This window comes from Ahaetulla prasina, chromosome 2, assembly GCF_028640845.1.
Source record: "Ahaetulla prasina isolate Xishuangbanna chromosome 2, ASM2864084v1, whole genome shotgun sequence".
NCBI lineage: Eukaryota > Metazoa > Chordata > Lepidosauria > Squamata > Colubridae > Ahaetulla > Ahaetulla prasina.
Window position 1 is genome coordinate 8,873,949 of NC_080540.1, and position 68,154 is coordinate 8,942,102.

Here is a 68,154-nt window from a genome sequence, read left to right on the forward strand (position 1 = left end):
CCTCCTTTCAGTGGTCCATGAAAATACATGTATAGTAGGTAGATAATAAAGTTGAAAAAAGGTGAACAACATTTTTACAGAAGTATAGATACATTATGGCTGGGTGTGACAAGGAATGGCTGGGAGGGGAGCGGCCAGACGAGGCACCCCTTGACATGAGTGACGTTGAGTTGGCCAGCTCCACCCAGTCATATGACCATCAAGCCACACCCACAAAATAAGCCACGCCCACAGAACCGGTAAGGAAAAAAATTAGAACCCACCCCTAAACTGTACAATCTATCCCTGGCATTTCCAGATATATTTGATGATAAACCTTTGCACTGCTAAGAATTTGTGAACCACCAAAGTGAAAAAGAGAAATTCATGACTGAATGGATATTTGAACTTGGATACAAATGTGTCAAATGAATCATAACTAATGTAAGAGGTTATTCTTGATTGTGGCATGTTTGCTTATTTATTGTAATATATACTTTTTTCTTTTATTCACATTTCTGCTACCATTTTATAAAGAATTAAAGTTACATTTTTCTTTGAATCTTATAGACAGAGAAGATGTCAGTAAGAGCACTCTGGAAAATTCAGAATAACAAGCAACATTGGAAAAGAAAATAAAGCCAGCCGGAAATCAAAATATTTTCCATTTCCTTCAGAAAACCACAAAATTCTTCTCCTTTTCCAGCAGATGAGAGAAAAAGTAGAGAAAATTATGAGGAGATTTCAGATTTTTGAGTCTGAGAAACTCAAGAATTTTTTACATGAAAGATGAAAGGAGTTTATATTTCATTCAGAAAAAGAGGAGTATCTCTGAAAGTGAGCGGGGAGAAAAAGGTCTATTGGATAGCCACATAGGGCTGACAGTGATGCAGGCCTGGCCCTGTGAGGAGGACAGTAGCTGGAATTAAAGCATCAGTAAACAAATGATCGCACATATATTTGACCTCAAGAATATCAGTGTTGGAAAAACTCCTATTGTGCCTATTGTAGAAAAAGTACAATTGTGAATCATAACTGATTACGCACAAGAGGATCCACAGTGTAGAAAAGGCATAGGAATGCTATAAATATGAGAAATGGTTTAGTCTGAACAGCTCTCTTGTGGTTCAAAGAAGGACCTAAGCATAGCAACATCAGAGGAGTCACACCAGGGAGAAATTGTAATTGCCCAGTTTGAGGGAAATGTTTCATCGGAAATGTCCAGCTCATTAGCCACCAGAGGACTTACACCAGAGAGAAACCCTTTGCATCTCCTCACTGACAAAAGTTTCAGTCAGAATTCCAGCCTGGTGGGACACCAGAGGACTCACACAGGAGAAAAACCATATGAGTGTTCAGATGATGGGAAAAGTTTCAGTAAGAATTCCCAGCTAGTGGCACATCAGAGGATTCACATAAGAGGAAAGCTGTTTGAATGTCCAGAGTGTGGGAAATTTTTCAGTCAGAATTCCAGCCTGGCGGCACACCAGAGAACTCACACAGGAGAAAAACCGTATGAATGTCCAGAATGTGGAAAATGTTTCATTCATAATTTCCAGCTGGTGACACACCAGAGAACTCACACAGGAGAGAAACCATATGAATGTCCAGAATGTGGGAAATGTTTCAGTCAGAATTCCAGCCTGGCGGCACACCAGAGGACTCACACAGGGGAAAAACCATATGAATGTCCAGAATGTGGGAAATGTTTCAGTCAGAATTCCCACCTTGTGAAACACCAGAGGACTCACACAGGAGAAAAACCGTATGAATGTCCAGAATGTGGGAAATGTTTCAGTCAGAATTACAGCCTCGTGGCACACCAGAGGATTCACACAGGAGAAAAACCGTATGAGTGTTCAGATTGTGGGAAAAGGTTCCGTCAGAATTTTGGCCTTGTGAAACACCAGAGGAGTCACACAGGAGAAAAACGGTATGAGTGTCGAAAGTGTGGGAAAAATTTCAGTCAGAAGTCCATTCTTGTGCAACACCAGAGGACTCACACAAGAGACAAACTGCATAAATGTGCAGAATGTGGAAAATGTTTCAGTCATAATTTCCAGCTGGTGATACACCAGAGAACTCACACAGGAGAAAAACCATATGAATGTCCAGAATGTGGGAAATGTTTCAGTCAGAATTCCCACCTTTTGACACACCAGAGGACTCACACAGGAGACAAACCGTATGAGTGTTCAGATTGTGGAAAATGTTTCGGTCATAATTCCAACTTTGTGAGACACCAGAGGACTCACACACGAGAAAAACCGTATGAATGTCCAGATTGTGGGAAAAGTTTCAGTCGGAATTTCAACCTTGTGAAACACCAGAGGTCTCACACAGGAGAGAAACCGTACGAGTGTCCAGATTGTGGGAAAACTTTCAGTAAGAATTTCCAGCTGGTGACACACCAGAGGACTCATACAGGAGACAAACCGTATGAGTGTCCAGTGTGTGGGAAATGTTTCAGTTATAATTCCCACCTGGTGACACATCAGAGGACTCACACAGGAGACAAACCGTATGAATGTCCAGACTGTGGGAAAAGTTTCAGTCAGAATTCCAAACTTGTGACACACCAGGCAACTCACACAGGAGAGAAACCATATGAGTGTCCAGATTGTGGGAAAAGGTTCAGTCAGAATTCCAAACTTGTGACACACCAGGTGACTCACACAGGAGAGAAACCATATGAGTGTCCCAAGTGTGGGAAAAGGTTCAGTCAGAATTCCAACCTTTTAAAGCACCAGAGGATTCACCCAGGAGAGAAACTCTATGAGTGTCCAGAGTGTGGGAAAAATTTCAGTTATATTTATAATTTGATAACACACCAGAGGACTCACACAGGAGACAAAACGTATGAGTGTCCAGTGTGTGGAAAATGTTTCAGTTATAATTCCCACCTGGTGACACACCAAAGGACTCACACAGGAGACAAACCGTATGAGTGTCCCGATTGTGGGAAAAGTTTCAGTCAGAATTCCAACCTTGTGACACACCAGGCGACTCACACAGGAGAGAAACCGTATGAGTGTCCTGAATGTGGGAAAAGGTTCAGTCAGAATTCCAACCTTCTGACACACCAGAGGATTCATACAGGAGACAAACTGTATGAGTGTCTCGATTGTGGGAAAACATTTAGTAAGAATTCCCAGCTGGTGGCACACCAGAGGATTCATACAAGAGGAAACCTGTATGAATGTCCAGAATGTGGGAAAAGTTTTAGTCAGAATTCCCACCTTGTGACACACCAGAGGATTCATACAGGAGACAAACCGTATGAGTGTCCCAAGTGTGGGAAAAGTTTCAGTCATAATTCCAATCTTGTGACACACCAGAGAACTCACACAGGAGAGAAACCGTATGAGTGTCCCCAGTGTGGGAAAAGGTTCAGTCAGAATTCCAACCTTTTAAAGCACCAGAGGACTCACACAGGAAAGAAACCGTAAGAGTGTACAGAATGTTGGAAAAATGTCAGTAATAATTCCCGCCTGGTGACACACCAGAGGACTCACAACTTTGATAAAGGCTAATTACCTGTTTCTAGTGATCTGCAGAACTTTCATGATATTTCTTTTTTTGTATTGATTATGGAATTCCCACAGTCAGAATTTCCATCTTCTACCTTGGTGTCCTCCAGATTTTGAGTGCCGGGTTTTCCCAACCACCATACAAGTAGTCTTTGAGATGTAAATGTTATGTGGCCTATCAATTAAACGAGACTGCTTTGCTTAACTACCTCCACTCCTTTCCCTCCCTGATAAAGCTGTTCAATTAATGTGTGAGTTATTAAGTGGAACACAGGATTGGAGGCATCGCCCAGGCCCAGGCTTGCATTCCAAAGGTCTCCTTATCTCAACCCTTTGATCGCCTCAGTCCTTTCCCTATTGCACAAGGTCTACACAGGTTTTTTCCCACTCCCACTGAATCACTGTAGTCCTTAGACCTGACTCCTACCTCAGCAGGCCTCACAGCCTCCTCTTCCTTATCTTTTGAAGATCACTGAACCTCATTTTGGGGAAAGAGGGCAAAACATGCATCCCTGGGCGGCATGACTGAGTTGTGGAAGTAGCTGTCATTTTCATTGTGCCAGGAACTCATCCCTGGTCCATGCAGTGGATTTGTGGAAGCAGCTGCCATTTGGCACCTGGGTGTGAGCCAAAATAAGGGCTGTTTCTGGGTCATTGACCTTCAGGAGAGGGAGAAACTACTGTATTTTTCGGAGTATAAAACGCACCTTAGTTTTTGGGGAGGAAAATGAGAAAAAAGCTGATTGGCAGGTGGATTGGCCTCCCGGAATACCCCCAATCAGCTATTCCCAGAGGTGAATTTTAGTAACAGGTTCCTTGGCTGTAAGCTTTGTGCCTTGCTTCTTTTTGTTGTTTTTCTGCCTCTGAAACGCTGTTTCAGAAAAAACTTTTTTCTGCCTCTGAAACCTCCATTTGAGAAGCTGGGTAGGCTTCATTCGGAGTATAAGACACACCCAGATTTTCACCCTCTTTTTTTGGGGGAAAAAGATGTATCTTATACTCCAAAAAATACGGTACTCTGTTTTGCTACCTTAACACTACAGACTGTCTTAAGGGATTGTGGGTGTACTAAAAACGATGACTGCTTCCAGGAGATCTTCAAAATGTAAGTGTGTGATGGGTGACAGGTGTGCTGGGAGTGGGCCCAAAGCCCTGTGAAAAAAATGTGTAAAATTTCACATGTAGAGGCTGTTCTGCCTTGCAGATGAACCCAATGGGGAAGAGCTATAGGAATAGTTGAGGAGAAAAGGGATTGTGGTTTGGATCACAGCATCTCCAGTTTTATTAGCAACTCCTGCTAGGAACTCGTTTTTTTGGATGTGGCCTGCTTGTTTTCCTTTGATGGCTGCTGGGTGACAGCAGCATCATAATGCCAATGTCAGTATTCCAGAAAATCCCCTCCCCAAGTAAAAACTCTGAAGCACACATCTTTCAAAGTTCTTTTACTAGGATAGGTAAACTGGCACATCTGGGAAAATCCGAATCTGAGAGATCTGGGTTTTCCCTCAGTAAAACAAAACTCCAAAACCACCCCCTGACTCCTCTCCCGATCACATGTTCCAATCTTCAACCATCCCACCTCGAGACATCACTCCGACCACTCCTTCTCCTGATGCGACCTCAGCCTGACCTTGACCAGCAGGAAGAATGCTGTTATGTCTAATAGTCCCTTGCACCACCACCCCTCCCCTACTTTCCCACACAGGAGAAAGTGGCAGCGTGTGGAAGCCTTCGGCCTAGTATGGCTTCCAAAGCTGACAGGTGCCACCCCCCCACCCCACCCCACAGAAGAAAACACACCCTGGAAAAGAAAACAGACAAAATACAAAAGATAGGGTTAACACCCTGTACACACACTCTTAACCCCGCTCCAGGAGGACCTTTAGGTTTCTCGGGGAATTTATCATGGAATTGCTTGACTAGAGTACCAGCATTCACATCCCAACTTTTCACCCACATGGCTTCAGACAACGGGTACCCCTTCCAGTGGACCAATTATTGTAAATGAGCCCTGTACAGTCTAGAATCAAGGATCTTCTTAACTTCATAATGGGTCTCTCCTTGGATTATCAAAAGAGCAGCTGGTAAGGGCCTTAAGGTAGATCCCCTTGCTGGTTTCAATAAGCTACTGTGAAACACTGGGTGCACTTTCCCTAATATTCGAGGGAGGCTAAGTTGGACAGTCACCGGGTTAATCACCTTCACTATAGGAAAGGGACCTATGAATTTGGGTCCAAACTTCCTGCTAGGTAACCTCAACCTTAGGTATTTGGTTGACAAATACACCTTATCTCCTATTCGGAAAGGTGGTTGGAGAGACTGGTGCTTATCGGCCTGGGCTCTACATTTCTCTGCCAACTTTGTGTTCTCCCAACCCCTTTTTAATGAGTTCATCCATTCTGTCAGACAATTGGCTCTCCAATCTCCTCTTAAAAACCTCCACTGATGGAGCACCCACAACTTCTAAGGCATGTTTTGCAGCAGTAGAGTTCCTAATTATTTTAATAATTCCTAATTATTTGTACCCTATGCTTATCATTAAGTGTTGTATCATTAAGTGTTAAATCGTACCCTATGACCATCATTTGTGTTGTAACCGTTGTACCTTGATGAAGATATATTTTCTTTTATGTACACTGAGAGCATATGCACCAAGACAAATTCCTTGTGTGTCCAATCACACTTGGCCAATAAAAAATTCTATTCTATTCTATTCTATTCTAATTACCAGCAAGCTGTCAACAGAAACCCTGAAGGTAGGAAACGTTTCCCAAAGCTTGTCTCTGTGACACTCCAAGCTATAAACCGAAGGGAGCTTCAAGGCAGAGTTAATTAGGAACCAAATTCACAATTACAGAGATGAAACTTAAGTAACGAAGCCCGGCTGCAGGACTTTGGCATTGATTGGTGGCGCCCCAGTCGCCCCTTCTCCTTTTCAGCTTCAGCAAAGGGGTTAAACGCAGAGAGCTTTTGCGCCTAGAGAGGAGGCAGAAAAGTGGGGGAAAGGAGGCTGGGAACCAATCTACAACCCCTCCTTGCCCCCCTTCCTGGGCTCCCGACATCTCTTACGCCGAGTGCTGGGGAGATCCCCGCTCGGGGAGGGGCGCTCAAGGGGAGCCAGGTGGGGAAGGACGCTGCGAGTGAGGGAGGGGGAGGAGGAGAGGGGAATCCCCAGGTGCGGGAAGGGAGGAGGGAGTCCTTGGGGGAGGGAAGGAGAACAAGGTGGGGTTTCCCCACATGCGCCCCCTGCCGACTCTCCGCCTTTCCTTGCAAGGTTTTCTGCTCCGTGGGAACCGCTGCGCCGTCTTAAAGTTGCCAAGTTTGGACACCCCTGCTGTAAAACCTTCATGATCTTTTAGGGCTCAGCACGTAGCTAATCTTCGTAAGCTAAGCAGCCTCGCATTTCACTCTCTCACTTGGCTCCGTTGCTAGAAGTGAAAAACGATTTGATAGCATTCAATCGGTGAAGACATCTTTTTTTTTTTTGGTCACAACAGTATGTACAGTCATCAACATAAACAATAACCCATCACGAGAGAAAAAAGTATATATAAGTAAAAGTATGCATATAATACTATAATGAAGAGAACAATAGGACAGGAACGGTAGGCACGTTTTGTGCTCTTACGCACGCCCCTTATAGTCCTCTTAGGAATGGGGTGAGGTCAATAGTAGACAGTTTTTGGTTGAAGATTTTGGGGTTTTGAGTAGAGACTATGGAGTCAGGTAATGAGTTCCAAGCGTTAACGCCTTAGGTAGAGACGGGACAAACGTCTTTTTCTGCCTCCCATCTGGAGATTGATGATCAGGTGGGCAACATCTGTGCCTGAAAAGTGCATAATAGGTAATAAAAGAGTTAAAACTATCGAGTACCATATTGCTAGAAAGGATGGGAGAAGAGGAAAAGCGTAGGGGAACTTCGGGATCACTCTTGGGCGGAAGGTGGTGCGCCGAGGGGCTTTTGTGCTCTTCCCCGGGTCCAGACAAAAACGGGAAAGTGAGTTGAGGGCTGTTCGGTTTCCTCCACGGTCGGGAAGCAGAGAAGCAACTGGGCTGAAGCAGGTCAGCGGCTGCTGCTGCAGGTTCCTTCCCTCCCCAAATGGAAGCTCACTGGGGCTGCAGGCTGTGAAACTGGTGGCTGCAATTTTCTGCTGGTGGGAAGTTTTTAAAAGTCTCCTTCAAGTGAAGGTTGATGCTTTGGGAATGGTTTCCCTCCAGAGGTTGTGTCTGCTCCGTCACTGGAGGGTTTGTACCAGAGTTGGAAGGGACCTTGCAGGTCTATTGCTATCTCCTGCTCAAGCAGGAGACCCAATATCATTTCAGACAATTGGTTAATTGTTCACAGTGTCAGGAAATTTTTCTTTAATTCTAGGCTGCTTCTCTCCTTGATTAGTTTCCATCCACTGCTTTTTGTCTTGCCTTCTGATGCATTGCAAAATAAGTTAACCCCCTTTTTCTTGACCCCACAAATATTGGAACACTGCTATCATGTCACCCCCAGTCCTTCCTTTCACTAGACTAGACATACACAATTCCTGCAACCCTTCTTTATGTGTTTTAGCCTCCAGCCCCCTAATCATCCCTACTGCTCTTCTCTGCGCTCTTTAAATAGTCTCTTCTCCTTTTTTAAATATTGTGGCAATCAAAACTAGTTGCAGTAATCCAAGTGTGATCTTACCACAGCATTATAAATTGATACTAACACTTCACATGATCTTGATTCTAGCCCTCTGTTAAGGCAGCCTAGGATTGCATTAGCTTTTGTGGCCACTGCATCACACTGTTGGCTCCTATTTAGGTGATTGTCCACTAGGGCTTCGGGATCCATCTCACAGTTACTGCTATTGAGCCAGGTTGTACCTATTCTGTACCTTGACATTTGGTTTTTCTTGGCTAAGTGTACAACCTATTTTTTTTTCTCCATTGAATTTCGTTTTCTTGGATAGGACCCAGTTTTCAAATCTTTAGAGATTCTTCTGTATCTTGAGTTTGTCTTCTAGTGTAGTGGCTATTCCTGACAGCTTAGTGTCGTCTCCAAATTTGATGAGTTCCCCTTCTATTCATTCATTGAAATTGTTTATGAAGGATACTGGGTCTAAGAAAGAGCCTTGGGGTACCCCACTACTTACTTTCCTCCACATAGATGTAGTCCCATTGACTAACTTCTGTGGTGGCCTAGAGGTGGCGCTCTTGCCTCGCAATCAGGAGGTTGTGAGTTTGATCCTAGATAGAGGCAGATGTAGGTTCTCCTCCTTGGGCAGGGTGTTGGACTAGATCAGGGGTCAGCAACCTGTGGCTCTGGAGCCGCATGTGGCTCTTTCACCCATCTGCTGCGGCTCCCTGTCACTCAAATTATGGGTTACAACCGCCAATGTGTGACACCTGCCGGCACGTGATTTATTGAGCTTTTCAACCCCCGGTAGGCCAACCATGGATAAATCAAAGAAAAGAACAGTTTCAGAAGAAAACAGAATGTTTTAATAATAATAATAATAATAATAATAATAATAATAATAATAATAATAATAATAATAATAATAATAAATTATTATTATTATTTAATTTTTATACCGCCCTTCTCCCGAAGGACTCAGGGCGGTGCACAGCCAGATAAAAAACAACAATCCATAAATACAATACAAATAAAAACAGTGCTAAAAAACTTATTAAATTTGGCCCCTAAATCTAAAATACATAAAATACATAAAATATATAAACCATAAAACCCCATTTAAGATACAAATACTAATACTAATTTTATGCCAGTCCTGCGCGGAAGAATAAATACATCTTCAGCTCGCGGCGAAAGGTCCGGAGATCAGGCAGTTGACGAAGTCTTGGGGGAAATGCGTTCCAGAGGGTAGGGCCCCCCACAGAGAAGGCCCTCCCCCTGGGAGCCGCCAGCCGACATTGTTTGGCTGACGGCACCCTGAGGGTGCGCTCCCTATGGGAGCGCAAGGGTCGGTGGGAGGCAAACGGTGGCAGAAGGCGATCCCGTAAATATCCCGATCAACTACATATGATAGTTTTGTGGCTGCTCAAGAAATAGTCAGGTTTTGTGGCTCCTGATGTTTTGTTTTCTGTGGGAAATGGGTCCAAATGGCTCTTTGAGTGTTTAAGATTGCAGACCCCTGGACTAGATGATCTGCAAGGTCCCTTCCAACTCTGTTAATCTGATAAACTGTTGAGTGCGGTTTGTAAGCCAGTGGTGATGCTATCCATGCCATATTTTCTTTGTTTACCAAGAAGTAGATTGTGGTCTACTTTATCAAATGCCTTACTGAAATTCCTGTATACTGTGTCCACAGCATTTTGCTGATCTACTAATTTAGACACTTTTTCAAAGAAGGAAATAAGATTTGTTTGGCATGATCTTTTTTCAACAAACCCATGTTGGCTTCTGATTATAAGTTTGCTTGCTTCCAGGTGTTTGTAGATCTGTTGCTTGGTTATGTTTTTCAGGATCTTCTCAGGCATTATTTTTTTTTTATTTGCATTTATATCCCGCCCTTCTCCGAAGACTCAGGGTGGCTTACACTATGTTAAGCAATAGTCTTCATCCATTTGTATATTATATACAAAGTCAACTTATTGCCCCCAACAATCTGGGTCCTCATTTTACCTACCTTATAAAGGATGGAAGGCTGAGTCAACCTTGGGCCTGGTGGGACTTGAACTTGCAGTAATTGCAAGCAGCTGTGTTAATAACAGACTGTCTTAGCAGTCTGAGTCACCAGAGGCATTGATGTCAGATCTGTGAAAAGTTTTCCCGTTTTTCAAGATGGGAGCTACATCAGTGTTCTCAACCAAGTCACACTGGCAAGGCAAGGTTTACGTAGCCTCTGTGTATTACTCACTTATCACAGTGTCAAATGACCCTGCAATACCAGTGAAGCTCCGCCCCAGGCCCCAGTCTGGATTCCACTGCTCTAAAAAGTAGGTCCTAGCTGACCATGAGGCAAAGAGGGAAGTAATGATATCCACAGGTCTAGAGTTCCAACAACAAAAACACAATCCAAGAGTCAAGTCCAAAGTGCACAAGGAAAGTCTGAGGTTCAGAGTCCAAAAACACAGTCCAAAGTTCAAGAGACAGGATCCAGCAAAGCTGGGAAAGTGCACAACAAAACAAGCAGGTGTCCCCAACAAACACACTTTCACCCAGGATCTGGTTAAAGTCACCCTTCCACAGCTGTTCCTTGTGTGGAAGGGTAGAGCTGCTTCCTCTCAAGCAGCCTTGCTGACCTCCTCTGTGCCTCCTTCCAGTCTGCTCTCCTCACCTGTGGATCGAGTGGAGGAGCGGCTCTTCTTAATCAGAAGTGGTCTGGAGACTGTCATCTCTGCTGGCCCTCTATAGCTGCTCTGCTTGTTTTTTTTGCTTCCATGTCTTGCCAATAAGCATGGTGTTTCCTATTGGTGCTGCATTCATATATTAACCAGGTTCAATTGTGCTTTTTAAAAAATAGCTATTGAGGACCTTTTGAGATGTTCAGTTGTATAGGTAGGACTTGCCTATTTATTCCCTGAGCCTTCAAAGTTACTATGGCATTGTAAAGGCAGATGTACACCTGGTCCACAAATTTGTAGTCATTGTAGCACATGTTCAGTGACCGCACGTCTACACTTTCTGTGATTATGAAGGTGCAGGAAAAACAGACGGACCAATTTGGGTTCTGCCCACCGGTGCACATATACAATTGCCACTGTATCCCATATTCATGATCCCCATTTATGACCTCCCCAGCTAGCTTCTGACAAGCAAATCAATGGAGATACCAGCAGGAATTTGCAAATCACAGTCATCTGAAATTCCTTTTAACAATCCACAATAATTTGCTTAACAACTGCAGTAAGTTGGCACTCTCATGTGACATCATGCTCATGATCAGGCTGCTTAGTGATGCAGATGCGAGTCCAAATTGCCATCAGTAAGTGAGGACTGCTTGAATTGGGATGTCACCAGAGTGGTTGTGGGCAGTATTTTCTGCCCATATTTGTATCTGAAGACTTCCATGATTCCATGAAACAGGTGCTTCAAATCTTGCAGAGGCCTTAGGCATCATTTCATCAATTACAGTACCACATTTCCAAAATTATCTTAGAAGGTTTGACTGTGACCATTTTGGGATATTTTTTTTCAGGTTTGAAAGACATGGATTTTATTTGTATGTGTCTGTATCTGTATTTCTCTCTATGTGCATATATCTGCAATTAGATAATCTATATAATATCCAGCACTTCCAGATATATTTGAGGTTAAGCCTTTGCACTGTAAGAATTTGTGATTGATCCAAATCAACAAGAGAATTTCATGATTGAATGGATATTTGAACTTGAACCTTGGTAGTCTTCCATGTGTGAAATGGATCATGATTAATGTAAGACATTATTCTAGTAATGTGGCATATTTGCTTTTTCATTATAGCATAAACTTTTTTCTGTTTTCACATTTTCTACAATCACTTTATAAACATTACACTTTTCTTTGAATCCCATAGGCAAAGAAGATGGCAATAAGAGCACAGTGAAAAACTGATAATAGCAAGCAACTTTGAAAAGGAAAGAAAATCAAGCCAGAAATCAAAATATTTTCCATTTCCTTCAGAAAACCACATATTTCTTCTTTTTCCTGATCAGGTGAGAGATAACGGACAGAAAATTAAGAAAGAGTTCTAAGTGGAATAAGTAAATTATGCAGAACTCAAGCATACATTACATGAAAAGTCAAGGGAGATTATTTTTTATTCAGAAAAAGAGGGAAATATCTGGAAAAGGTCACTTGGAGAGCAACGTAGGATAGACAGAGAAGTAGGCCTCACTCTGGGAGAAAAAAACCCGGCTTTAATCAAAACACTACTAAAGAACAGATAACATATATTTTTGACCTCAAGAATATAAGTATTGGAAAAGCTGCATAGATGCACCTATTTTGGGAAAAGCACAGATTGCAAATCACAACTGATTATGCAAAAGATTCACACAGGAGAAAAGTCTTAAAAGTGCTCCCAATGTGGTAAATATTTTAGTGAGCATGGCAACATGGTGATACATCAGAGGACTTACATCATGTATGAGTGTCCAGATTGTGTGAAAGTTTCATTGGAAATTCACACCTCATGAGACAACAGAGGACTCAGACACAGGAAAAAAACCCATTTGAAGGAGAGAAGCCCTTTGAATGCCCTGTCTGTGGGAAAAGTTTCAGTCACAATTACAGCCTGATGAACCACCAGAATACTCACACAGGAGAGAAACCTTTTGAATGCCCTGATTCTGAAAAAGGTTTCAGTCAAAATTCCAACCTGGTGCTACATCAGATGATTCACACAGGAGAGAAACCCTTTAAATGTCCTGATTGTGGGAAAAACTTCAATCACAATTCCAGCCTGGTGACACACCAGAGGACTCACAAAGGAGAGAAACCGTTTGAATGTCTGGATTGTGGGAAAAGTTTCAGTAACAATTCCCACCTCGTTAGACACCAGAGGAATCACACAGGAACGAAACCCTTCGAATGTCCTGACTGTGGAAAAGGTTTCAGTCAAAATTCCAACCTGGTGATACACCAGAGGACTCACACAGGAGAGAAACTTTTTGAATGCCCTGATTGTCGAAAACGTTTCGTTAGAAATTCCCACCTCATTAGCCACCGGAGGATTCACACAGAAGGGATATCCTTTGAATGTCCTGATTGTGGAAAATGTTTCAGTGAGAATTTCAGCCTGTTGAAACACCAAAAAACCCACATGGTAAAAAACCCTTTGAATGTCTGATTGTGGAAAAGTTTCAATCATATTTCCCAGCTAGTGATACACAAGAGGTCTCACACAGGAGAGAAACCCTTTGAATGTCCTGATTGTGGGAAAAGGTTCAATCATAATTCCAGCCTGGTGGCACATCAAAGGATTCACACCGGAGAGAAACCCTTTGAATGTCCTGATTGTGGGAAAAGGTTCAGTCGGAATTCCGACCTGGTGAAACATAAGAGGACTCACACAAGAGAGAAACTCTTTGAATGTTCTGATTGTGGGAAAAATTTCTGTAACAATTCCCGCCTGGTGACACACCAGAGGACTCATTCAGGAAAAACCATATATGTGTCCAGATTGTGGAAAAGTTTTCTTTGAATTCTCGGCTGGTGAGTCACCAGAGGAATCACACAGGAGCGAAACCCTTCGAATGTCCTGACTGTGGAAAAGGTTTCAGTCAAAATTCCAACCTGGTGATACACCAGAGGACTCACACAGGAGAGAAACACTTTGAATGTCCTGATTGTAGGAAAAGTTTCATTAGAAATTCCCACCTCATTAGCCACCAGAGGATTCATACAGAAGGGATACCCTTTGAATGTCCTGATTGTGGAAAACGTTTCAGTGAGAATTTTAGCCTGGTGAAACACCAAAAAACCCACATGGTAAAAAAACGGTTTGAATGTTCGGATTGTAGAAAAAGTTTCAATCATATTTCCCAGCTAGTGATACACAAGAGGTCTCACACAGGAGAGAAACCCTTTGAATGTCCTGATTGTGGGAAAAGGTTCAATCATAATTCCAGCCTGGTGGCACATCAAAGGATTCACACCGGAGAGAAACCCTTTGAATGTCCTGATTGTGGGAAAAGGTTCAGTCGGAATTCCGACCTGGTGAAACATAAGAGGACTCACACAAGAGAGAAACTCTTTGAATGTTCTGATTGTGGGAAACATTTCTGTAACAATTCCCGCCTGGTGACACACCAGAGGACTCATTCCAGGGAAAAACCATATATGTGTCCAGATTGTGGGAAAAGTTTTCTTTGGAATTCTCGGCTGGTGAGTCACCAGAGGACTCACACAGGAGAGAAACCATATGAGTGTCCAGACTGTGGGAAAGATTTCAGTACTAAGGATAGCCTTCTAAATCATATGCTTATACACACAGGGGAGAAACCATTTAAGTGTCCTGAGTGTGAACGGTGCTTCAGGAAACCTTCCAACCTTATTGCACACTAGAAAATCCACCTGAGGCCCCAAGTGATGAGTGTAGAGAAGGCTTGAATTTCATTTCAAATGTCCCATTGTAAGTTCAGCTGAGAAACTGACTCTTTAATTTGCCTGATTTTTTGTAATCAAATATGTCATGGTATTAGATGGGAAGGAGGAAAGAAAAAAATGGAACGTGTTAATTTGATAAGGACTGTTTCGCAATCAGCAGCAGAAGTTGCTGGATAGTTATTTTTGTAAAAATTGTACAATTTCTTTCTTTTGAGCGTCAGGTTCTTCAGGGCTTCCTGCTCAAGTAAGGGATCGGACTAGAAGATCTCCAAGGTTCCTTCCAACTCTGTTGTTCCGTTATGGACATGCTGTTTTCTTGGCAACAATCTCAGATTGATTTGCCACTGTCTTGTCTTGTCTTGTCTTTTTTCTTTTTTGGAATTTTTTTTAAAAAAACAAACCACATACAAAATGTTTTTTGAACAAAATATCAGCCAGGTACATAATCAAACCCAATTCAAATTTCCCCCACCCTCTTATATATTTTATCAATATAGTGTCCTTCCTCCCTTTTAATTTCACTATTTGCATCTCTCTATTGTAAAAAAAGAAATTCTAGTTTAACCCTCTGTCCTGAATTTAATGATTGAGTCTATCCCCGCTTTTTTTTGCCCCCTTTCTTATCTCTTCCATCTATATTTGAACCCTATATCCCCATTTGCTAATTTCTTTCTTTTCAATCTTTATAACATCAACATCCATAATCTCATTACATTTCAATAAACATTTTTAAAATCATTATTCTTAATCATATAAAAAAACAAAAAAGAAAAATTGATAGAGTCTAACATTCATTATTTCAAAAAATCTCTTGTGCATTAACTCTCATCTCTTTAACATTTCAATCTTGATCTATATTAATTCCCTTTTTTGTTCTTCTTGCTTTACAAGCAAGAAAACTTTGCTTTACAAACAATGTATCTTATGTTTCTATCAATTCTGCCCATCTCCATTACATCAATATCAATCATTTCTTTATCAATGAAGATTTTAAGGTTATTATTCTTAATCTTATAAATGAAAGTAAAAAGGAGCAAACATTTCAAAAGGTTTCATGCTTATACTTGTGTATTCTCATCTCTTAGAAATTTTAATCTTAATCTATTTCAATTCCATTTTTATTTTCCCTTAAAATTCCATGCTTTCTTAATTTATCCTATTTTTCTATTAATTCTCCTTTTTTCCTCTTCCCCACTTCTTTATTTCTCTCTATTAGCCTCTAAGTAATCCTTTAAATTTTATTTTTTAACATCTAAAACAGCTCTTATTTTTTTCCATCCAATCTTGTAATTATTTCTTGTATTCCTTGCTTAAAAATCATTTGTGTGTTTCTCTTATTTTTAGTCGTTCTCTGCTTTGTTCTTTGAAGTTGTAGCTTTTGTTCTTGTGAAGGTGAAACAGCTTGTTGATAAAGACCTCCCTTAAAGTTCTCACCAGTCTTGACTAAAGTGCTTGTAATTCCTCTTCCGCCTTTAGGTGTCACTTTGCAGTCCACAGATCCAATCCACAATTAACAAAAGTATCCCATTTTATTTCCTTAACTTAAAACCGCACCTTGTTTTGTTTCATTTTTTTTTACTTTTTCCAATTAGTCCCATTTAAAATCCATAGCTTTAATTTTAGAGTTTGCTTAGTTCCATTCCATAGAGGAAAAAAGAAGTCAGAGATATTCCATCATAGTTGAATTTTAAAATCCTTGGAAGAAACATCCAAGCTGGGAGAAAGACACTGGAAACATGGAGGCTGATAGGAAAGACGGTTTATTGATGAAGCAGAACCACACACAAAGACAGCATGCAATTTTGGGTCAGCTGACTCACTGGTTTGGTGAATACATGGATTTTTATAAGTTTTAGAGATGCTGCTAGCTAGGGGGGGTTGTGCAATGTCTGAAATGCCCTTAGGAGATCATGCAATGTAGTGAGCCCTGTGTCTTTTGCTAAATGCTTTATTATGTCCTAAAAGGTCTTAATCCCATCATCCTGGATCTGAAGATCTTTTGTTCTAGCAATAGTAATAGTATGTAGACTTATATACCGCTTCACAGTGCTTTAACAGCCCTCTCTAAGCGGTTTTACAGAGTAAGCATATTGCCCCCAGCAATCTGGCTCATTTTAACCCACCTCGGAAGGATGGAAGGCTGAGTCAACCTTGAGCCTGGTGAGATTCAATCTGCCAAATTGCAGACAGCCGGCAGTCAGCAGAAGTAGCCTGCAGTACTGCACTCTAACCATTGTGCCACCATGGCTCTTATAGATAGGCTGGCCCAATCTTTCTTAATGGGCACAAAATGTCTGCTGTGGGCTATTAAGAAAGACTGAGTCTGCCTTCCTATCTTTTTTAAAAAAAACATGTTTCTCCATTTCTCATTTAGGGAAATATAATATTCTGCCTTTTTAATATTTCCCAAAATATTTCATTCTTCTGGGGAGTGGTGCTAACTTTTTACAATCGTAAAAAGCTCTTTATATTTCCAACATTCATTTGAGGTGCCTTTAAACATTCTGGACAATTTGTCCAGTGCTAGATACACACAGTACATCATCTTATAAAACTTTTCTTTTATAGTTTAATGTGAATTTTAAATCTTTCATCCACATATTCTCCCATTGTTCAAGCATTATATTACTTCCAAAGTCCTTTGCTCACTGAATCATAAAATGCTGTACATACTCATCCTCCAAGTTCAATTACAGTTTATAAACCTTAGCAATAGCACTCCCTTGGAGTGTCTTGATGGGGCTGCCAAGTCCTAAAATCTTGGGAGCCACAGAAAATCAGTTTTAAAGTTTTGAGATGTAAAGAGGCATTGATCTCTACCAAGAGTCACCCCCTAAGAAAGCAGATTCTGTCAAAATTCTGTCAAAAAACAACAACAGAGATTCTGTCAATGACTACTTCGGCTTCAACCACAACAATACACGAGCAAGTAAGAGATACAAACGCTCCAAACTGCTCCAAACTCAATTGCAGAAAATACGACTCCAGCAACAGAGTGGTCAATGCCTGGAATGCACTACCTGACTTTGTGGATTCTTCCCCAAACCCCCAAAATTTTAACCTTGAACTGTCTATTGTTGACCTCACCCCATTCCTAAGAGGTCTGTAAGGGGGGTGCATAAGGGCACCAGCGTGCCTACCGTCCCTGTCCTAATGTCCCTTTTTACTCTTATTCTTTTCACGTATTCAAATTATGTTTATACTTTTATATGTTATCTTATATATGCTTGACAAATAAAATAAAATAAAAAAACCTCATGAACTTTCAAGTCTCAGCACGTAGCTAATCTTCGTAAGCTAAGTAATATCACATTTCACTATTTTGCTTGGATCAGTTGCAAAGTTCAGTTGCCAGAAGTCAAAAAACGACGATCGCATTTAATCAGTGAAAACATCTTTCAAACGCTTTAGAATAGCTAGAGATTGGACAAGCGTGTTTTTCTGCCTCCTATCTGGAGATGGCGCTCTAACAGGCAACACCTGTGCCTAGAAAGCGGACAGTACAGCAGGCGGCGTCTGTGGTTGTGTTTAAGGAGTTAAAATAATTAAGTACTGTATTGCTAGAAAGGATGGGAGGAAAGGAGACACGCAGAGGAACTTCCTCTTCCGGATGACTTCATGGGAGGAAGGTGGTGTGCAGAGCGGCTTTTCTGCTCTTCCCAGGGTCGAAGCAGCAGCTAGCAGGTGAGTTGAGGGCAGCAGGTGGGAGGAGAGTCCGGGAGCAAGTCGGGCTGTTCGGTTCCCTCCACGGCCTGGAAGCAGAGAAGCAACTGGGCTAAAGCAGGTCAGCTGCTGCTGCTGCAGGTTCCTTCCCTCCCCAAATGGAAGCCCACTGGGGCTGCAGGCTGTGAAACCGGTGGCTGCAATTTTCTGCTGCTGGGAAGATTTAAAAAGTCTCCTTCAAGTGAAGGTTGATTCTTTGGGAATGGCTTCTCTCTAGAGGTTGTGGCTGCTCCGTCACTGGAGTTTTGTAACAGAGCTGGAAAAAACCTTAATTCTCCTTGATTAGTTTCCACCCATTGCTTCTTGTCTTGCCTTCTTGTGCTTTGGAAAATAAGTTGACCTTCAAGTATTGGAACACTGCTATCATGTCACCCCTAGTCCTTCCTTCCTTTCATTAGACTAGACATACCCAATTGCTGCAACCCACTAATTATCCCTATTGCTCTTCTCTGCGCTTTTTATAGTCTCAACACCTTTTTTATATTGTGGTGATGAAAACTGGTTTCAGTAATCCAAGTGTGATCTTAACCAAAGCATTATAAATTGGTACTAATGCTTCATGTGATCTTGATTCTATATCCCTCTGTTTAAGCAGCCAGAGTTTCTCAGGCTTCTTGAGTTGTTTTCCCCTTTAAGATTTTCATCCAGGGAATCCTTTCCAAGCTGTCTCTTGGTTTGTTAAAATCATTAGGAACCTTTAAGACAGGGATGTGAAACTGGCGGCCCATGGGCCAGATGCGTCACATGTAGGCCACACCCACCCCAGCTCCGTGAAGGGGTAAAACATCATGAAATGTCACTGACGGCAACATGACATGGCAAGTTTGACACCCGTGCTTTAAGACAAGATTGGCCAGCCATTTGTCCGGAATGATACAGGGTCTCCTGCCTGAGAAGGAGTTTGGACTAGAAGACCTCCAAGGTTCTTTCCAACTCATTACTTATTCTGTTACGGACTTTCTAATCTCTTGGCAACCAAATTGCACTGATTCTGCCACTAGTCTTTTTCTGGGATTTTTGTTCTTTAAATTCCATGTCTTGCTAATAAGCACGGTATTTCCTATTGGTATTGTCCGGGTATATATCCGGGTATTAACCAGGTTCAACTGTACTTACTGTATTTTTCGGACTATAAGACACACCTAAATTTAGATGAAGAAAACAAAAAAAAAAAAGTTTTTGGCCTTTTTTTTCCCGGGCCTTTTCCAGTCTGTTTTCAGCTTGTTTCTGGGGCTTTTTGGCCCGTTTTTAGGCTTTCTTGGCCCATTTTTGAGGCTTTTTTGGCCTGTTTTTTAATTTTAATTTTTTTTAATTTCCATTTTCCAACATCATATTTATGTACAAACTATTATCCATCATTAATCATTAATTTTTATTTATTACTGATTCAGGCCTGCCCGACTGCCACTTCCTTTCTTCACAACCTCCCTCTACCCTCTACTACTTTCCCATCCTTCATCTCCTTCATTTTACTATTTCCTCTCCTCCTTCTGCACTCCTCCCTTCTTCCACCCTATCTAGCCTTCTTATTCCCCTCCTCCTTCTCAACTCTTTCCTACCTACTTTCTTCCCTCCTTCTACTCCTCTCTCCTTTTCTTTCTGAAATGGCAGTCGAGCAGCCCCAATATCATTTTAAATTTTAATTTCATATCTTCAAACATTACTGTACATTAATAACCAATCCATGTATCATTTCCCCCCCTTTCCCCTCCTCCTCCCCCTCCCCCCCCCCCGGACTTCCCAGAGCAAATACCTGGTATTATTTATTTATTTATTTATTTATTCATTCATTCACATTTTTATACCGCCCTTCTCCGAAGACTCAGGGCAGTGTACAGCAAGTAAAACAACAATAATACAAAAACCATTTAAAATATCATAACAAAATTAAAAATCTAATTAAACTGCTGTATACTTAAAACTATTAGGTAAAAAATACAAAAGATAAAAACCCCTGTTAAAAAACCCGCTAAAATCCCCAAATATTAAAATCAATCAATCAGGCCAGCCCCGCTTGGTGAAAAAAGAAAGTCTTGAGCTCGTGTTTAAAGGTCCGAAGATCAGGGAGAAGATGGAGTCCCACTGGCAGCTCGTTCCACAGAGCCGGGGCCCCCACAGAGAACGCTCTTCCCCTGGGGATCGCCAGCCGACATTGGTTGGCTGACGGCACCCTAAGGAGGCCCTCCCTGTGAGAGCGCACTGGACGCACCGGACAATGGGAGGGAACTGGCGGCAGCAGGCGGTCCTGTAAATATCCCGGTCTGATGCCATGGAGCGCTTTAAAGGTGATAACCAACACCTTGAAGCGCACCCGGAAGACCACCGGCAACCAATGCAGCCTGCGCAGGAGAGGTGTTACATGGGAGCTACGAGGAGCTCCCTCAATCCCCCGCGCGGCCGCATTCTGTACCAGTTGGAGCCTCCGAATGCTCTTCAAGGGGAGCCCCATGTAGAGAGCATTGCAGTAATCCAGGCGGGAAGTGACGAGGGCATGAGTGACTGTGCATAACGAGTCCAGGTCCAGGAAAGGGCGCAATTGGCGAATCAGGCGGACCTGATAAAAAGCTCCCCTGGCGACGGCCGTCAAATGATCTTCTAAAAACAGCCGTGCGTCCAGGAGAACGCCTAAATTGCGCACCGATTCCCTGGGGGCCAACGATTCGCCCCCCACAGTCAGCAATGGGGTAAGCTGACTGTGCCAGGACGCCGGCATCCACAACCACTCCGTCTTGGATGGGTTGAGTTGGAGCCTGTTCGTCCCCATCCAGACCTGAACAGCTTCAAGACACCGAGTCATCACATCGACGGCTTTGTTGGGGTGGTTCGGGGTGGAGATGTACAGCTGAGTGTCGTCGGCATACAGTTGACAACTCACCCCAAAACCACGAATGATCTCTCCCAGCGGCTTCATATAAATGTTGAACAGGAGGGGTGAGAGAATCAACCCCTGCAGCACCCCACACGTGAGTTGCCTAGTGGTCGATCTCTGCCCTCCTGTCAACACCGTCTGCGAACGGTCGGAGAGGTAGGAGGAGAACCACCGTAAAACGGTGCCTCCCACTCCCAAACCCCCCAACCGTTGCAGCAAGATACCATGGTCGATGGTATCAAACGCCGCTGACAAATCTAACAGGACAAGAACAGAGGAGCAACCTCTGTCCCGTGCCCTCCAGAGATCATCAACCAACGCGACCAAAGCCGTCTCTGTGCTGTACTCAGGCGTGAAGCCGGACTGGCATGGGTCTAGATAAACAGTTTCCTCCAGGTACCGAGGGAGCTGCCAAGCCACCACACTCTCAACAACCTTCGCCAAAAAGCGGAGGTTGGAGACTGGACGATAATTAGCCAAAATAGCTGGGTCCAGGGAAGACTTCTTAAAGAGGGGCCTCACCACCGCCTCTTTCAAGGCGGCTGGGAAGACTCCCTCCATCAGAGAAGTGCTGGTAATTCCCTGGAGCCAGCCTCGTGTAACCTCCTGGGTGGCCAGTACCAGCCAGGAGGGACACGGGTCCAATAAACATGTGGTGGCATTCAGCCTCCCCAATATCCTGTCCATGTCATCGGGAGTCACAGAGTCAAACTCAGCCCAAACAATGTTCTCAAGATGTGCCTGCGTCATCCCGCCTAGATCCACCCAATCAGTGTCCAGCCCGTCCCGAATCTAAGCGATTTTATTGTGCACATAACTTCCAAATTCCTCAGCTCGCCCCTGTAAGGGGTCCTCCCGAGCCCCCTGAAACAGAAGGGAGCGCGTCACCCTAAACAAGGCGGCTGGGCGGTTATCTGCCGATGCTATAAGGGCGGAAAAGTATTCATGCTTTGCCGTCCCTATTGCCACTAGATAGGCCTGAATATGTGACCGCACTAGTGTTCGGTCAGATTCGGAATGGCTGGCTCTCCAAGCGCTCTCTAGGTGTCTTTTCCGGCGCTTCATCTCTCTCAGCTCCTCAGTAAACCAAGGGGCCGGTCGAGAGCAGCGCCGGGTCAGAGGCCGCATAGGCACGACGCGGTCCAAAGCCCCCGCCGCCGCCCTTTCCCAGGCAGCAACGAGTTCTTCAGCCGAGCCGTGGGCCAGATCCTCAGGAATCGGCCCAAGCTCCGTCAGGAACCTACTCGGGTCCATCAGGCGCCTGGAATGGAACCACCAACATTATGACCAACAATCACAAGCTAAAGTATACAGAATATACATAAACTCCCACCCTCAAAAATTTAAAACTCTAAATCCCCTCACAATAAAAATAAAGAGATAAGAATAATAAAAAAGAAAAAAAGACAAGAAACAGTACCAACTTCACATATTACTTCTTCTTACAATCCATTTTTTAAATTAATCCATTTTCTCAAATTCAAATTTTTTCCCCTTGTATATTCCTTCAAATTTCATAAGTCCATTTCTTGAATCTTCTTGAACTCAAATTTTCATCACTTATATATTTCTTCAATTGTCATAACATTTAATATCCAATCGTTCAATACTACTCCATCAATCAAATATCATTACAAATAAAATCTCTCAAATACAATATTTCCAACTTAACTTCATAATTTTTACTATCTATAAACGTGTCAATTAAAACAAATAATCATTTAAGCTACCTCCACAATATAACAGTAAACAATTAAAATCATTACATCCACAACATTATCTAAATTCATAAATTTTACTTTCCATCCTTCACAATTAAATAATATCATCCCATAGGTTTATACCATACAAATAGCAAATAACAAAAATCCTATAATTTGTATCCTAAACAAATCAATTTCAAAAATTAACCATAATCATCATATTCACATCTTAAACATTCCTCCCCTCTCCTATTCCATTTTCCATCATTTCCAAACCATTTAACTTAGCATCTAACAACAAAGAATTCCCACTCTTTAAAACATTAATATAGAAATGTCTTGCTTTCGTAACTGAATTCAGAAAATACTTTCTGCCTCTAAAATTCACTGACAAACCCATTGGAACTTCCCATCTAAAATATATCTGATGTTTCTTAAACTCATCCACTAAAAAAGCAAATTCTCTTCTCTTTCTTAACATTTTAGGAGGAATTTCCTTCATCATTTTTATATCTTGTCCCAATATTTGAAATTTATTTTTATAAAAGGCTTGCAAAATTTCATACCTAATCTTTTTAGTTGTTAAATAAATAACCACATCCCTCGGTAATCTATTTTGTCTTGCCCACCAAGAATTAACACAATAAATTCTTTCAATATTAATCTCAAAGTCTTCTGATTCCACACCCTTTATCTGAGCAAAGGCTTGCGTAAAAATCTCTTTTAAATTTTCCTTCCTATTTTGCCTCAACCCTTATAGCATATTCCATTAATCTATAGTGTAATATTACTCTTTCTTCATCTGCCCTATCTACCTTTGCCTGTATATCTTCCATCTTATTATCTAAGTTCCAATTATTTTGATTCTTTTGAATTTCCTCTATTTTCCTTTGCAACTTTAAATTAGCTTTATTAATTTCTTCAAGATTATCTTCCATCTGAATACGAGAGCTTAATATTTGCGAAATTGCATCCTTTACCATTTTCATTTCCCTCTTCTGCTCTTCCACCACTTCCTTAAAATCCAACATCTTTTTCTCTATTTCATCAAATTTTTGATCTATTTCTGAAAAACGAATCTCCAAAAACTCCTGTAAAGAGTTTCTTAATTCCTTTTTAATCTCTTCTTTTAATTTTCGAATCTGAACTGAAGAAATTTCAAAGTTTTTAGTGACTTTTGGTACTATTTGCTTAAAAGCCATTATTCAAAATATAGCCTAATAACGGACAAAAAGAGGTTAAAAAAGAAAAATTCAAAAAGCTTTTCTTCTGAATCACTATAATCCCAAAGAAGAAGAAAAAATATAAATCATAAAATTCTCATTTCTTTCATTTAGTCAGTGTCTTCCTGTATATCTTCTAGTTCCACACTAGCTGTTAATAAGCATTTCCTTAACTTTCGTTTCCAATACATGCATTCCACAAAACGCCATTTGCTTTCTTCTCTCCTATCTTCGCAACAAATATATCCTCAGGGGATTGCAGTCTTCTTACAAACAAATGCTAGAACTCCAGTTTCTGCTCCGTCCACGTTACAATCCATCATAAATCAATTTCTGCCACAGAGATTGGACGCTACGTTTTTTTCTGCCAGAAGACAGATGCATCTCCGAGTCTGGAGCTTTTCAGGCTATGGAAGGAGCACTCCCCTCAAGCCCCCAGAAACTTTTTCTGTGGCTTTTTTGGGGGTCTCAACTTCAGCCTGAATGCTCATCTCTCCCTCTTTGCCCGAGGGAGGATACATTTTTGAGACTTTATTGCCCATTTTTCTGAAAAAACAAGCCAAAGAAGTCTCAAAAACAGACCAAAAAGCCCCCCAAACAGGCCGAGAAAAGCCTCAAAAACGGGCCCCAAAAGCCAAAAAAAACATGCCAAAAAAGCCTCAAAAATGGGCAAAAAAAGGCCTGAAAACAGGGTGTACAGAGGCAAAAAAATGGCTGGTGGGTGGGCGGGGCATTGGCAGTATTCAGTCTATAAGACACACAGACATTTTGCCTCCTTTTGGGAGACAAAAAAGTGTATTTTATAGTGTTAAAAATACGGTAATCCAGCACTTTTTTAAAAAATAGCTATTGAGGACCTTTGGGATGTTCAGTTGTATAGGTAGTCCTCACCATTTGTTCCCTGAGCCTTCAAAGTTACAGTGACACTATAAAAGCAGATGGACGCCTGGTCCCAAAATCTGTGTCCATCGTAGCGCTTGTTCAGTGACCTGAACAAGTCAGCAATTCCTGTGGTTATGAAGGTGCAGGAAAAGGAGAGACACCAATTTGGGTTCTGCCAACCGTTGCACATTTATGATGGCTACAGCATCCCACACTCATTATCCCCGTTTGTGACCTTCTCAGCTAGATTCTGATAAGCAAAATTAGTAGAGATGCTGGCAGGAAATTGCAAGTTGCAGTTTGTGAAATTGCCTTTAACAGCCCACAGGGATTTGCTTAACTGCAGAGGAACAGATGTAAGTTGGCACTGTTGTATGACATCCTGCTTCATGACCGGCTGCTTAATGACACTGAAGCCAGTCCCAATTGCACTCAGTAAGTCAAGACTGCTTGAATTGAGATGTCACCCGAAGGGGTTGTAGACAGTAGCTTCTTCTCTTATTTGCAGCTGAGGACTTTCATGAGCAAAACTGGTGCTTCAAACCTTACAGAGACTTTCGGCATAATTTCCTCAGTTAAAGCTCCCGCAAAGTAGAGGATACGAAACTCAAGGATACATTGCATGAAAGATCAAGGAAGGTTATTTTTCATTCAGAAAAAGATGGAAATATATGGAAGTTAGGGGGAACTAAAATGCCTTATTGGACAGAGCATATAGGATACAGGCCTTGCACTGAGAAGAAGCAAACGGCTTTAATCAAAACACCACTAAACAATAGATCACACATATTTTTGACCACAAGAATATCCATTGTGGAAAAGCTCCATAGATTTGCCTATTGTAGAAAAAGCACAGATTACAAATTATAGCTGATTAAGCAAGAAGATCCAAACTGGAGAAAAGCCATACAAATTATCTGAATATGCCAAAAGGTTTGCTCAGAACAGCAGGACAGAAGCTATACGAGTGCTCCCAATGTGAATACTTTAGTGAGGATGGCAATGTGATACATCACAGGACGCCCATCACATAAGAGTGTCCAAATTGTGCAAATGTTTCATTGGAAATTACCACCTCATGAGACAACACAGAACTCACACAGGAGAGAAACCCTTTGAATGTCCTGATTGTGGGAAAAGTTTCAGTCGGAATTGTAAGCTGGTGACACACCAGAGGATACACACAGGAGAGAAACCCTTTGAATGCTTTAACTGTAGGAAACTTTTCAGTCATAAATTCAGCCTTTTGACACACCAGAGGACTCACACAGGAGATAAACCATTTGAATGTCCTGATTGTGGGAAAAGTTTCAGTCACAATTCCTGCCTGGTGAGACACCAGAGGACTCACTCCAGGGAAAAACCATATCAGAGTCCAGATTGTGTGAAAAGTTTCCTTTGGAATTCTGAGCTGGTGAGACACCGGAGGACTCACACAGGAGAGAAACCATATGAGTGCCCAGACTGTGGGAAAGATTTCAGTATTAGGACTAGCCTTCTAAATCATGTGCTTATACACATGGGAGAAACCATTTAAGTGTCCCAAGTGTGGACAGTGCTTCAGGAAACATGGATTTTCCAAAGTGAGGAGTGATGACCTAAAGTGACAAGTGAATTCAAGTGGCTTGAATTTTATGTCCAGCTGAGAAATTCTCTCTTCAATTTGACTACAAAGAATTTGCTTGATTGTTTTTGTCATCAAATATATCATAGTATTAGATGGGAAGGAGGAAATAAAAAATTGGAACGTTAGTTTGATAATGGCTATCTGGCTGGCCATCAGCAACAGAAGTCGCTGGGTATTTCTGTAACCATTGGGACAATGGAATGCAAAGCTTTCTTCCCAACACATGGGAGACTTTCCCTGTTCTTTCACCTCTCTCCCAGGACTCCTTAATTTGTTTCAAAAATTCCTTCAATTATTATTTGTAGCAACATTATTTGTAGCAGTGAAAGTGATATTTTAGCTATGCAGATGGATTTTGCTGGGATTGGAAGACACCAAAGAATTCCAAGATTGTTTATTTCATCAACAAGATCCAAAAAGACAGGTTACAATGTTTTTTAGTAGGTCACATTGCATCTGATCCCTTTGAAGGATACTCAGTGACCAGGAGCAGTTCAGACTGGCTATGGAGAAACCAAGATGTAACTCAGTGGTTTGTCTGGATAATCATTGGGGATTTTCCATGACTGAGAATAGGATAGGATAGGATAGGATAGGATAGGACAGGACAGGACAGGACAGGACAGGACAGGACAGGACAGGACAGGACAGGACAGGACAGAATAGAATCCAATCAAACCAATCCAATCCAATCCACCATACCATTTCTATGGTTTTGAGTGTGTTCAGTTCCAGATTGTTCTGGTCGCACCACGAGGCTAGTTGTTCAACCTCCCATCTGTATGTGGATTCATGGTTGTCTCGAATAGGACCAGTCACTGTTGTATCATCTGCAAACTTTAGTAGTTTAACAGATGGATCGTTTGAGATGCAGTCTTTGGTGTATAGAGAGAAGAGAAGTGGAGAGAGCCCATATCCTTGGGGGAGTCCCTGTGCTAATTGTACAGGTATCTAATGTGATTCTGCTTAGCTTCACCCGCTGCTTCCTGTCTGTTAGGACACTTATGCTAGCTGGTTTAGTTTAGTTAGAAGAATGTCTGGAATGATGGTATTGAATGCTGAACTAAAGTCTACAAAGAGGACCCTTGCTTAGGTCTTTGGAGATTCAAGATGTAGGATGTAGTGCAGAGCCATATTAACAGTATCATCTATCAATCAATATGAGTGGAGAACACAAACTCTATCTCCCTGCTCCTGGCCCAGCACTGTCACCCATCCTATCGAATTTAAATATGTGCAAAATTTCTACAATTTAAATAGTAAAATGTTTAATATGCTTAAATCAGTTTTCCTTTTTCTCTTTCTTTGGTGTCATATTTTAGTGCACATCTTTATCATGCCTCATTTTATTATGGTTAGACATTGGAAACCCTTCTATTGATCCCAAAGCCTCTGAATCTCCCTCAGGGCTATATAAAAATATCAAGCAAAATTAAATAAAGCCAACCTAAGAATCAGAGGGGATGGTCTACATGTCAGGGTTCCAAGTAACAGACCCAATGAAATCAAAACTCTGAGGTCTGAACTCTCCTCAGAGTAATTGTTTATTAGGAATGTCATATTGGCACAGCTGGTGAAAACCAGATTCTGAAGGATCCGAGGTTTTCCCCACCCAAATCAAAACTCAAAGTTCTTGCCCCCAGGTCACACATCCATCATATGGTCCGATCAGGTCACACTCCTCCTTTGGCAGTCTTTGGTCCACACCTTCCCAACACCTGGTGGGGATGTCCTTGGCTCCCATGGGAAAGAATGATGTTATGGCTACAATTCCCCCCAGTTATATCTACCTCCCCCTCACATTCCCACACCAGAAACCAGCCTTGCTGTGGCAGCCCTGAAGATTTCCAAAATGGTTTCAGGGCTGACAGGCTGCCCTGCTCAGCTGAGAAGAAACTCCTGAAAGAGAAAAATAGGTTAACCAGTCTCACCCTGCAGGGGGCCCCTTGGGCTTACTAGGATATTTGTCATGATACTGTTTAATCAACCTGTCTGCAGTTACATCCCAGGTCTTAATCCAGGTAGCGTCAGATAAGGGATATCCCTTCCAGTGGACTAGGTATTGCAAGTGATCCTGATGCAAACGAGAGTCTAAGATCTTTTTTACCTCATAATGGGTTTTCTCTTGTACTAAAATAGGCCTTGGGGTGGCCCAGTGTACTGGCCTTAGCTGAGAGCGTACTGTGGTTTTTAGCAAGCTGCTATGGAACACCGGGTACACTTTCCCTAACAAGCGTTTGAGTCTAAGCTGAACAGTAACAGGATTTATTATTTTCACTATCGGGAAAGGCCCTATGAACATAGGACCTAATTTTCTGCTGGGCAGCTTGAGTTTTAGATACTTCGTTGACAAGTACACTTTGGCTCTGACCTGCAGCTCCTCAGCAAACCTTTTCTTCAGCATTTTGAATGCCCGCTGGCAATCCAAGGACCATGCCAGTGGCTGACGGGGCTGCGGTTTGGAGCCCCCCCACCCCGTCTTCAACAGTTCTTTCAGGGGCAGTGCCACTTTTGCAAAAGCTGGGATGAACTGCCTGTAGAAGTTGGCAAATCACAGGAAACTGAAGCTGTTTATGGGTGCGTGGGGGTTGCTAGTCTAGCACCACTTTCATTTTTCCCGGGTCCATTTTGATTTCCTCATTTGACACTCGGTAGACCAGGTAGTCTAGGGACATCTTGTGGAACTTGCATTTTGACAGCTTAGCATATAGTTTAGCTGTTAGGAGTTTCTTTAGGACTTGGCGTACCAGTTTAATGTGCTCCTCTAGTGTTTCACTGAATATGAGACTGTCGATCAAATAGACTAGGACGCCCTGGTAAAGGTGCTCATGTAACACCTCATTAATTAGCTGCATAAAGACTGCAGGGGCTCCCTGTAGGCCGATTGGCATCACTTTAAACAGGAAACTGCCCAACGAGCAATTAAAGGCTGTTTTCCATTCATCTACTTCCTTGATCTGCACCTGGTAGTAAGCCTCTCTCAGGTATAGCTTGGTAAACACCTTTGCCAAGTGGCTTAGTGTGTCCTTCATTAGGGGCAGGGGGTAGGTGTTTTCTACACACACTGCGTTTATTCCTCTAAAATCAACTCAAAGCCTCATCAGCCCATCTTTTTTCTGTTAGAAAAGCACCGGGGCAGCCACTCTAAACTTGGCCGGTTGTATGAACCCCCCTCGCCAGGTTGATGTCGATGTATTTCCTCAGCTCGTCCATCTCCCTAGGGGTCATGGAATACATCTTTGGCTTGGGCAACTCAGCCCCAGGTACTAATTCTATAGTGCGGTTGGTGGGTCAGGGTGGTGGTGGTGGTAGGTGTTGCATTCTTGTTCGCTGAAGATGTCAGCCAAGTCCCAGTACGCTGGGAATTTGGGGACAGCCCGGTGGGGAGTCAGTGACGGCTACCACTTTCTCAATGGACCTGGGGATGTGTGGCAGTGCCGCCAGGTGAGCCTTGTCAGTAGGGCAGGGTGGCAACGGTCCTACCCCATCTTCAGCTTCCTATAGCCATCTTCCCACGTGATGGCAGGGCCCCACATGTCCAGCCATGCTAGGCCCAGGATGACGGACTCTGTCATTTTTGGTATCACTATGAAGCGAGTGAGCTCCCAGTGACGGCCCATTTCAAGCCTCACTGGTTCAGTGACCAGGGTGGCTGGGGCACCGCCTATTAGTGTCCCATCGACTTGCTCAAAGTTCATGGGGCGCGCCAGGGGCATCGTGCTTATCCCTAGTCTGGACTGTGGGAATGATGACCAAGCATCTGGTGCACCCAGAGTCTATGATGGCCTCTATTTCCCTTTGGGCTCCCATCCTGGGAACCACTATTTGTGACCTTATGGTGAAGGGGCGGATGGCGACACCATTGGGTCATCTTTGCTACTCTCATTGCTGCCGCTCACAGTGGCTGATGGAGCTTCTAGGTCTGGAGTTTCACCCCCCTTTTCAGGGGAGGGGGGAAACCTCAACTGCCTTCCCGGCGAATCTTGCCTTGTTCGCTGACTTGCATGGGGTTCTCTTCACTTTAGATCCTGCCTGCCACTTGGGGGGACAGGCGCTGGGGCTAGGCCCTTGGATGCTCAGCAACCTTGCTGGCCACATTTGAAGCACTTGATGGCTGCAGGTGAGGTCTGCCTGGGCTCTTCTGGCTGCCTCATGGCAGTGTGGCAGCCTAAGGCCCTTTTGGGGTTTTTTGTTCTGCTGCAGCTTTTCAGTGCAGGTGGATGTCAAGGTCCATGGCCATCGCTATTCAGTACCATTCTTGTATGCGTTCAGGAACCCCTTGGAAGCCACAGGCTTGGCGGTGGTCCTGGTCCAGGATCTCCTTGAAGTGATGGACCAGGAGATGTTCTGGCTAGTCTCTCAGTTTTCCTGCCACTCTTCGGAATTCCCATACTAACTCCTTCATGGGGTGGCCCTTTTGCTTGAGGGCAAAAGGATTACTCTGCCTCTTGCCCATGGACTGTGTCTTCAAACCAGGGCCTTAGCAGCTGCAGGAATTTGTCGGTGTCCTCAAGTTCAGGGGCCTCCTTGTCATGCAATTGAGCCACCCACTTGGCTGCTTCGCCCTCCATGTTGTCAGTGATGGCTGAGATCACTCCAAGCCTGGATTGCTGTGCTGTTTCAAAGCATCCACTGAAGCTTCATCTAGTGCTGGGGTTTGTGGTCCTTCCTTCTTCTTTTTCTCTCCCTCCCTTCCCTTCCCTCCCTCTCTCTCTCTCTCTCTCTCTCTCTCTTTCTTTTCTTTCTTTCTTGTCTCCCTTCTCTCTCTCTCTCTCCCCCCCCTTCCTCCTTCCCTCTCTCTTTCTAAGGCTAGGATACCCACCTGAAACAAAACCCTTTGGATGAAGCCGGCTTCTGGCTGCCATCATTGGCAACTAGCCGACTGGCTGGCGGCTAACTGTCCCAGGAGACAAAAAGCCCGGGACTAACAGTGTGGCGTCAAATGGGCTATGCCAAAGCGTGTGGGACAGAGGAGCCATGGCTGATTGGTCATGGTGAATGGACGGGGGCATGTCATCCAAGGAGAAAAGCTAGAGGAGAATTCCTCAAGGCGGAAGCCTGGCAGAGAAGCAGGCACGGCCAAGGGTAGGAGGTGAAAAGTCCCATCCTCAGCCCAGTATAATTCTTGGGCCGCTGGCAACTTCAAGGGTTGTGGATTCACTGGTATTCTGAAGCTGCTCCCTGAGCCATTTCCCCAGTGGTGAAGCCCTTGGGTGGACAGCCAGGGCACATAATCCTTGGGCCAGGTACCTAGTTGGTGCTCAACCTCTGCCATTGTGGCTTCCACTTGCTCCACCACAGTGGGGTATCCAAGGCTTCTGGAGCTGTCCCCGCAGTCTTCTCCAGTCCCCGCAGCTCCGCTGGTACCGGTGAACTTCTCCATCTTCCCTGAGTCTTCCCACTGCTAAGTTTCCTGGGTAAGCGTCCAAAGCTTAGGACCCCAGAGAGCTGCCCTGCAAGCACAGGGAGCTTCTTTATTGTTTTTATTTGGAAAGTCGGGTTAGTGTCAGGATTCCAAATAACACACCCAACAAAATCAAAACTCTGAGGCCTGAGGTTTCCTCAAAGTAAAAATTTATTAGCATGCCATATTGGCACAGCTGGTAAAAAACTGACTCTGAAGGACCTGAGGTTTTTGCCACCCAAATCAAATCCCAAAGTTCTTGCCACTGGGTCACACATCGATCGCATGGTCCAATCAGGTCACAGTCCTCCTTCAGTTGTCTTTGGTCCACACCTTCCAAATACTTGGTGGGGACGTCCTTGGTTCCCATAGGAAAGAATGTTATTTTGGCTACAATTCCCACAGTTTTCACTACCTCCCCCCTCATGTTCCCACAGCAGCAACTGGCCTTGCTGTGGCAGCCCTGAAGATTTTCAAAATGGTTTCAGGGCTGACAGTACATTTTAGTTACCCTAGAGGAGAAATGTGCATTCACCCAGAATTAAATAAGCTTGTTTGAAACTGAGGGAAGACCAGGGGAAAGAGGGGGGAGGGTGAAAAGTGTAGGCAGCACGTGCATACGTGTGTGCCACCTGTCTCTCTGGAGCGTCTTGCACGCAGTGGCCCTCGCGAGCGACATTTAAAGAAAAGGATGTTTTTGGTGCACAGAGGTGCAACCTCATGAGATGCAAGAGGCAGAGGCAGAGGCAGAGGCCTCCAAATAAGGTTCCTTTTAAACTGAAGCCCTTTTTTCTGAACCATTGCTTCCCAAGCTTGTCCTTCCTACAACCCGGCCCACCTCTCAGGTTCACTCACACTCAAGTGCCCATTGCTCCCAGTACTGCTATCAGAGGTTCCTGCTTCTTGTTCTCCGGTGGCACGCTCCATGGTGCTCCAAAGTCTGCCGCCATTGCCTCATCCCTCACAGAGAAGCTGAGATGTGGTGGGCAGAGGGCTGAGGGTGAAGTTGTACACCTTCCCCCCACCCCGGAATGTGGGTAGACCCTGAAGTCGCTGAAGCCAGGGTTGGTAGGGATGGGTGGTGGTCATTCTGTTCACTGGCTGCCAGCAAAGATAAGGCTGTCAGCAGGAGAAGGAGACCCACCCTGGGCCCACCATGCATGGTTGAAGGGTGCAGGCTGCCTCAAGGGAGAGGGGAAGGCTTGACCACCTTTCGGGCCCAGCTCTTGCCTTCCGCGGAGCCTCCAGATGGCTGCTGCCCATTAGCCCCCCCCCTGCCTCGGGTCTCTTAACCAGCCCACAATGGGGATGCACTGCTTCCTGGCCAGCTCAGCCAGCGGGTAGGGAAGCAGGTGGAAGCGCTGGGGCCAAGTGCGCTGCAGTGCGGTGAGGTATGCATGTGCAGCCCTGAGACATTCGCCTGCCTGCCAGGAGCGCCGCCACCAGGTACTGTTGGGATCTGAAGGTCAGGGTGCTCAGCCTGATGAGGCTGATATTTATATATTGTAATATTTATATTATGTAATATACTTTTTATTTTTTCACATCATTTCAAACCACTTTATAAACAAAGTTCCACTTTTCTTTGAATCTTATAGACAAAGAAGATGGCAATAAGAGCACTCGGAACAACTGAGCATAACAAGCAATGTTGAAAAGGGAAGAAAATCAAGCCAGAAATCAAAATATTTTCCATTTCCTTCAGAAAACCACACAATTCTCCTCCTCCTTTTGTTAGACAAAAGAGAGAAAACCAAGAAAGAATAAGCAGATTATGCAGAACTCAATGATATATTACATGAAAAGTGAAGGGAGATTATTTTTCAAACAGCAAAAACGAGAAGTATCTAGAAGTCAGTGGGGAGGAAAAGGTCAATAAGGAAAGTCACTTAGAGCAGACAGGAATGCAGGCCTCTCCCTGTGAGGAAGAAAACGGCTTGAATGAAAGCACCACTAAACAAAGCATTGTCCATATTTTTGACCTCAAGAATATCAGCTGTGGAAAAGCTCCATAGATTTGCTTATTGTAGGAAAAGCACAAATAGCAAATCACAGCTGATTATGCACAAGAGGAGCCAGAAAGAAGAAATGTCATACAAATTACCTGAATTTGGCAAAAGCTTCAGTCAGAATAGCTGCCTTGTGGTTCATTGAAACAAGCATACAAGAGAGAAGCCATAAAAATGCTCCCAATGCGGTAAACATTTTAGTGAGCATGGCATGTGGTTATATATCAGAGGTCTCACAGCAGGGAGAAAACGTATGATTGTACAGATTGTGTGAAAGTTTCATTAGAAATTCCCAAGTCATGAGACACTAAAGGCCTCACACATAGGAAAGCACCATTTGAATATCCCTTCTGTAAGAAAAGTTTCAGTGAGAATTCCAGTCTGGTTAACTATCCAAGGACTCACACAGAAGTGAAACCCTTTGAATGCCCTGACTCTGGAAAATCATTCAGTCACAATTCCATTCTGGTGATACATCAGAAGATTGACTCCAGGGAGAAACTGTATAAGTGTCTAAATTATGGGGAAAGCTTCATTATCCATCGCATGAGACACCAGAGAACTCACATAGAACAGAAACTCTTTGAATGTCTAATTATGGGAAAACTTTCAGTCAGAATTCCAGCCTGATAATACACCAGAGGACTCACACAGGAGAAAAATGCTTTGAATGTCCTGATTGTGGGAAAACTTTCCGTTGTAATTTCAACTTGGTGACACACTAGAGGAACCACAAAGGAGAAAACCCATTTCAATGTCCTGACTGTGGGAGATATTCCAGTCATAATTCCATCCTGATAATAATACATCAGAGGATTCATTCCATGGAGAAACCCTATGAGTGTCGAGAATGTGGGAAAGGTTTCATTAGAAATTCTCACCTTGTGCGACACCAGAGGACTCACACAGGAGAGAAACCCTTTGAATGTCTTATCTGTGGGAAACGTTTTAGTGATAATTCCAGCCTAGTGAAACACCTGAGGACTCACACAGGAGAGAAACCCTTTGAATGTCATATCTGTGGGAAACGTTTTAGTGATAATTCCAGCCTAGTGAAACACCAGAGAACTCACACAGGAGAAAAACCTTTTGAATGTCCTGATTGTGGAAAACGTTTCATTAGAAATTCCCACTTCATGATACACCAGAGGATTCACACAGGAGAGAAACCATTTGAATGTCCTATCTGTGGGAAAAGTTATAGTGATAATTCCAGCCTGGTGAAACACCAAAGGACTCACACAGGAGAAAAACCTTTTGAATGTCCTGACTGTGGGAAAAGATTCAGTCAGAATTCCTACCTGGTAATACACCAAAGGAGTCACACAGGAGAGAAACCCTTTGTATGTCCTGACTGCGGAAAAGTTTTAGTGATAATTCCACCTTGTAGTACATCAAAGGATTCACACAGGAGAAAAACCCTTTGAATGCCCTGTTTGTGGGAAAAGTTTCAGTCACAATACTAGCCTGATGAATCACCAGAGTACTCATACAGGAGAGAAACCTTTTGAATGTCCTGACTGTGGAAAAGGTTTTAGTCAAAATTCCCACCTGATGAGACACCAGAGGACTCATCCAGGAGAGAAACCCTTTGAATGTTCTGATTGTGGGAAAAATTTCAGTGAGGATTCCTATCTGGTAATACACCAGAGGACTCACACAGGAGAAAAACCCTTTGAATGTTCAGTTTGTGGGAAAAGTTTCAGTCAAAATTCGTACCTCATGAACCACCAGAGGACTCACACAGGAGAGAAATCCTTTGAATGTCCAGATTGTGGGGAAAGTTTCATTAGAAATTTCCACCTCATGAGACACCAGAGTACTCACACAGGAGAGAAACGCTTTAAATGTCCTGACTGTGGAAAAAACTTCAGTCAGAATTCCCATCTCATGAGACACCAGAGGACTCACACAGGAGACAAACCCTTTGAATGTCCTGACTGTGGGAAAAGTTTCAGTCAGAATTCCCACCTCATCAACCACCAGAGTACTCACACAGGAGAGAAACCCTTTGAATGTCCTGCCTGTGGGAAAAGTTTCAGTCGACATTCCCACCTCATGAATCACCAGAGGACTCACACAGGAGAGAAACCTTTTGAATGTCCTGACTGTGGGAAAAGTTTTAGTCGGAATTCCTACCTAGTGATACACCAGAGGACTCACACCATAGAGAAATCTTTCTAATGTTCAGTCTGTGGACATTACTTCCCTTTTGCACACAAGGAAATTCACATGAGACAAAAGTTTAGAGAAGGCTTGAATTTCGTTTGTGATCTCCCATTCACAAAGTATAGGTGAGAAACTGACTGTTTGAATTCTGGCCTGATTCTTTTTACTCAAACTTTTCTCAGGATTAAACTTGTAGGTGGAGAGAAAAGGAAAGGGGAAGTACTAAGTACCATTTTCTGGTTATTGGCAGAATCTTCTGGATACATCCTTTTGCAGAAGTAGTGGAATTTCTCAAAAAGAAATTTTGGATAGTGCTTTTTTATGTTGATTATGGACCCACATGTGGAGTTTCAGTCTTCTAGCTTGGTTTCAGCCAGATTTTAACCCCAAAAATTCCCAGCCAGCATAAAAATAGTCCTCTAGATAGAACTATTATGTGCCTTGTAATTATGGTTGCATGTTGCAATGACTGTTCAGTGAGACTGCTGTCCTTAACTACCCAAATCCCCCTGCTTCCCTGAAACAGCCATTAATTGAATGTGCAAGTTGCTAAGTAGAATAATGGCTTCCTCAGCACTGGGGAAAACTCTTGGAAGCCTAGCGCAGGGCCAGGCTTGCCTGCTGTAGGCATTCCTAGGCCTCCCCCAACCTACAAGACACCCTGTGCTCTGCTTTCTAACCCTTGTTTCCACTCAACCCTTCACTCCACCCCAGGGTCCCTGTTGTGACCCAGGCCCAGTAGGTAGTAGGAAACTCAGTCAGTGTAAAAGCAAACAAACTTTATTCGAACCGCTGAGAATTACTTCATTTTCATCGTAGTTCAACTAAATTAAAGCAAATTCCTCACGATCAGTCCTATCACCAACCTTGGTCCAATTAGGCAAACTGCCAAAGGCCTTTCTTGGCACAAGTTCAGAAGACACAGATACAAAATAAATGCAAGAAGATGAAGCTATCAACGTTGTTTTCCAGCAAAGCCCAAATGCTGTTGCTGGTCTTTTAAGCCTTATGGGAGGGGCCAATCATCTCTTGGCCCTAATCCCAAGTCGTCCTCTTTGCTTGAGCTGCTCTTGCCTTCTGGCAGCTCTTCTCATGCATGCATTAGGAACAGGGCCCTCCTGTTCCTCTGCCTCACTACTGTCCATCTCTGGAGGCTCTGGAGTCTGCACCTCACTCTCCAATGACCCTGGCCCCACCTCAGCCTTCGACACAGAGCCCTCATCAGGCATTCCCCAGCCTCCAGGACTGGCCCACACGCTTTCTCAGCCTCATCTCTGTCCAACTCCATTGCCAGCTCCGCAGGCTGCTGGCAGAACACAAGAGTCCCCTTACACCTGACTCTCATCCCACCAGATCTCCCATCCTCCTCTTTGATCTCATGTTGGGGAGGGAGGGAAGGCCACACATCCTTGGGCCTCATGACTGTGTCCTGGAAGCCGCCACCATTTTCAATGAGCCCTGAATTTGTCCCTGGGCCATGCGGTGGATTTATGGAAGTGGTTGCCATTTTGCCACACTGTCTACGCTGTCATGCAGAAGAGGGACAAACCTCTCTATTTTGCTATGTTAACATGAGAAAAAAATGTACAATAGAAAACATTTCATTTTAAAAAATGAATTATGTTAGAATGATCAGAAGCATTTGACATGTAAAAAGTGGGTATTGTCAGTGTTGCTATGAACATTAGGGCAAGGCAGGATGCTCAGATTTGCCTCATACTGTGAGATGAGCAGTGATAAAATTTAATAATAAATGAATTTAACAATAAAAAGACAATGTAAAGCTCATTTCCCAACTCTTGCTCAGTGATGAGGACTCCACACATACAGTGGGTTTTTAATGCACTACTATTATTAACTTGTAATATCTCTCTTGTGTATTCTGCATCACTGTCTTTCTCAGCTTCCCTTCTTCATTATAAATTTAGAATTTCAGTTTCAGATTCACACAGGAGAGAAACCTTATAATTGTCCAGATTGTGGGAAATGTTTGACTGGAATTTTGAACTGGTGATACACCAGAGGACTCACACAGAAGAGAAACTGTATGAATCTTCAGTTAATGGGGAAAGTTTCAGTCAGAATTCCAATCTGGTGATACACCAGACAGATACACCTTTGAATGTCCTATCTGTGGGAAAGGTTTTAGTGATAATTCCAGCCTGGTGAAACACCTGAGGACTCACACAGGAGAGAAACCCTTTGAATGTCATATCTGTGGGAAACGTTTTAGTGATAATTCCAGCTTAGTGAAACACCAGAGAACTTACACAGGAGAAAAACCTTTTGAATGTCCTGATTGTGGAAAACATTTCATTAGAAATTCCCACTTCATGATACACCAGAGGACTCACACAGGAGAGAAACCCTTTGAATGTCCTATCTGTGGAGAAAGTTTTAATGGTAATTCCATGCTGGCGAGACACCAGAGGACTCACACAGAAGGGAAACCTTTTCAATGTCCTGATTGTGGGAAATATTTCATTAGAAATTCCCACCTCATAATACACCAGAGGACACACACAGGTGATAAACCCTTTGAATGTTTTATCTTTGGGAAAAGTTTTAGTGATAATTCCAGTCTAGTGAAACAGCAGACAACCCAACTTTCAATGTCCTGATTGTGGGAAACATTTCAGTCGGACTTTCCACCTCGTGATACACCAGAGGACTCGCACCATGGAGAAACCTTTCAAATGTCCAGTCCGTGGACTTTACTTCAAGCATAAACCATCCCTTATTGCACACAAGGAAATCCACGAGGCAAAAGTTGAAGAGTTTAGAGGAGGCTTGAATTTCATTTTTGATCTCCCATTGAAAGTGTACGTGAGAAATTGATGGTTTGAATTCTGGCCTGATTCTTTTTACTCAAACCTTTCTCAGGATTAAACTTGTAGGTGTAGAGAAAAGGAGAGTGGAAAATGGCTAACTGCCATTTTTTGGTTATCAGCAGAATCTTCTGGATACATCCTTTTGCAGAAGTAGTATAATTCCTCAAAAAGAAATTTTGGATGGTGCTTTTGTATGTTGATGATGGTCCCACATGTGGCGTTTCAGTCTTCTAGCTTGGTTTCGCCCATATTTTAACCGCAGAAGTCCCGAGCCAGCATAAAAGTAGTCCTCAAAATACAACTAACATGGGACCTGCAATTATGGGTGCATGTTGCAATGGCTGTTCAGTGAGACTGCTTTTCTTAACTACCCAAATCCCCCTGCCCTCCCTGAAACAGCCATTAATTGAATGTGCAAGTCGCTAAGCAGTACATTGGCTACCTCAATGCGGGGGGAAACTCTTGGAAGCCTAGCACAGCGACATGATGATGCTTGTCTGCCGTAGGCCTCCCTCAGCCTCTCCCACCCTCCAAGACACCTTCCTTTTTAAAAAAAAAGTTTATTTTATTTTATAGATAAACATACAATACATAATCAATCATTCAGTGTATCATCTGAGTGCATCTTTTGTGTCTTCTTACTCCTCCAATATTTATCATTTCTTAATATCATTTCATTTATTATAAGATTTCTCTCACATTTCTTTCTGTTCTATTAATACATTTATCTATCTTCTTTCTCCTCTTTCTTCATTACAACATTGCCCTATATATATCTCTTCTCCGACCAATAATAAAATTGCCCCCATATTTTAAAAATTCCGATTCCTCTCTTTCTTTAAGTGTCAAAGTCAATCTATTCATTTCTGCACAATCCAATATTTTCTTAATTATTTCTCCCTCCATAGGGATTTTCTGTGCTTTCTAGCTTTGCGCAAATACTATCCTTGCTGCAGTTATAACATGTACAATCAAATATATATTTTCCTTACTAAATTTCTCTGGCAAGATATCCAATAGGAACAGGTCAGGTTTTTAATCTATATGTTGAATCATTTCTTCTAACCATGTTAGAAGATTTCTTGTTTCTGGACATGTCCACCACATATAATATGATCCTGGTATCTGATGACATTTCCAACAGTTTGCAGATTTATCTTTAAACATTTTTGCTAATTTTTCAGGTGGCATGTGCCATCTATAAAACATTTTATATTGATTCTCCTTATATGCTGTGGACATTGCTAATTTATAATTCCTTTCTTATAGGTGCTGCCATTTATCTAGCTCAATTGAATATCCGAATTTTTTTGCCCAGGCTATCATTGTTTCTTTTACTTGTTCTTCTTCTAATTCAATACTAAAGAAATAGTTATATATTTTTTAAATCATTTGTTCATCTCTTCCTGTGAGTATCTTTCCAGTTCTGTCATTTCTAAATAAAAACCATATCATTTACCATTATACATATATTTTCATATTCCAATTCTAATATTTTTCTGTGCCGCTTCCCATAAAATTCTTCCTGTTTATCATTTGGTGCATATAGCGCTATGAAGAGTATTTGTTTAAAGTTCATTCTTACTTCCACCATCAAAATCCTCCCTTCCTGTGCTCTGTTTCCTATCCCTTGTGTCCCCTCGGCCCTTCGTTCCTCCCCAGGGTGCCCAGAGGCCTCTCCTTCCCCCAGGGATCTCCTCAGAGTGTTTGCAGTATGACTATTATTTTGAGACAACCCAGGAGCAAAATACAGGACGCAAAGGTTTGTCTTACAAAACAGCGGTTTCTATACAAAACAAGTGGTTTATATCCTTACGACTGACTCACACCCCACCAGACCTCACACCCTCCACCGCCTTACCTTTTGAATATCTCCGATCCTCAAGCCTTGAATTTCATTTGTGATCTCCCGTTCAAAGTGTAGGTAAGAAAATGACAGTTTGAATTCGGGCCTGTTTCTTTTTACTCAAACCTTTCTCAGGATTAAACTTGTAGGTGGAGAGAAAAGGAAAGTGGAAAATGGCCTGACTCCCATCTACTAAGCCTCACATCCTCCTCCTCCTCACCTTTTGAAGATCTCTGATCCTCATTTTGGGAAGAGAGGGAAGGACACGCATCCTTGGGCCTCATGACTGTGTCCTGGAATCAACCACCATTTTCAGTGATCCCTCGGTTTGTCCCTGGGCCAGGCGGTAGACTTTTGGAAGTAGCTGCCATTTTGCCACACAGTCACGTAGAAGAGGGACAAACTTTTCTGTTTGGCTACCTTAACATGAGGAAAAAAAATTGTACAATAGAAAATGCCTCATTCTTAAAAATCCATTATGTTAGAATGGTCAGAAGCATTTAACATGTAAAAAATGGGTATTGTCAGTGTTGCTATGATCATTAGGGCAAGACAAGATGCTCAGATTTGCCTCAATCTCTGAGATAGGCAGCGATAAAGTTTAGTAATAAATGAATGTAATAATAAAAAGGTAATATAAAGCTCATTTCCCAACTCTTGCTTAGTGATGAGGACTCCACATATACAGTGGATTTCTAAGGCATTACAATGGTTAACTTGTAATCTGTCTCTTCTGCATTTTGCATCTCTATGACCAATCTGTCTTCCTCAGTTTCCCTTCCCCTCATAATTTCAATTTCAACCATACATGGGTCCATGCACTCTGTGATGATATGAGCTGCAGTTGGGTTTCTGGCTCTTAAATTTATTTGTTGCATCGCTATCTGCTCCAGTCCTACATTCTATGAAAGAATGACCTTTCATTAGGCACAGGTAAAAATTGTGCCTTCTAAAAAATTAGAATGGCTGAATTGGATCTGTTTTGATGGGCATTCTTCTCAGATACAGGGATGTCCATCACTGCCAGTCTAGGAGAAGGATATTAGGACATTTGAAACTGGACAGTTAAGCTACAGTTCCCCTTGTAACTTCACAACCTCTAAAGCAGCCATTGGTTATGCCAGTGGATTTGTAGCTTTAGAAAACCACCATTACAGAGGATCTGTCTGACTTCCCTGATGATTCTCCGAATTCTGAATTGGATTCAATAGACATCGTGAAAGTTGAGGTCCCCATGATGGAGACAGACACTTCTTGGGAAGAGCTTAGACTCAAAACCTTCCGTTTGGGAGAGAGCCATCCATTTGTGTGTGCTCATAATCCCAAACGCCTCCATCAGTCCCAGAGGAAGGGGAGCTCCCAGAGCAGAAATATCTCACCACGATCCTTCACATCCTTCTGGTTCACCCACCAGCTGGATAGGAGAACAATTATTTCCTCCCCATGATGCTTCCAGCAAATGACATCCAGTGCAAATGGCTTTTTTCTGAGTATAATACAGATAGTCCTCACTTACCATTTGCATCGTTTAGGAACCATTCAAGATTATGATGGTATATAAAAAACAGTTTGGCAAACAATCTTTGCGTTGACAACCATGACATTGTCCCCCGATATTGTGATAGCCATTAACATGCTTAAGACAAAATTCATGTAGGAGAAATAAAATCAAAGATAGCAGTCATTTGATGTCTCACTTAATGTCCATGTTGATTTGCTTAATGACCAGAAGGGAATTTGTTTTTTTACAAATCTTTTTTGGAAAAATTTCTACCAAATATAATATCACTCCCTCTTTCTTAGACCCCATTTTCTAAACCTGCATATTTCTCTCTGTGGTAGGTGGAGGGGTGTTTGCAGTTTAGTTTCGTAGCATTCTGGGTGGGACCCCATTTTCTAAACCCTGCTGCATATTTTTCCTCTCTGTGATCTAATGGAGACTTCCATGCAGGCCAATTTACAAAGCCTTGGAGTGTCTGGGCTGATGGTGATCCCATGTAATCAATCCTTGGGAGCCACAGAAAATAGTCATGAATTGTTGGGATGTAAGAAAGGCTTTGATCTCCACTGAGAGACATCCCCAAGAAAGCTTATTCTGTAATTTTTTAAAACCTTCATGAACATTTAGTCTCAGCACATAATCTTTGTAAATTAAGTAGTATCACATTTCACTATTTCACTTGGCTCAGTTGCAAAGTTCAGTTGCTAGAAGTGAAAAACAATTTGATAGCATTTAATCAGTAAAAACATCTTCCACACACCTTAGGTAGAGACAGAACAAGCGTTTCCTATCCAGAGATGGAAGTCAAGGGGTGCCTACATCAGTGCCTACAAAGCTGACAATACAGTAGGCAGGCTCTGTCGTTGAATTTAAAGAGTTAAAACCATCAAGTATACAATTGCTAGAAAGGAGGTGAGAAGAGAAGCACAGAGGAACTTCCTCTTTTGAATCGCTCATGGGAAAAAGGTGGTGTGCAGGGAGGCTTTTGTCATCTTCCACAGCTGGAAGCAGCAGCTGGAAGGTGAATTGAAGGCAGGTGGGAGAAGAGTCCAGGAGCAAGTCGGGTGGTTTGGTTTCCTCCATGATGTGGCAGCGGAGAAGCAACTGGGCCGAAGCTTGTCAGGTGCTGCTGCTGCTGCAGTTCCTTCCCTCCCCAACAGATGGCTGAAATGTTCTGCTGGTGGGAAACTTTAAAAAGTCTTTTTCTACTTAAGGTTGATTTTTTGGGAATGGCTTCCCTCCAAATGTTGTGGGTGCTCCCATCACTGGAATGAGCTGAAACTTCTGCCCCAGTCCTTTGCTCATTTCAGACAAATGGCTGTGCAGACTCTTTCTAAAAGCCACCAGTGATGGAGCATCTACATTTCCTGAAGGTAAGCTGTTCCACTGGTTAATTGTTCCCACTGTTAGGAAGTTTCTCCTAACAGGAAGTTCTAGAATCTAGGTTGCTTGTTAGTTGCGAAGTCGTGTCTGACCCATCGCGATCCCATGGACAAAGTTCCTCCAGGCTTTCCTGTCCTTTACCATCCTCTGGAGTCCATTTAAACTCATGCCTACTGCTTCAGTGACTCCATCCAGCCACCTCATTTTGTGTCGTCCCCTTCTTCTTTTGCCCTCAATCTTTCCCAGCATTAGGCTCTTCTCCAGTGAGTCCTTCTTTCTCATTAGGTGGCTGAAGTATTTCAGTTTCATCTTCAGGATCTGGCCTTCTAAAGAGCAGTCAGGGTTGATCTCCTCTAGGACTGACTTGTTTGTTCGCCTTGCAGTCCAAGAGACTTGCAGGAGTCTTCTCCAGCACCAGAGTTCAAAGGCCTCAATTCTTTGGTGCTCAGCCTTTCTTATGGTCCAACCTTCACAGCCATACATTGCCACTGGGAAAACTATAGCCTTGACTATATGCACTTTTGTTGGCAGGGTGATGTCTCTGCTTTTTAGTACGCTGTCTAGATTTGCCATAGCTTTCCTCCCCAGGAGCAAGTGTCTTTTAATTTCTTGGCTGCAGTCCCCATCTGCGGTGATCTTGGAGCCCAGGAAAATAAAATCTGTCACTACCTCCATTTCTTCGCCATCTATCTGCCGGGAATTGAGAGGGCTGGATGCCATGATTTTAATTTTCTTAATGTTGAGTTTCAAGCCAACTTTTGCACTCTCCTCCTTCACCCGCATCAAGAGACTCTTTAGTTCCTCTTCACTTGCTGCCCTTAGAGTGGTATCATCTGCATATCTGAGGTTGTTGATATTTCTTCCGGCAATCTTAATTTTTGATTCATCTAGCCCCGCCTTTCTCATGATGTGTTCTGCATATAAGTTAAATAGGCAGGGTGATAGTATACAGCCTTGCTGGACTCCTTTCCCAATTTTGAACCAATCAGTGGTTCCGTGTCCAGTTCTCACTGTTGCTTCTTGACCCGCATACAGGTTTCTCAAGAGACAAATAAAATGGTCTGGTACTCCCATCTCTTTAAGAACTTGCCACAATTTGTTGTGATCCACACAATCAAAGGCTTTAGCATAGTCAATGAAGCAGAAGTAGATGTTTTTCTGGAACTCCCTAGCTTTCTCCATGATCCAGCGTATGTTGGCAATTTGATCTTTAGTTCCTCTGCCTGTATGAAATCCTGCCTGTACTTCTGGTAGTTCTCTATCCACATACTGCTGGAGCCTAGCTTGTAGGATTTTAAGCACAACTTTACTAGCATGTGAAATGAGTATAATGGTGTGATAGTTTGAACATTCTTTGGCACTGCCTTTTCTTGGAATTGGAATGTAAACAGACTTTTTTCAATCCTGTGGCCACTGTTGAGTTTTCCAAATTTGCTGGCAAATTGAGTGTAGCACTTTTACTGCATCGTCTTTTAAGATTTTGAATAGCTCAGCTGGAATACTGTTTCCTCCACTAGCTTTGTTGTTGCTCAGATTTCCTAAGGCCCATTTGACTTCACATTCTAGGATGTCTGGCTCAAGGTCAGTGACCACCCCATCGTGGTTATCAGGGATGTTAAGCTCATTCTTGTATAGTTCTTCTGTGTAATTTTGCCACCTCTTCTTAATCTCTTCTGCCTCTGTTAGGTCCCTGCCATTTTGGTCCTTTATCATGCCCATCTTTGCATATCTCCAATTTTCTTGAAGAGATCTCTGTTCCTCCTTATTCTATTGTTTTCTTCTATTTCTTTCATTTGTTCTTCTATTTCTTCTATTTGTTCATTTAATAATGCATTCTTATCTCTTCTAGCTATTCTCTGGAATTCTGCATTCAACTGGGTGTATCTTTCTCTTTCTCCTTTGCCTTTCGCTTCCGTTCTTTCCTCAGGTGTTTGCAGAGCTTCCTCAGACAGCCATTTTGCTTTCTTGCATTTCTTTTTCTTTGGAATGGTTTTAGTTGCTACCTCTTGTACAATGTTGCGAACCTCCATCCATAGTTCATCAGGCACTCTGTCTATCAGATCTAATTCTTTAAATCTATTTGTCACCTCTACTGTATATTCATCAGGGATATGATTTAGTTCATACCTGAGTGGCCTGGTGCTTTTCCCTACGTTCTTTAGTTTAAGCCTAAATTTTGCAAGAAGAAGTTCATGATCTGAGCCACAATCAGCTCCTGTACTTGTTTTTACTGACTATATAACTCCTTGATTAGTTCCATCCAATAGTTGCATATTTATGATGATCCCCATTTTTGACCTTCCCAGCTAGCTTCTAATAAGCAAAATCAGTAGGTATACAGGCAGGAAAAGTGGTGCTTCAAATCATACAGAGGCTTTCAGCATCACTTCATCATTTAAAGCCCCCAAATCTATAAATTTAATTCAGAACGTTTGACTGTAATCATTTAGGGACATTTTGTCAGGCTTGAAAGACATAGATTTTCTCCATGTATACATCTATAGGTGGCTGTATCTGTATTTCTCTCTGTAGAGATATGTCTGCAATTATATAATCTATCCCCAGCATTTCAAGCTATATTTCAAGATAGGCTTTTGCATTGCTAAGAATTTGTGATTGACCCAACTAAACAACTGAATTTGACTGAATGTTGAACATGGATCTTAGTAGTCTTCCACGTGTCAAATGAATCATAAATAAGAAAAGAGACTATTATATCGCTTGAAAATAAGAACTCAGGCATATTTTTGGGGATGTCTTACTTTTTTTTAAGCACTACTGCTGTCCCTGCCCTCTCCGTCGCACTGTCTGCTTGCCCACTGCTGCAACGGGCCAAGCTCCCAGCATCCCTCGGCCTTCTTGGCACAGTGCAAATATCATTAATTCCATATGTAGAGTGATAGGCGGGGTGGAAAAGACAGGCGATCTGGGGGGGAAACTGTTCTTGTGTCTAGTTCTGGTATGCAGTGCTCCATAGCATCATTTTGAGGGTAGGAGTTGAAACAGTTTATGTCCAGGATGTGAGGAGTCTAAATATTTTCACAGCCCTCTTTTTGACTCTTTTTGACTCGTGCAGTATATTGATGATGTTTTTGATATTAGCTGTCCCCATGATGGAGACAGGGAGCTGACACAAATGTTTTGAAAAGACCAAATGGGCATGAATTTCTTTAACATAAGAAGAACTCGGCTGATCAGTTTGAAAGCTGGTCCTGAGTGTGGTACTTGGGGTATCTGGAGATGCCTGTGACCCCCCCCTCTTGGTTTTTCTGGGCTCCATGCCGCCTGATTTTATGCCTTCTTTTAAAAGTTTGGGGATTTCACAACTTATTTAATTAAAGCAAACTTCTGTTTCTTTTTCCACTAATGCTTCTGGAGAAATAGAAATGATAGACAACTGTAACTAAAGCCAGAATGGGTTTAGTAAAAATATATGAAATACAGACAAACATTATTGCCATTTTTGATAAAGTAACTAAATTAGTGGATCTGCAAGTTGTTGTGGCGATAGTATACTTGGACTTCAGCAAGACATTTGACAAGGTGAACCACAAGTTGCTTCTAGGTAAGATAGAACAACATGGGATAGACAGAACCAGCACCAGGTGGATTGTCAGTTGACTGACAAACTGCACTCTTTCAATAGTCCTCAATGAAGTAGATCTACATGGAGAGAAGGGGTACCTTTGGGGTACCTCAGGGTTCGGTCTTGGGCCCAGTACTCTTCAACCTCTTCATAAATCATCTAGATGAGGCTTTGATCTCCACTGAGAGACATCCCCAAGAAAGCTTATTCTGTAATTCTTTTAGGGCTCAGCACATAGCTTTGTAAGTTAAGTAGTATCACATTTCACTATTTCACTTGGCTCAGTTGCAAAGATCAGTTGCTATAAGTGAAAAACGACTTGATAGCATTTAATCAGTAAAAACATCTTCCACATGCCTTAGGTAGAGACGGAACAAGCTTTTCCTATCCGGAGATGGAGGTCAAAGGGACAACATCTGTGCCTAGAAAGCTGACCATACAGTAAACAGGCTCTGTAGTTGGGCTTAAAGAGTTAAAACTATCAAGTACTTAATTTCTAGAGAGGATGGGAGAAGAGGAGAATCACAGAGGAACTTCCTCTTTTGAATTGCTCATGGGAAAAAGGTGGTGTGCAGGGAGGCTGCAGGCAAGTTGTTCCACTGAATACCGTAATTGTTCTAACTGTCAGGAAATTTCTCCTTAGTTCTAAGTTGCTTTTCTCCTTGATTAGTTTCCACCCATTGCTTCTTGTTCTATCCTCAGGTGCTTTGGAGAATAGTTTGACTCCTTCTTCTTTGTGGCAACACCTGAGATATTGGAACACTGCTATCATGTCTCCCCTAGTTCTTCTTTTCATTAAACTAGCCATGCCCAGTTCCTGCAAAAGGCTCTTTCTAGTTAAGGTTGATTCTTTGGGAATGGCTTCCCTCCAGATGTTGTGGGTGCTCCCATCACTGGAATGAGCTGAAACTTCTGTCCCAATCCCCTGCTTATTTCAGGCAAATGGCTGTGCAATCTCTTTCTAAAAGCCATCAGATGGAGCACCTACAACTCCTGAAGGTAAGCTGTTCCACTGGTTAATTGTTCCCACTGTTAGGAAGTTTCTCCTAACAGGAAGTTCTAGAATCTAGGTTGCTTCTCTCCTTGATTAGTTCCATCCAATAATTGCACATTTATGATGATCCCCATTTGTGACCTTCCCAGCTAGCTTCTTTTCTTTTTTGATTTTTAATACAAACAAATATAAAAACATCTTCCATCCAAATACAGTGTGTCGGTAGGATGATTACAAATTTTTTGTGCAATTTCAACATATGCTTATTATTAATTTGTCTAATCTTATCTTTTGTCAATCTGATATATATCCAAATGCTTTAATCAGTTGATCCTGTAATTGACTATAGTATTTTATTCTCCCATTTCATATAAATTATTCTAAATCAATATTTTATCTTATTACATCATTTATTCCATCATCTTAAGTCAATTATATCATTCAGTAATTCTTCCCTTGTAAAAAAAAACAACTCCAATCTTTCTTAAACATATTTTCCCTTCTAGCCATTGGTAAAATAAATCCCATATCTTATAATATTGCTTATCTTCCTGTTCTCTAATTTCAGATGTCAGTTTTTTGTTTTTTTTTTGTTTACATTTATACCCCGCCCTTCTCCGAAGACTCAGGGCAGCTTACAGTGTATAGGGCAATAGTCTCATTCTATTTGTATATTTTTACAAAGTCAACTTATTGCCCCCCCAACAATCTGGGTCCTCATTTTACCTACCTTATAAAGGATGGAAGGCTGAGTCAACCTTGGGCCGGGCTTGAACCTGCAGTAATTACAGGCTTTTGTGTTCTTAATAACAGGCCTTACCAGCCTGAGCTATCCGGCCCTTAGAGTTTACTCATTTCTGCACATTCCATTATTTTCTTAATAATTTCATCTTGCAATAGTAGTTTCTCATTTTTCCAGTTCTTTCCAAATACAATCCTAGCTGCTGTTACTACATTCACAATCAAGTATCTCAATTCTCTATTATAAGTTTCAGGTATAATATCCCCAATAGAAAAACTTCTGGCTTAAAGTCTATATGCTTTTTTATCATTTTTTCCAACCATGTGTGAATTTTAGTCCAATCTCTTTTGGCTTCCGTGCATGTGCACCACATAATGGTAGTAAGAACCAGGTATCTGATGAAATTTCCAACATTTTTTGAATTTATTCTTGAACATTCTGGCTATTCTTATTGGGGGTAAGTGACACCTGTAAAACATCTTATACAAATTCTCTTTATATGCAGTAGACATTGTCATCTTATAGTTTTGCATCCACAATTTTTGCCATATCTCTAAATCAATCCCATGCCCAAAGTTTTTCCCCCAAGCAATCATTGTCTCTTTAACTGGTTCTTCTTTAGTTTAACGTCTAGTAAATATCTAAATTTTCTAATTAAATTATCATCCGTACCTGTTAAAATTTTATCTAGATTGATCAATTTATTATAAAAACCTTTTGTTTTGGAGTCTTTATCATATAATATAATATAACAACAGAGTTGGAAGGGACCTTGGAGGCCTTCTAGTCCAACCCCCTGCCCAGGCAGGAAACCCTACACCATCTCAGTCAGATGGCTATCCAACATTTTCTTAAAAATTTCCAGTGTTGGAGCATTCACAACTTCTGCAGGCAAGTCGTTACACTTATTAATTGTTTTAACTGTCAGGAAATTTCTCCTTAGTTCTAAGTTGCTTCTTTCCTTGATCAGTTTCCACCCATTGCTTCTTGTTCTACCCTCAGGTGCTTTGGAGAACAGCCCGACTCCCTCTTCTTTGTGGCAACCCCTGAGATATTGGAACACTATCTGGAGTGTATTTGCAAATATGAAAACCCGTTCATTTTTATATCTTGTGCTTCTAATTCTTGCATAGTTTTTAGTTCACCCTTTTCATTCAACAATTCATTATATCTAACAATTTGTTCCTTTCTAAATATTATTGAATATGAGAATGCCTCAATAGTTGATATCCAGACTGGAATTTTTAAATAATGGTTTTTCTTAATCCTTTCCCAGTTTAATACCAAAGCCTCTCTTATGAAATGTCTTCTGAAGTACCCCTGTGTTTTAGCTTCCCCATACCATAAAAAGGGATGCCATCCCAATAGTAAATCATGTCCTTCCAAAGTCAATATTCTAGTGTTTCTTAAAGTTATCCATTCTTTGATCCACATTAAATTTGCAGCTTGATAATATAATTCCCAATTTGGCAAACCAAAGCCACCTCTTGTTCTCATATCTTGCAGTAATTTTAATTTTATCCTCGCTTTTTTACCCTGCCAAATATATTTGAGCATTATCTTATTCAAATCTTCAAAATATCCTTTCCCCAATTTAATTGAGATTGTCTGGAACAAATATAGAATTCTAGGCAGTATTTTCATCTTAATCGTTGATATTCTTCCAATCAGTTATAGTTGTAGATTCTCCCATTTTGCCAAATCTAACACAATCTGCCAGCTAGCTTCTAATAAGCAAAATCAGCAGGTATACAGGCAGGAAAAGTGGTGCTTCCAATCTTGCAGAGGCTTTCGGCATCATTTCATCATTTAAAGCCCCAAATCTATAAATTTAGCTCAGAACGTTTGACTGTAGCCATTTTGGGACATTTTGTCAGGCTTGAAAGACATAGATTTTCTCCATGTATACATTTATAGGTGGCTGTATCTGTATTTCTCTCTGTAGAGATATGTCTCCAATTATATATATGTCTGCAATTATATAATCTATCCCCAGCATTTCAAGCTATATTTCATTATAGTGTTTTGCATTGCTAAGAATTTGTGATTGACCCAACTAAACAACTGAATTTGATTGAATGTTGAACATGGATCTCAGTAGTCTTCCATGTGTTAAGTGAATCATAAATAAGAAAAGAGACTATTCTATCGCTTGAAAATAAGAACTCAGGCATATCTTGGGGGAGACCTTACTTTTTTTTTAAGCACTACTGCTGTCCCCACCCTCTCTGCTTGCCCACGGCTGCAACGGGCCACACTCTCAGCATCCCTCCGCCTTCTTGGCACAGTGCAAATATCATTAATTCCAAACGTGGAGTGACAGGCAGGGTGGAGAAGACAGTGGGCATGCTTCATGGCTGCCTGGGTCACAGGAGGCTCATGGGAGACTTGCGTGGCGGCAGAGTTATGGAGTAGGCAGACGATCCATACATTCTGTGCTGGTGCTTGTTTGGTGCAGCCACAGGCAATCTGAGAGATGGTGGGACGGTGTGGGCAGTGCATTGGGATCACCTCTGCCTCCCCCATGCTTCTGCCTCCGCCTGCTGCTGGTGCCACCGTGCAAGCCTCCCAAGCAGAAGCACTGCACCCAGCAAGAGACGGGCAAAAGTCATGCTGCCAGCTGCCCATGGTTTGCTCTATCACGCCCCAGCTGTGGAACCCAGTGAGGAAGGCAGAGGGCAGAGTTGTGTACGGCGCTCATGAAAACTTTCCCTCCTCCGTCGGATTAATGCGTAGCTCCTCGTATTTGCTCCCACTCCCCCCCACTCGCACAGCCCTTGCCACCACTACCTGACCCTCCGCTACACAAACACACACACACACACACACACACACATTTACACTTCGTGAAAAGTGAAAAGACATGCAGAGGAATCGAGGCTTTCTCTCTTCTCCAACCACCCCGTACCATGCTGCAACACAGGGATTGGAACAGGCCTTACCCCCCACCTCACTTCTAGAAAGGAGTCACAACACATGCCTCCACCCTCAGAATTAGTAGTTGTTGCACTGCCCCAAGGGGCCAGCAGGCTTTCAGCTGCAGCTGGACACCGTCGCTCCCCCCCGCCCCGTGTGCTCGCGGGCTTATTTTCAGGGTAGGGCTTCTATTAGGCCCACTCAAAAAAATCAGGCTCAGGCTTATTTTCAGTGTGGGTCTTATTTTCAAGAAAACAGGGCAGTATTGGGGAACGTTTGCTTTTTCATGTGTAATATATACTTTTTTCTTTTTTCACATCAAATCTAACCATTTTCTAAACAATTAAAGTTCCACTTTTCTTTGAATCTTACAGACAAAGAGGATGGCAATAAGAGCACTCGTGACAACTGTAAATAACAAGCAATGTTGAAAAGAGAAGAAAATCGAGCCAGAAATCAAAATATTTAACATTTCCTTCAGAAAACCAAAAAATTCTCCAGCAGCTGTTAGACAAAAGAGGGAAAATCAAAGAATAAGCAGGTTATGCAGAACTGAAGGATACATTATATGAAAAGTCAAGGGAGATTATTTTTCATTCAGCAAAAGAGGGAAATATCTGGAACTCAGTGGGGAGGAAACTGTCAATAGTAAAACCACATAGAGCAGACAGGAATGCAGGCTTTTCCCTGTGAGGAAGAAAATGGCTTGAATCAAAGTACCACTAAACAAAGCATTGTCCATATTTTTGATCTCCTCAAGAATATTAGCTGTGGAAAAGTTCCATAGATTTGCCTATTGTGGGAAAAGCACAGATTGCAAATAACAGCTGATTATGCAACAAGGAGCTAGACAGGAGAAAAGCCATACACATTATTTCAATGAAGCAAAACCTGGTCAGAACATCTCCCTTGTGGTTGTGTCTAGATTGTGGGAAAAGCTTCATTAGAAATTTCCATCTCAGACAGCATAGAATTCACACAAAAAACACCATTTGAATGTCCTTTCTGTGGGAAAAGTTTCAGTCAGAATTCTAGCCTCATGATACACCAGAGGAGTATCACATAGGAGAAAAATTCTTTGAATGTCCCGACTGTGGTAAAACTTTCAGTTGTAATTCCAATTTGATGATACACCAGAGGAATCTCAAAGGAGAAAAACCCTTTCAATGTCCTGATTGTGGGAGAAGTTCCAGTCATAATTCCAGCCTGGTAATACATCAGAGGATTCACTCCATGGAGAAACACTATGAATGTCGAGAATGTGGGAAAGGTTTCATTAGCAATTCCCACCTCATGAGACACCAGAGGACTCACACAGGAGAGAAACCCTTTGAATGTCCTATCTGTGGGAAATGTTTTAGTGATAATTCCAGCCTGGTGAAACACCAGAGGACTCACACGGGAGAGAAACCCTTTGAATGTCCTATCTGTGGGAAATGTTTTAGTGATAATTCCAGCCTGGTGAAACACCAGAGGACTCACACAGGAGAGAAACCCTTTGAATGTCCTGGCTGTGGAAAATGTTTTAGTCAGAATTGCCACCTCATCAACCACCAGAGGACTCACACAGGAGAGAAACCCTTTGAATGCCCTATCTGTGGGAAAAGTTTTAGTGATAAATCCAGCCTAGTGACACATCAGAGGACTCACACAGGAGAGAAACCCTTTGAATGTCCTATCTGTGGGAAAGCTTTTTGTGATAATTCCAGCCTTGTAATACATCAGAGGACTCACACAGGAGAGAAACCCTTTGAATGTCCTAGCTGTGGAAAATGTTTTAGTCAGAATTGCCACCTCATAAAACACCAGAGGACTCACACAGGAGAGAAACCCTTTGAATGTCCATATTGTGGGAAAGGTTTCATTGAAAATTCTAGCCTGGTGAAACACCAGAGGACTCACACAGGAGAGAAACCCTTTCAATGTCCTATCTGTGGGAAACGTTTTAGTCAGAATTCCTACCTCGTAAGACACCAGAGGACTCACACAGGAGAGAAACCCTTTGAATGTCCTATCTGTGGGAAATGCTTTAGTGATAATTCCAGCCTGGTTACACATCACAGGACTCACACAGGAGAGAAACCCTTTCAATGTTCTATCTGTAGGAAAAATTTTATTGATAACTCCACGCTAGCAAGACACCAGAGGACTCACACAGAAGAGAAACCCTTTGAATGTCCAGATTGTGGGGAAAGTTTCATTAGAAATTTTCACCTCATGAGACACCAGAGTACTCACACAGGAGAGAAACGCTTTAAATGTCCTGACTGTGGGAAAAACTTCAGTCAGAATTCCCATCTCATGAGACACCAGAGGACTCACACAGGAGAGAAACGCTTTAAATGTCCTGACTGTGGGAAAAACTTCAGTCAGAATTCCCATCTCATGAGACACCAGAGGACTCACACAGGAGACAAACCCTTTGAATGTCCTGACTGTGGAAAAAGTTTCAGTCAGAATTCCCACCTCATCAACCACCAGAGGACTCACACAGGAGAGAAACCTTTTGAATGTCCTGACTGTGGGAAAAGTTTTAGTCGGAATTCCTACCTAGTGATACACCAGAGGACTCACACCATAGAGAAATCTTTCTAATGTCCAGTCTGTGAACATTACTTCAAGCATAAACCATCCCTTATTGCACACAAGAAAATTCACATGAGGCAAAAGTTGAAGAGTTTAGAGAAGGCTTGAATTTCATTTGTGATCTCCCATTCACAAAATATAGGTGAGAAACTGACTGTTTGAATTCTGGCCTGATTCTTTTTACTCAAACTTTTCTCAGGATTAAACTTTTAGGTGGAGAGAAAAAGAAAGTGGAAGTACTAAGTACCATTTTCTGGTTATTGGCAGAATCTTCTGGATACATCCTTTTGCAGAAGTAGTGGAATTCCTCAAAAAGAAATTTTGGATAGTGCTTTTTTATGTTGATTATGGACCCACATGTGGAGTTTCAGTCTTCTAGCTTGGTTTCAGCCAGATTTTAACCCCAAAAGTTCCCAGCCAGCATAAAAATAGTCCTCTAGATAGAACTGTTATGTGCCTTGTAATTATGGTTGCATGTTGCCATGACTGTTAAGTGAGACTGCTTTCCTTAACTACCTAAATCCCCCTGCTTCCCTGAAACAGCCATTAATTGGATGTGCAAGTTGCTAAGTAGAATAATGGCTACCTCAGCACTGGGGAAAACTCTTGGAAGCCTAGCGCAGGGCCAGGCTTGCCTGATGTAGGTATTCCTAGGCCTCCCCCAACCTACAAGACACCCTGTGCTCTGCTTTCTAACCCTTGTTTCCACTCAACCCTTCACTCCACCCCAGGGTCCCTGTTGTGACCCAGGCCCCAGTTAGGTAGTAGGAAACTCAGTCAGTATAAAAACAAACAAACTTTATTCGAACAGCTGAGAATTATTTCATTTTCATCGTAGTTCAACTAAATTAAAGCAAATTCCTTCCGACACAAATTCATCAGTCCTATCACCAACCTTGGTCCAATTAGGCAAACTGCCAAAGGCCTTTCTTGGCACAAGTTCAGAAGACACAGATACAAAATAAATGCAAGAAGATGAAGCTATCAACATTGTTTCCAGCAAAGCCCAAATGCTGTTGCTGGTCTTTTAAGCTTTATGGGAGGGGCCAATCATCTCTTGGCCCTAATCCCAAGTCGTCCTCTTTGCTTGAGCTGCTCTTGCCTTCTGGCAGCTCTTCTCATGCAAGCATTAGGAACAGGCTCCTCCTGTTCCTCTGCCTCACTACTGTCCGTCTCTGGAGGCTCTGGAGTCTGCACCTCACTCTAGGATGACCCTGGCCCCACCTCAGCCTTCGACACAGAGCCCTCATCCAGACCTTCCCCAGCCTCCAGGACTGGCCCACACTGGCCCACACTCTTTCTCAGCCTCATCACTGTCCAACTCCGTTGCCAGCTCCGCAGGCTGTTGGCAGAACACAACAGTCCCCTTACACCTGACTCTCATCCCACCAGTTCTCCCATACTCCTTTCTGATCTCATGTTGGGGAGGGAGGGAAGGCCACACATCCTTGGGCCTCATGACTGTGTCCTGGAAGCCACCACCATTTTCAGTGAGCCCTGAATTTTTCCCTGGGCCATGCGGTGGATTTATGGAAGTGGTTGCCATTTTGCCACACTGTCTACGCTGTTATGCAGAAGAGGGACAAATCTCTCTATTTTGCTACGTTAACATGAGAAAAAAATGTACAATAGAAAACATCTCATTTTAAAAAATGTATTATGTTAGAATGATCAGAAGCGTTTGACATGTAAAAAATGGGTATTGTCACTGTTGCTATGAACATTAGGGCAAGGCAGGATGCTCAGATTTGCCTCATACTGTGAGATGAGCAGTAATAAAATTTAATAATAAATGAATTTAACAATAAAAAGACAATGCAAAGCTCATTTCCCAACTCTTGCTCAGTGATGAGGACTCCACACATACAGTGGGTTTTTAATGCACTACTATTATTAACTTGTAATATCTCTCTTGTGTATTCAGCATCACTGTCTTTCTCAGCTTCCCTTCCTTCCTCATTATAAATTTAGAATTTGAGTTTCAGATTCACACAGGAGAGAAACCTTATAATTGTCCAGATTGTGGGAAATGTTTGATTGGAATTTTGAACTGGTGATACACCAGAGGACTCACACAGAAGAGAAACTGTACGAATCTTCAGTTTATGGGGAAAGTTTCAGTCAGAATTCCAATCTGGTGATACACCAGACAGATATACCTTTGAATGTCCTATCTGTGGGAAAGGTTTTAGTGATAATTCCAGCCTGGTGAAACACGAAAGGACTCACACAGAAGAGAAACTGTACGAATCTTCAGTTTATGGGGAAAGTTTCAGTCAGAATTCTAATCTGGTGATACACCAGACAGATACACCTTTGAATGTCCTATCTGTGGGAAAGGTTTTAGTGATAATTCCAGCCTGGTGAAACACGAGAGGACTCACACAGGAGAGAAACCCTTTGAATGTCCTGATTGTGGGAAATGTTTCAGTCAAAATTCCAACCTCATGACTTACCAGAGTACTCACACAGGAGAAAAACCATTTTAATGTCCTGACTATGGAAAACATTTTAGTTAGAATTTCCACCTCGCGAGACACCAGAGGACTCACACCATGGAGAAACCTTTCAAATGTCCAGTCCCCAGCCAGCATAAAAGTAGTCCTCAGGATATAACTATGAGACTTGCAATTATAGTTGCATGTTGCAATGACTGTTAAGTGAGACTGCTTTCCTTAATTACTCGAATCCCCCTGCTCTCCCCGAGTCAGCTAGTAATTGAATGTGTGAGTTGCTAAGCAGAATAGTGACTACCTCAGCACTGGGGAAAACTCTTGGAATCCTAGCTCAGGGCCAGGCTTGCCTGCTGTAGGCATTCCTAGGCCTCCCCCAATCTACAAGACACCCTGTGCTCTTTTTCCTAACCCTTGTTTCCACTCAGCCCTTCACTCCTCCCCAGGGTCCCCTTACACCTGACTCCCATCCCACCAGATCTCCCATCCTCCTCTCTGATCTCATGTTGGGGAGGGAGGGAAGGCCACACATCCTTAGGCCTCATGACTGTGCCCTGGAAGCCACCACCATTTTCAGTGAGCCCTGAATTTGTCCCTGGGCCATGCGGTGGACTTGTGGAAGTGGTTTCCATTTTGCCACACTGTCTACTGTCACGCAGAAGAGAGACAAACCGATTTTGTCATGAGAAAATTAAGTTACAATAAAAAAGGTCTCATTTTAAAAAATGCATTATATTAGAATAATAAGAAGTATTTGATATGTAAAAAAATGTGTACTGTCAGTTTTCCTATGAACATTAGGCAAGGCAAGACGCTCAGTTGCCTCAAACTGAGATAATAATATAATAATAATAATAATATTTTAATTTGTATACCGCCCTTCTCCCGAAGGACTCAGGGCGGTTTACAGCCAAAATAAAATACAGCAACAACGCATACAATACTAAAAACAAACATGAAAAAACTTATTCAGTTTGGCCCCATTTTAAAATACAATCAACCCTGTAAAATTAATAAAAATTTAAACCCATAAAATCAGCTAAAAATTTAAAAACTCAAGCCAGTCCAGCAAGACGGAATAAATAAGTCTTAAGTTCGTGGCGAAAGGTCCGAAGGTCAGGTAGTTGTCGAAGTTCAGGGGGAAGTTCGTTCCACAGGGTAGGAGCCCCCACAGAGAAGGCCCTTCCCCTGGGATCCGCCAGTCAACATTGCTTGGCTGACGGCACCCTAAGGAGTCCCTCTCTGTGAGAACGCACCGGTCGCTGGGAGATAGAAGATGGTAGTAGACGGTCCCGTAAGTATCCTGGTCCTAAGCCATGGAGCGCTTTAAAAGTGGTCACCAATACTTTGAAGCGCACCCGGAAGACAACAGGCAGCCAGTGCAGTCTGCGCAGGATGGGTGTTACATGGGAGCTCTGAACTTCACCCGCGCAGCTGCATTCTGGACTAACTGGAGCCTCCGGGTGCTCTTCAAGGGGAGCCCCATGTAGAGAGCATTGCAGTAGTTCAGGTGAGAGGTAACAAGAGCATGAGTGACCGTGCATAGGGCATCCCAGTCCAGGAAGGGGTGCAACTGGCAAATCAGGCAAACCTGATAAAAAGCTCTCCTGGAGACGGTCGTCAAGTGATCTTCAAAAAACAACCGCCCATCCAGGAGAACGCCCAAGTTGTGCACCCTTTCCATCGGGGCCAATGACTCGCCCCCAACAGTCAACCGCGGCTGCAGCTGACTGTACCGGGGTGCCGGCATCCACAAGCTTGAGCCTGTTCCTCCCCATCCAGACCCATACGGCTTCTAGACACCGGGACAGTACTTCGACAGCTTCGTTAGGATGGCCTGGGGTGGAAAAGTACAGCTGCGTATCATCAGCGTACAGTTGGTACCTCACCCCAAAAGCACTGATGATCTCACCCAGCGATGTTGAACAAGAGAGGTGAGAGAATCGATCCCTGCGGCACCCCACACATGAGGCGCCTCGGGGTCGATCTCTGCCCCTCTGCCAACACCATCTGTATCCGGTCAGAGAGATAGGAGGAGAACCACCGATAGACGGTGCCTCCCACTCCCAAACTCCCCAGCTGGTGCAGCAGGATACCATGGTTGATGGTATCGAAAGCCGCTGAGAGGTCTAATAGGACCAGGGCAGAGGAGTAACCCTTGTCCCTGGCCCTCCAGAGATCATCAACCAACGCGACCAAAGCCATCTCCGTACTGTATCCGGGTCGAAAGCCAGACTGGAACGGGTCTAGATAGACAGTTTCATTCAGGTACTGGGGTAATTGACGTGCCACCGCACTCTCTACAACCTTTGCCGTAAAGCGAAGGTTGGAGACCGGACGATAATTTCCTAAAACAGCTGGGTCCAGGGAAGGCTTCTTGAGGAGGAGTCTCACCACCGCCTCTTTCAAGGCAACAGGAAAGACCCCCTCCCGCAAAGAAGCATTTGTAATCCCCCGGAGCCAGCCTCATGTCACCTCCTGCGTGGCCAGCACCAACCAGGAGGGGCACAGGTCCAGTAAACATGTGGTGGCATTCAACCTCCCCAGCAACCTGTCCATGTCCTCAGGAGTCACAGGGTCAAAACTATCCCAGACAGTCTCAACAAGATGAGTCTCGAACCTCTCGCCTGGATCTACCCAATTCTGATCCAATCCATCCCGAAGCTGAACGATTTTATCGTATAGATAACCGTTAAACTCCTCGGCACGCCCTTGTAATGGGTCCTCCCACCCCTCCTGTTGAAGGAGAGAGCAGGTCACCCAAAATAGGGCGGCCGAGCGATTATCTGCCGACGCAATGAGGGAGGAAACGTAAGAACGTTTCGCATCCCTCAATGCCACTAGGTAGGTCCTACTATAGGACCTAACTAGTGTCCGGTCAGCTTCCGAATGGCTGGATCTCCAAGCACTCTCTAGGCGTCTTCTCTGGCGTTTCATCTCCCTCAGCTCCTTGAAGAACCAAGGAGCTGGTTGAGACCTACGCCGGGTCAGAGGCCGCAAAGGCACGACACGGTCCAAAGCTCCAGCCGCGGCCTGTTCCCAGGCCACGACTAGTTCTTCAGCCGTGCTGCGGGCCAGATTCTCGGGAAATGGCCCAAGCTCTGTCAGGAACCTCTCTGGGTCCATCAGGCGCCTGGGACGGAACCAACGCATTGGTTCCATCTCCCTGCGGTGGTGAGTAGCGGTCCGAAAATCCAGACGAAGAAGAGAATGATCTGACCATGACAAGGGCTCGACAACTAAATCATTTAAAATCAGATCATTCGACCACTGGCCAGAGATAAAAATCAGATCTAGGGTGCCTCCCCCGATGTGGGTAGGGCCGTCCACTAATTGAGTCAGATCCATGGCCGTCATGGAAGCCATGAACTCCCGGGCCGTCAAGGATGCCACGCCAGTTGGGGTCTTAAAATGCCTAATTTAAAATTGTATTATGAAGCAGTTGTTTTATCATTAATTACTGATTGGATTAATTTAACGGAGGAAAGAGTTCTGAATATAGAAGGTTATGGTTTGTTATATGGGTGGCATGCCTATTTATTATATGATAAGAAAGTTGATAAAATATTTAAAAATAATATAATTAGAAATGCATTATTGAGGGTTTGGAGGAAATATCAATACAAATTAGATGGAAAGATTCCAATATGGGCAAACCCGAGACACATGATAGAAAATATAAATATATATCAAAAGATGGAGGTAGTTACTTATAAAGAACTTCTTTGTATGGAAAAGGGGGAGTTACAATTAAAATCTAGAGAAAAGATGGGGGAAGAAGGGAAAAATTATACATGGTTCCAATATGGACAACTACAAGCTAGATGGAAATTAGATCAAAAATAGGTGTTTAGCAAATTGAGGATAATTTGTTAAAACAAATGAGAGATCAAGGTCAACAGCATATTAAGAGGTTGTATAATGTATTAGTAGAAATAGATTCAGAGACTGATTTGGTTAAGGATTGTATGATTAAGTGGGCACAAAATTTTCAGCAACCAATAATGTTGGAAACTTGGGAAAGAATTTGGGTGAGGAATGTTAAATTTACACAAGCGCAAAATATGAGAGAAAATTTTTATAAGATGTTTTATAGATGGCATTTAGACCCTAAAAAATTGTCATGTATGTATCCTAATGTACAGGCTAAATGCTGGAGATGTGATTGTGAAGATGCTACTTATTATCATATATGGTGGACTTGCAAAAAAGTTAAAGCATTTTGGATTAAAGTATGGTGGATCATGCAGAATATTTTGAAAAAGATTAAGTTTACCCCGCAGTTCTTTTTACTAGGAATAATTATGGATTGTACAGCTATAGAGACTAAATTGATTCTGAACTTAATAACAGCCGCAAGACTTTTGATTGCTCAATATTGGAAGAAAGAAGAATTACCTACAATTGAAGAATGGACTCTTAAAGTATCAAATCTGGCAGAAATGGCAAAAATCTCTGCTTACTTGAAAGACTATACACAAGAAAAATATATTTTAGAATGGAAAATGTGGATTGATTATATTCAAAATAAGTATCAGATAAAAAAATATCAAATAGCATATGAGTAAATTTAGGAAATAATTTGTATTAGATATATTTTTGAAGGAGAGGGGAATTGAGAGTGTGAATAAGCGTGGAGAGACTAGAGATTATAATTTAGGAATTATTTTAGATTATGATTGTTAGTTTTGATACCCTGCATTTTGTTCTGGGAAGTCGGGGTGGGGGTGGGGGTAAAGGGAAGGAATTGGGGGTGGAGGTTAGTGATGGAGTGATGGTTAATGTACAGGGATTATTGAAGATGTATAAATATAATTAATGTAGGGTCGGGTCTGACCAGTTGCCATTTTAGAACGGTGGGGAGGGAAAAAAGAGAGAGTAGGAGGTAGGAAAGAGGAGAAGAGGAAGGAAGAGGGGTAGAAGAGGGAGAAGAGTGTAGGGTGGAGGGAGGAGAGGAGGTAGATAAGAGAAGGAGAGGAAGGTTTGGAAAGTAAAAGAAGGTAGAAGAGGGAAGAAGGTTAAAAAGGGGGGTGGTGACTGGGCAGGCCCGACTAATTGTATATAACTGTACATTGGATGAATTATTTGATATGATTGTAAAAATAAAACTTTTTTATAAAAAAAAAAAAAAAAAAAAAAAGGATGCCACGCCAGTTGATGGCAAATTGAAATCCCCCATGACCAACAGTCTAGGGGTTTCAACTGCCAACCCAGCCAGCAACTCCAACAGCTTGGGCAGGGCTGTTGTCATGCAGCAAGGAGCCAGGTACATGATCAACAAGCCCACCTGAGTCCTACGACCCCACTTCACATAGAGGGATTCACAACCAGCTGTCTGAGGCACAGTGGTCTCCCTCGGTTCCAGGCTTTCCTTAATAATGACCGCCACCCCTCCACCCCTACCTTGGGCCCTTGGCTGATGGAATGCTCGGAAACCTGGTGGGCACATCTCCACTAGGGGGACCCCACCTTCCGTGCCCAACCAGGTCTCCGTAATGCCCATAACGTCCGTGGTCCCCCTCCTGAATTAGATCTGAAATCAGGGGGGCTTTGTTAACCACGGACCTTGCATTACATAACATCAGCCGGAGGCCCAAGTCCCAAGTACTCTGGTCACTCGGGGAATGGGAAAAATCTGGGGGGCCGGAGCACGCGATCACTCTTAAATAACGAGGGCGTACCCCCGAAACCTGATATGCCCCCCCTTCCGCCATATCTGCCTCTTCTCTGAGCAGTGAAAAAGTTTAATAATAAATAAATCTATATAAAAGTGAAAACCACTCATGCTGTAATCATAAAATCTATAGAACTGTAAAGCCTACAAACGTGAAATTTGCCACGTATGAAGAGAATAAAATCCTGTATTGACCAAGTGTGATTGGACACACAAGGAATTTGTCTTGGTGCATACATTCTCAGTGTACATAAAAGAAAAGATACATTCATCAAGAATCATAAGTACAACACTGAGGGTAGAGGATGGAGTGATGGTTAATGTACAGGGATTATTGAAGATGTATAAATATAATTAATGTAGGGTCGGGTCTGCCCAGCTACCATTTCAGAATGGTGGGGAGGGAGAAAAGAGGAGAGAGTAGGAGGTAGGAAAGTGGAGAAGAGGGGTAGAAGTGGGAGAAGGAAGGTATAGGGTGGAGGGAGGAGAGGATGTAGATAAGAGAAGGGGAGAAAGGTCTGGAAAGTAGAAGAAGGTAGACGAGGGAAGAGATTTAAAAGGAGGGGGTGGTGACTGGGCAAGCCCGACTAATTGTATATGACTGTACATTGGATGAGTTGTTGGTTATGAATGTAAAAATAAAACTTTTTTATAAAAAAAAAAGAATCATAAGTACAACACTTAATGATGGTTATAGGGAAACAGTCAATCTTAAGGATACTAGCAACAAGGTTACAGTCATACAGTCATAAGTGGAAGGAAATGGGTGGTGGGAACGATGAGAAAATTAATAGTAATACAGACTTAGTAACTAGTTTGACAGTGTTGAGGGAATGATTTGTTTAGCAGAGTGATGACATTCGGGAAAAAACTGTTCTTGTGTCTAGTTGTTTTGGTGGGCAGTGCTCTATAGCGTCATTTTGAGGGTAGGAGTTGAAACAGTTTATGTCTAGGATGCGAGGGGTCTGTAAATATTTTCACAGCCCTCTTTTTTTAATTTTTTTTTAAAAACAAACCACATACAGTATATTTTTTGAACAAAATATTGGTCAGGTACATAGTCAAACCCAATTCAATTTTCCACCACCCTCATTGTATAGTTTATCCAATGTATTTCCCTTTCCCACTTTAAATTTCATTATTTGCATATCTCTAACATAAGATTCATTCTAACCCTCTATCCTGAATTTAACTCTTAAATAAAGTCTAGTCCCCCTGCTTTTTGCCCTCTTTCTTATCTCTCCCTTCTATATTAAAAGCCTATATTCCCAATCACAAATTTCTTTCTTTTCACTCTTTATAATCAACATCGAAATAATTTATTCTTAATTTTATCAAAAGAAAAACAATGAAAAAAAAGAAAAAACAAAGTAATACCAACTAGCATTCATTATTTCAAGAAGTCTCTTATACATTTAATTCTCACCTTTTTAATATTTCAAAAAAAATCTCTTATGTATTTAATTCTCATCTCTTTAATATTTCAATCTTAATCTATATTAATTCCCTTCTTGTTTTCCTTTAAAATTCCTTGCTTTAAAACAATATATTCTTGTATTTCAATAAGTTCTGCTCATTTCTGTAACTTCAATATCAATCATTTCCTTATCAATAACAGTTTTAAAATTATTTATTCTTAATGGTCAAGCAAAAGTAAAAAGGAGCAAACATTTCTCTTATTTCAAAAAGTTTCTTGCTTATACTTGTATATTCTCTTAGAAGTTTTAATCTCAAGCTATTTCAGTTTAATTATATACGCTTAAAGTTCCATATTTTCTTAACTTATCCTGAATTTCTATTGACTCTCATTTTCCCCTTTCCCCCCTTTTTTATATCTCTCTAATAACCTTTATATAATCTTTTAAATTTATATTTTAACATCATAAATTCTTTATTCACTGTCACTGCTGAAGCAGCTCTTGTTTTTTTTCTAAATCATTATTATTACTCCAGTCTTATAATTGTTTCTTGTGTTCCTTGCTTAGAAGTCGTTTGTGTGTTTCTCTTGTTTCAGTTGTTCTCTGCTTTATTCTTTGCAGTTGTAGTTCTTATTCATATGAAAGTCAGACAGCTTGTTGGTAGAAACCTCCCTTAAAGTTCTCACAGTTTCTTATCTCGGTCATGACCAAATGCTTGTAGTTCCTCTTCTGCCTTTAGATGTCACTCTTTAGTCCACAGTTGTAATTCACAATTAACAAAGTATCTATTCTGTTTTCTTTACTTAGAGCCAAGCCTTATTTTGTTTCAATTTATTTTTCCCTTTCGTCCAATTTGTCCCATTTAAAATAGATAATTTCAATTTAATACTTTACTTAATCCAGATCCATAGAGAATAGAGGAAATTGGAGGTAGTCCATTGAAGTCCAGTTTTAAATCCTCATTTATTTTCCTTTTTTCCTGTTTGTTATCCTTGATCAATTGTTAAAAACTTCCAAGATTGTCCAAATTTCCAATTTTAATTAAAAGTCCTATTTTTCTCTGTTTGTTTAAAGTCTCTAGACTTCAATTCCAAGCCATATTCTTGTCAGGTTTTTGGGTATTGTTTTCGTTTCTTCCTTCCAACTGTATTTACAGTCCTTTTCAATTTAGCTGCTATTCTAGGGTTTTAAAAAGCTTATTGCAAAAATCAGTTAAAATGCCTCTCTGTGAGTTGATATTCACTCACCCGGCTTCAATATCTTGTCCAATTTCACCGCTTCAACCTCCTGCATGTTCTTATATGGCGGTCCTGACTTTGGCAGCTTCTGATGGCTGCGCCCCTCATCACTGGGTCGAAGGCTAAAAGGCCGGTGCTGCAGGGAATTTGCAACTTCCCTGTTCGCTCCGGCGGTTCCTTCTTTCTTCGCTGTCCCTGCAGGAGAGCTATATCGATGGGGATCGGCACTCCCCCCGGAGCTCCCGGAGTTCGTGACCGTCTCATCGCGACGTTGGCCATGCCTCCTGCCACTGTCTTTTCTGAGATGATTGTTTTTCTTACTTTCATGTCTAGCCAAAGGCACAGTATTTCCTATTGGTGCCCATCCATGTATTCACCAGTTTCAACTAAAAAAAGCTATTGGGGACCTTTTGTGACATTCAGCTTGCGTATGTAGTCCTTGCTTACCTTGTTACCTGAGCCTTCAAAGTTACAATGGCACTGTGAAAGCAGATGTACACCTGGTCCCCAAATTCAGTACTTGCTCAGTGACTACACGTGTTCAGTTCCTGTGGTTATGAAGGTGCAGGAAAAGGAATTGCACCAATTAGGGTTCCACCAACCGGTGCACATTTATGATGGTTGCAGCATCCCACACTCCGGATCCCCATTTGTGACCTTCCCAGCTAGCAGAAGCTAGCAAAACCAGTGGGGATGCCAGGAAGAAGTTGCAAGCCAAGGTCGTGCGGAATTGCCTTTCACAACCCACAGCGATTTGCTTAACAGTGGCAGAGGAACAATACTCTTAATATTTATTTTGTCACATGCCCATAATAAATGTGTTGGAAGAAACATCCATCAAGTTCCAAGCTGGGAGAAAGACAATAGAAACATAGAGGCTGATAGGAAAGATGGTTTATTGATGAAGCAGAACCACACACAAAGACAGCATGCAATTCTGGGTCAGCTGACTCACTGGTTTGGTGAATACATGGATTTTTATAGGTTTTAGAGATGCTGCTAGCTGGGGGGGGGGTTTGTGCAATGTCTGAAATGCCCTTAGGAGATCATGCAGTGTAATGAGCCCCGTGTTTTTTGCTAAATGCTTTATTATGTCCTAAAAGGTCTTAATCCCATCACCCTGGAGCTGAAGGTCTTTTGTTCTAGCAATAGCAATAGGACGTAGACTTATATACCGCTTCACAGTGCTTTAACAGCCCTCTCTAAGCAGTTTTACAGAGTCAGCATATTGCCCCCAGCAATCTGGCTCATTTTAACCCACCTCGGAAGGATGGAAGGCTGAGTCAACCTTGAGTCTGGTGAGATTCGATCTGCCAAATTGCAGACAGCCGGCAGTCAGCAGAAGTAGCCTGCAGTACTGCACTCTAACCATTGTGCCACCATGGCTCTTATAGATAGGCTGGCCCAATCTTTCTTAATGGGCACAAAATGTCTGCTGTGGGCTATTAAGAAAGACTGAGTCTGCCTTCCTATCTCTTTAAAAAAAAACATGTTTCTCCATTTCTCATTTAGGGAAATATAATATTCTGCCTTTTTAATATTTCCCAAAATATTTCATTCTTCTGGGGAGTGGTGCTGACTTTTTACAATCATAAAAAGCTCTTTACATTTCATTTGAGGTGCCTTTAAACATTCTGGACAATTTGTCCAGTGCTAGATACACACAGTACATCATCTTATAAAACTTTTCTTTTATAGTTTAATGTGAATTTTAAATCTTTCATCCACATATTCTCCCATTGTTCAAGCATTATATTACTTCCAAAGTCCTTTGCCCACTGAATCATAAAATGCTGTACATACTCATCCTCCAAGTTCAATTACAGTTTATAAACCTTAGCAATAGCACTCCCTTGGAGTGTCTTGATGGGGCTGCCAGGTCCTAAAATCTCGGGAGCCACAGAAAATCAGTTTTAAAGTTTTGAGATGTAAAGAGGCATTGATCTCTACCAAGAGTCACCCCCTAAGAAAGCAGATTCTGTCAAAATTATGTCAAAAAAAAAAAAGAGAGAGAGATTCTGTCAATGACTACTTCAGCTTCAACCACAATACATGAGCAAATAAGAGATACAAACTCTCCAAACCGCTCCAAATTCAATTGCAGAAAATACGACTCCAGCAACAGAGTGGTCAATGCCTGGAATGCACTACCTGACTTTGTGGTTTCTTCCCCAAACCCCCAAAACTTTAACCTTGAACTGTCTATTGTTGACCTCACCCCATTCCTAAGAGGTCTGTAAGGGGTGTGCATAAGGGCACCAGCATGCCTACCGTCCCTGTCCTAATGTCCCTTTTTACTCTTATTCTTTTCATGTATTCAAATTATGTTTATACTTTTATATGTTATCTTATATATGCTTGACAAATAAAATAAAAAAAAACTGTCATGAACTTTCAGGTCTCAGCACGTAGCTAATCTTCGTAAGCTAAGTAGTATCACTGCACGAATCAAGAAGAGGGCCGTGAAAATATTTGCAGATCCCTCGCATCCTGGACATAAACTGTTTCAACTCCTACCCTCAAAACGACGCTATAGAGCACTGCACACCAGAACAACTAGACACAAGAACAGTTTTTTCTCGAAGGCCATTACTCTGCTAAACAAATAATTCCCTCAACACTGTCAGACTATTTACTGAATCTGCACTACTATTAATCGTTTCATAGTTCCCATCACCAATATCTTTCCACTTATGACTGTATGACTATAACTTGTTGCTGGCAATCCTTATGATTTATATTGATATATTGATCATCAATTGTGTTGTAAATGTTGTAGCTTGATGAACGTATCTTTTCTTTTATGTACACTGAGAGCATATGCACCAAGACAAATTCC

General features: G+C 42.3%; 2 protein-coding genes and 2 pseudogenes across 4 annotated transcripts; all 4 read left to right on the forward strand.

Moving 5' to 3' along the window:
- Nucleotides 1-3,723, forward strand: part of LOC131193533 (zinc finger protein 850-like) — a 16,027-nt pseudogene extending 12,304 nt beyond the window's left edge.
- Nucleotides 3,724-11,772: 8,049 nt separating this feature from the next.
- Nucleotides 11,773-14,496, forward strand: LOC131189640 (zinc finger protein 84-like). Its single transcript, XM_058165869.1, has 5 exons — nt 11,773-13,255; nt 13,310-13,326; nt 13,411-13,614; nt 13,785-13,994; nt 14,079-14,496. Exons 1-5 carry the CDS (start codon nt 12,623-12,625, stop codon nt 14,494-14,496), a joined length of 1,482 nt encoding a protein of 493 aa, XP_058021852.1. The 5' UTR covers nt 11,773-12,622.
- Nucleotides 14,497-18,132: 3,636 nt separating this feature from the next.
- Nucleotides 18,133-56,359, forward strand: LOC131193496 (zinc finger protein OZF-like). Of its 3 annotated transcripts, none has more exons than XM_058173731.1 (2): nt 18,133-18,222; nt 52,321-56,359. In XM_058173731.1, exon 2 carries the CDS (start codon nt 53,072-53,074, stop codon nt 54,539-54,541), a length of 1,470 nt encoding a protein of 489 aa, XP_058029714.1. In that variant the 5' UTR covers nt 18,133-18,222; nt 52,321-53,071; the 3' UTR covers nt 54,542-56,359. The 3 variants fall into 3 exon arrangements, with proteins under 3 accessions (XP_058029714.1, XP_058029713.1, XP_058029715.1); XM_058173730.1 differs by lacking the exon at nt 18,133-18,222 and adding an exon at nt 43,251-43,505; XM_058173732.1 differs by lacking the exon at nt 18,133-18,222 and adding an exon at nt 43,266-43,346.
- On the forward strand, nt 34,162-41,987 carry LOC131189647 (zinc finger protein OZF-like; annotated as a pseudogene).
- Nucleotides 56,360-68,154: the final 11,795 nt, after the last annotated feature.

Excerpts from the sequence above, each read along its gene's own strand:
- LOC131193496 (XM_058173731.1), top strand. The coding sequence starts at position 53,072 with ATGATACACCAGAGGAATCTCAAAGGAGAAAAACCCTTTCAATGTCCT.
- LOC131189640 (XM_058165869.1), top strand. The coding sequence starts at position 12,623 with ATGAGACAACAGAGGACTCAGACACAGGAAAAAAACCCATTTGAAGGA. Across the intron at positions 13,615-13,784 it reads ACCATATATGTGTCCAGATT|GAAAAGTTTCATTAGAAATT; the intron begins GTGGAAAAGTTT and ends TCCTGATTGTAG. Across the intron at positions 13,995-14,078 it reads CAGCTAGTGATACACAAGAG|GATTCACACCGGAGAGAAAC; the intron begins GTCTCACACAGG and ends GGCACATCAAAG.